The 72,089-nt window shown below is 38.1% G+C and overlaps 2 protein-coding genes across 5 annotated transcripts; both read right to left on the bottom strand.

Annotated features, from left to right (window-relative positions):
* Positions 1–14,445: 14,445 nt before the first annotated feature.
* On the bottom strand, positions 14,446–41,840 carry LOC104244173 (probable serine/threonine-protein kinase PBL7). Of its 3 annotated transcripts, XM_070150889.1 has the most exons (5): positions 41,616–41,840; positions 25,054–25,059; positions 24,815–24,995; positions 24,143–24,547; positions 22,520–23,760 (listed from the first exon to the last, which is right to left on the bottom strand). In XM_070150889.1, exons 1-5 carry the CDS (start codon positions 41,766–41,768, stop codon positions 23,537–23,539), a joined length of 969 nt encoding a protein of 322 aa, XP_070006990.1. In that variant the 5' UTR covers positions 41,769–41,840; the 3' UTR covers positions 22,520–23,536. The 3 variants fall into 3 exon arrangements, 1 of the variants encoding a protein (XP_070006990.1); XR_011401036.1 differs by lacking the exons at positions 22,520–23,760; positions 24,143–24,547; positions 24,815–24,995; positions 25,054–25,059 and adding an exon at positions 14,446–14,717 and having other exon boundaries at positions 41,616–41,702; XR_011401035.1 differs by lacking the exons at positions 24,143–24,547; positions 24,815–24,995; positions 25,054–25,059 and having other exon boundaries at positions 23,665–23,773; positions 41,616–41,701.
* Positions 41,841–43,690: 1,850 nt separating this feature from the next.
* On the bottom strand, positions 43,691–60,389 carry LOC104244174 (tRNA ligase 1-like). Of its 2 annotated transcripts, none has more exons than XM_009799535.2 (9): positions 59,917–60,389; positions 59,531–59,591; positions 58,813–58,889; positions 58,634–58,705; positions 58,429–58,505; positions 56,745–56,820; positions 45,907–46,011; positions 45,036–45,194; positions 43,691–44,631 (listed from the first exon to the last, which is right to left on the bottom strand). In XM_009799535.2, exons 1-9 carry the CDS (start codon positions 59,959–59,961, stop codon positions 44,239–44,241), a joined length of 1,065 nt encoding a protein of 354 aa, XP_009797837.1. In that variant the 5' UTR covers positions 59,962–60,389; the 3' UTR covers positions 43,691–44,238. The 2 variants fall into 2 exon arrangements, with proteins under 2 accessions (XP_009797837.1, XP_070006657.1); XM_070150556.1 differs by lacking the exon at positions 59,917–60,389 and adding an exon at positions 59,686–59,793.
* Between the last annotated feature and the right edge of the window lie 11,700 nt (positions 60,390–72,089).

Here is a 72,089-nt window from a genome sequence, read left to right on the forward strand (position 1 = left end):
CAGTTTAGGGTTTAAAACACTAATGCTGACTAAAGGAAAAATTCAGTTTAGGGTTTAAAACCCTAATGCTGATGGCTGGGGACAAAATTCGAGAACAACAACTGACCTCTTTTTTTTGAATTTCCTTGTTTTAGTAAAAGATAAAAGGGAGTTTCGTGGAACTTACTTTTTCGAGTGAATTCCTTATTGCCAAAATATTTCTTGTACCCATGTACCTTCTTCTTTGGGCGACACCTGCTTTTTGCATGGTTGTCTTAGATTAAACCTGTTTCAACTTTTCAGACAAAGAACAATTGTTAGTTCGGAAATGACGGTCGGTTTGGTGACCTTGATCGTTCCTGTTGCTTTGTTGCGTCCTTATTTCTATCGCGAAGTCCCGCTGTTGATTGGATTCAGATGGCGAAACTCTTTTGACTGCTTAGGCTTGGTATTTCCAGATTCTGTGATGATTTGCCTCGTAAGGCTTTTCTCTCTTTTTTTTCTCTTTCTTTTGTGTCCCATCTTGCTTGGAGATTCTCAACGGGGATTTTATTGGGGATACTCTGTGGGGATTTGTACAAAAGGAAGCTCTGTGGGGGAATATTTACAAAGTGGATTCTTTGTGTGGATTTTTGTACAACGGGGCATGCTGGGGATTTGTTTCAAAGCGGGCTTTCTAGGATTTGTTGGGGTAAGCTTGTTGGGGAATTTTTACAAAGGGACTCGCTGGGGATGTGCTGGGGAAATTCCAACGGGGATTTTTTTTTTTTTTGATTTTGGGGAGACTCTGTGGGGGATTTGTACAGAGGGAGACTCTGTGGGGATTCGTCCGAAGGCGGACTTGCTGGGGGAGATTTCTCTCTTTCCTCTTTACTTTAAACACCATCAAACATCATGATTCATCAGGCTTGGGCAATCGTACCAACGAAATGAGGCGTTTTCCTTCATGAAACGGAATTTCGTGCGATCAAACCTGCCAACTGTCCTTTCCGGTACTTCTAGAACTTGGGCTTAAACATAAAAGAGATTCGAAGAAAAACAAAGAAAAGATAAAACAAATTTCAGGAAGGGAGTGTCCCTTTTGGGACGAGAAAGACTTATCTGAGGAAGATAACGCTGGCTTTAAATGACATGACATGCTCTTTGGACTGGACGCCTGACCTTCCATGAACTTGCGTTTCCCTGAACCAGAACGGATCTGTGATTCCAAACCGGTGGAGCTTTGCCGAGACCTTCTTGGGGTGGAGTCATTCTTTTTCGGCCAACAGCGCCCTTTGCGGGTTTTCGCCAGCTGACCTCTCTCATTTCTCTTCCTGTCATCGCTTGATAGCACTCTTTGCGAGTTTTTACTAAACAAGCTCTCTCTCATTTTGGTTTCTCTACTCCCGTCGCCTCGTGGTGCCCGAAGGTTTTCACCGACGAGACTCTCTCATTTTTCTTTCTCGATTCCGAGTGTGCCAGTCTCCATTTGCGACGATGATTGGTTTCCCACTATCTTTGGCAATTGATCTGAAAGCTTGTGCTTGGTAAAGAGAGGCAGATGATACTAACTTCCAAACTGCTCGACGTGCCCCGGTTTCAATTTCAGGGTGAATGGGATTTTATTGTTGGTGTGACTGAACCTCAGGGAGAGGCTGCCTACGTATCCTTTCGGAATCAAGTCAAACGTAGTTCAGGCCTCAATCAATGTTTTGTTTTGTTTTTTTTTTCTTTTTTTTCCGGAGCATCAGGGATTTTTTTTTGATCCTCAAACCTAACTGCAATGGCTAGTCGTGTGGGACTTAACCTTTCCAACTTTATTTTGCCTTTGTAGGCCTTTCTTTTCTGTCTTCTTTCTTCCAATTTCAATTTTAGAGTATTTGGGGGTACCTTGGTTTCTTCGACTTTGCTGAGGCGATTAGCCATGTGAAACTCAACCCTTTCAACTTCAATTGCCTTTATAGGCGCTTTAATTTGATTTTATCCTTCCAAGAGTTTTGATTCCTGAGCATCGGCCACCATGGCCAGTTGAGGTCGACTTGATGCACCTGCTGAGGCTGGGTGCCTTTTGCACATTAGCGTGTATCAAACGAAAGCCATGTAAATCAGTCTTGCCAATCTTTCTTTGTCTTGGTTTTGGAACAGTGTTAGACCAAAAGGGATTCAAAGAGAAACAAATAATTGAATGGAGAAAGAGTTTAAAAACTAGAAGTGTCCCTTTCGGGCAAAGGAGAGAAGGACTTATCTGGAGTACATGCGGACTTCAATGAACATGACATGCCTTTTGGACTGGATGCATGATCTGTGTAAACCGTCCGACTCTCAAAAATTCATCACAACTTTGCCTTGAATACCGAGGAACCTTGCCAGGACTCTATTGATGCTGATGGCTGTGAGGATCTTGTTTTCGATCACGGGCGCCCTTTGTGGGTTTTCACGAGCTGGCATTTTTCATTTTATTTCTTGCCATCTCCTTATAGTGCTCGTGTCGGTTTGCATTAACAAGACTTCTCATTTTGATTTTCTCTGCTTACCGTCGCCTTACAGTGCCCGTGTGGGTTTTCACCAATAAGACTCTCTCATTTTATTCTTCTCATTTTGTTGTATCAGACCCAAATAAATCCATCCTCCCATTTTGAACCGCTTTGCCGATTGATTAGAAGGACTTGAACAAGGTTTGGGGTGAAAAGAATTTGGATTGAACTACAACTTTGGAACCTTTTGGGCGGGATTATTGCTGAATCGTTATAACTTCTGCCCCAGTTTCACTTTTGGGGGACTTCTTGGGTTTTTGTTTTGGTGTGACTGAACCCCAAGGAGAGGTTGTCTACGTATCCTTTCGGAATCAAGTCAAACGTAGTTCAGGCAACTTTTGTTTTTGGATTTTTTTTTTTTGATTTGCTTTTTTGTATATATATTTTCTTATTTTTCCAATTATTTCTTCTTCTTTTTTCATTTTTCTTTTTCATTTCAATTTTTTTTTCATTTTATTTTCAATAATATTTTTAGGTTCCAAAGAGGGTAATCAAAGAAGAGTAACCAGCTCAAATGGGTTTTGCAAAGGGTTGATAGTGTTTGGGTAGCGAGAATGAAAGCCTTCATCATCTCAACCGGAAAAGATTTTATTATATAAAGGATCCAACATAGTACCTTTTGACTGCATTTGCATTGACAGTTATTTCAAGGACATTTCCTTCGATGTGTCCCAAGTACAACACACTCTTTTTTGGCAGTACTCTTGTTGTAATATATGGACCTTTCCAATTTCGGGAATCAATTTTCCTTCAGTTGTTCCAACTCTTTGTCTTGTTTCCTTAAGCTATTATTCATTGCGACCCAATTCTTGATTCATTATTTCGAGATCTGACAGAGTTTTAAGATCCGGGCATGAAGTCCGCAAGCATGTCATATTATTGAAATCTGCATTTAACATAACTAAAGGAGAATGAGAAAATTGACAAGATTTAAGAAAAAAGACATTCCGGGAAAATGAAATATCAATTACATTTGATTTTCTTTTTTTGATTTTTTTGATTTTTTTTTTTTTTTGATGATTTTTTTTGTTTTTATTTTTTGAAGATAGAAGGGTTTACATTGGAAAGTAAGACAATAAAGTAAAACATCTGGATCACACCCTGAGACAATCCAGATGCAGAAAGGATAGCAAGACTGGCTACCGAGACTCCCGTCTGATGGGGAACTTTCAAGTTTGACAATCGTTTTTTGGCTTTTCTTCTGTCTCGGCAATGGCTGCAATAGCCTTCAGTGCCGGATCAAATTCCTCAACTTCACATATCATTCCATCTATTGGCCCATTTGTGAGAGTAGGCAGGGGAATGTTCATCATATTAGGCACCTTTTCGTCCCGGTGAACGATTCTTTCAGCTTCAATCAAGTCCTCAACTGCTATTTTGAGGGTCTAATGACCAACAGTCCTTTGTATCGTGCCCCACTGCTCTAGAGTGGCATTCACATCTAGTATTAGCTCGATGCGGGGAGGGGTGACTCGGTGTTTGGCCGATTTGGGGCCACTGGCTGCAGCACACTTCGCCTGACTAGCTTTTGGAACAAGCCTGAGTATGATTCACCAATAGAGGTGAACTGATTCCTTTTGAAAGACTCTCTTGGGTGAGGATTGTACTGATGAACATTTGAGTGGGGGACTATATGGAGCTTGGTAAGGATGGGCGTTTCTGGGAGGTGGAGCTCAGTTTTGTGTATAATGTTGTGGCGCGTGCGAGGCTGCTCATCACTGCATACCAACAAAACCAATCACCTGAACAGAACCTGGCTAATTTACTCACACACACAACCTTGTTAGTTTTGAAGCATTTAACATATAGGAAATCGCAAGATGGGATGCAATGCACCTAAACAGTTAAACGCTTTTACCATGTGTTTGAACGGGTTGCATGTTTCATCCTGACCCTAAACTTGCCCTCTTCACTATGTACCTCTTTTCTTTTATTCTTGCCTCTCTTTAGTCACTCTTGATCTTGTTTGTGCCGCTCTTTTATTTTTTTGCACTCTCTTTTTTTCTTTTTTTTTCTTTTTTGTTTTTTTTCTATTTTCTTTTTCACTCGATTTTCTTTTTCCTTTTCTTTCAGTTTTTTTTTCTCAATTTATTTTATAGCTATGATCGAATCCGATGGAGATTGCCTTCGTATCATGACCCTGCATGAATCAGATCTTGCGTAGTTCGGGCCAAATGAAAGGTAAAAGTAATGAAACATTTTTTTCTTCATAATAAAAATTGGGTTTCAACACTCACAAAATGCAACCGAACGGTTATTTTTTGCAAACGTGGCCCCTTCCAAATTTCACATGAATTTTGAGGCCGGGGAGGATCATTTTACAAACTTGTCCGTTCTTTTACGAAAATAACCTTTCGACAACTGAAAGATACTCTAAGGCTACTTCGGCAAGAACGGTTTAAGACGCGACCGAAGCTGGCTCGGCTTATTATGACAAAATTCAAACGGTATTCACCCGACCGCTGACTCTTTGTTTTTTTTTTTGGTTTTTTTTTTCAAATTACAATAAAAACCTGGTGTTGCAAACACGGCCCTTCAGCGCCTCGGGGCGAAGGTTTTTAAGGCTGTGTGGGTCAACTGGATAAAAAATACTAAACAAGACCCAAAGGTGGCTGTTTATGCAAAGTCAGCCTTCCGGCGTCCCTTTCGGGAACATTCGGCTATTTATGACAAAACAGCATCACCTGACTTATTTATGACTCTTTTTATCGTTTTTCAAATTAGAAAACTCAATATTGCCAACACGGCCTTTCAACGCCTCGGTGACGAAGATTTTAAGGCTGTGTGGGTCAACTGGACCAAACCTTAAAAAATGACCCAAAGGTGGCTGTTTATGCAAAGTCAGCCTTCCGGCGTCCCTTTCGGGAACATTCGGCTATTTATGACAAAACAACATCACCTGACTTATTTATGACAGATTTAAAATTTGACATATATTTTTGGCTATTTTTAGCAAAAGGGAAGGTTGGACACCACCCAACTTATTTATGGCAAAATTTAAAATTTGACACGTTTTTATTTATTTATTGATTTTTGGCTATTTTAGCAAAAGGTGGGGTTGAACCCGATGAGGGTTGCCTACGTATCTCACATCCGGTGAGAATCAAACCCGCGTAGTTCGGGCATCGAAAATGGAGTAACTAGACTAACCCTTTTTTTGGAATTTTTGAAAGAAATGCTTTAAAAGAAGAAAGAAAATTTTGTTTATTTTGATTTTTATTTTATTTTTTAAAGAAAGACTTCTAAAAATTTATTTGCTTTTGACTTGAACTTTGGAAATATTTTTTTTTTCTTTATTATTTTTTAAACAAAAAGAAAATGTGTTTGGTTGATTTTTTTTTGTTTGTTTTACCTTTTCTACGGAAGAAAGAATGTATATGATGTTGCCTCTTAAATTTTGAAAGAGGGACTTTTAAGAAAATGATGTGGAATTCTGAGTTTTATTTATTTACAAAAGCACTTCTAAAAAAATCCTAATATTTTGGAATTCAATTTTTCAATTTTTTTTTTTTACATTTTACAAAAAAGAGACTAAAAAGCAGAGAGTATTTTTTTGTATTTTTATTGCTGCTTTTTAATTCTTATTTCATTTTTTCATATGAAAGACTTCAGAAAGAAGGAGACTATTTATCTTTATTTTTTTTTATTTTTTTTATTTGAGTTTAAAGAAAACTTCTATATTATTTTTTATTTCTTTTTTTTTTTTGTATTTTCTAAAGAAACATTTATAAAGAAAGAACTAAAGAAAAATATATTTTTTTGGATTTTTTTAAAAATTGGGGCCGGAACCGATGAGGTTTGCCTACGTATCTCACATCCGGTGAGAATCAGACCCGCGTAGTTCGGTCAAATTAACCGAATTAATTTAGAACAAAATTCTTTCCTTTTATTTTTCAACAAACAACTTCCCAAAAATAAAAGACTATTTTTCTATCTTTTTGTTTTTCTTTTTCTTAGTAAATAAAACATTTTTCCCTTTTATTATCGCAAAATTTCGGCAGAGTTTTGACAGTAATTGGGCATTGCTATTTTTCAAAGTAGAAAATTAGCCTTATACACTGTTATTTTTTATTATTATTATTTTTGTTTATATTTTTCAAATACTCCAAAGTCAGGCAGCATGCATGTCCGAGACAAATAAATGCACGGAAACAAATAGGATGCAACAGGATGGTCTTTTCATTTCAGGTTGCTAGTCCTAGACGGACCCAACCCCTGTGTTGAGTCCCCTAAGTCAAATGCAACATGATGCAAATAAGCGTTCCTACTAGGGATCCGGCATGAAGTCAAGTTATTCTAGGTTCGTAACCTGGGTATTTGTTCTAGACTGTGTACCCGAGCGGACAACTCGAGTCGAGGAGGGGGCTACGTACCGGGGACCCGCGAGATCGTCCGGCTTTGTAACTTGTCCGACCTCTTTCTTATTTCAGGTATTGACACTAACAGAATAGGGAGTCTCGACCAGCGAGCTTCTCCCCGGAGGTAAGAAGAGAAGGGTTTCGGCACAGTTTATATACAGTTCAGATAATATCAAAGCGGTAAAAGACAACATTTAGCACGTTATGCAAAAACATGTAATAAAGATCAGATAATAAATCCAAATATAACAATTATTCTAAGCTCGAATTCTTGAACCCTGAACCAGTGGTTCTGGGTTAATTCCCCAGCAGAGTCGTCAGAGCTGTCACACCTCCTTTTTGCGCGCCCGCCCCGAAGGGTTAAATGCGCGAGGGGAGTTTTTCCAATTTAAGTGACAATATTCGAAATGGGATTATTTATTTAATTCAGAGTCGCCACTTGGGAAAGGTTTGGCTTTTGGTGTCCCAAGTCACCGGTTTATCTTGAATCCCAAATCGAGGAAATTTTCGACTTTTCCAAATGAAGTCTGCGAACCAGAAATTCTAAGTAAGGAATTCTGTTGACCCGAGGGAAGGTGTTAGGCACCCTCGAATCCCGTGGTTCTAGCACGGTCGCTTAAATTGTTATAATGGCTAAATATCTGATTTAAATACATGTTGTGACTTATGTGCTTTTATTAAGTTTAAACCGCTTTTATTATTATCATTTATTTTTATAGAATTGCAACGTCGTGAAAATGCATCTCGAACCACGTCACAATCAATGCACCCGTAGTTGTTAACACATTTCGACTCCGTTGAGATTTGAATTTGGGTCACATCAATGTGCACCTGTGTTTAAGAAGGTTAAATCATTAAAGGAGCGCCTAAAGCAACTAGCGTATTGTTATTTTGGGAAGGCCGTAAAATTCGCTAAACGGCCTGTCCCGAATTCTAAGTATTTTAATATATACATTTAGAGGGCCCCGCAGCTTGTGCATTTTGTTTGTCGAGGCTCGTCTCATTTTATTTAAAAGGATAAACCTGCAGTGACTACATCTTTACTATGTTCAGTCTAAAATAGAAGAAGGAAGATACATGTCAATTCAAGTATATGCTTTGGGCCTAATTCTTATCAATTTCTGATTAATTATTTATAAAGTAAAAAAACGTCATACTTTATGAGAAATGTTCTAATTTGACAAAGAAATTACATGACAAAATGCTATGCTTATATCCAAAACATCTCTTGAATTGAATTCAAACTAGACTCATTTAGGCTAGATTAAGGGAATTAACCCACTAGGCATTATTACCACTGGGGGTTCGAACGTGCTCCTATATACTGCCTAGCGGGTCCTGATGAAAGAAACTAAAATAAAACAGAACATCATTGTGTAAGGTGGAAGTATTCTATCCTATGCATATCATTATAGCTAAACAGGAATCCGGTCAGTCACTATGTCAAATATTTGTACATTCTACGTACTGTACCATTACTTAACTCATATCAACAAACAACTATAAACTAAGATACAAGAGGCTAAAACTCAGTTAAGTATTAACTAACTAGATTTTTTTGCTATTGAATTACACACTAATCAATTTATACAAAGAAATCAATAGACCATGAGCATTACAAACAGACATTTAAACTTCTTCAAACTCCTTTCATTTCATGCTTTCGAACTGTTACAGTTTACACCAACATGGGACTTGAAATGTGTACCTGAATACTGAATACTGAAATGCAAAGAAGAAGTGGAAGCAAAGGGGTCAGCAGCAGCAGAAAGCAGAACAGCAGCAGCAACAACAAACGAGGCAAGTAGAATTAAGAAAACAACTAGACCAAGTTCCAGAGTAAACCAACAGACAACCAGCAGACTCAATTGGATTTAGAAGAAATCAGTGTTGAACAAACAGATCAAGGCTAGTGAAATCAAGACAGCAGAGAAGAATGCAATTTCTAGTTTTGTCTGTCTGAGTTAATCAGACAAAGTTCTTTTCCAGTTTTCTGTTTTCAGAACTTCACTCTTCTAAAAGTGTTCCCTCTCAATTCACTCTGTTCTTATCAATGTCTGTCTTTGTGTGTGTCTCTATTTCTCAGAACTTCAGCCCTCAATGATTCAGTCTGAACCCTATGTCTGTCTCTCTAATCAGATGTCCTCCCTCCTATATCTATCTCTAAAACTGATGGAAGTCCTCCCCTTTTATAAGCCTAAAGTCATCCCTTTAACAGCCTGTTTAGACCATCAGAATACCCTCCCATGTGCTGCCCCTTTTCAGTTTCCACTTAGCTAATTAAGTATAAACAAAACCCCATGATATTCCCTTGGCAGGCTTACCTTTAGTAATGTTTATTATTTCTGAAACTAAAGTAGGGTGTGGGCAGCAGGATGTAGTCTGACAGCATATGCTGTCAAACTATTTAATTCAAAAAGCCCTTAGGCAGGGCACAGGCTGTTCACAAATGCACATGTTGTGCACAAGTGCACATGCCCTCCAATTTCAAAACTGTAACTAAACAAAACATTGATTTTACATTTCTGATTCAAATTAACAATTATAAGCACTAGACTCAGTTCTTAATTGATTCAGGCAATGTTTAACTGCAGCAGGTCAATTTGTTATTGTTCAGATAGTTAAAACTAATTGACGACATATGTCGACTCGACTATATTAATCATAACAGGTACAATCGTAGCCAAAATCAGACATTTAAAAGTATCAAGCACATGATTATTATACTGACTAAGCAGAATTGTACTCGAGGAATCAGTTAATCAGTTCAAATTTGAAGCTCAATTATTCGCACAGCACATACACATATACACATTATCAGTAACAAGTAGAAGAAAGAAACAATCAAACACAAAGGCTCGGGAAAGGTGGATAGGACACAGTTAATAAAACTCAAAACAACAGATTTCACCAAACATGAACAGCTTTTAGAACAATCACATGGACTAAAACAAAATAAAGAAAAGAAAGCAAACTCACCTTAAAACCCGAAAAATCAAAAAATCTTAACTTGGATTCGAACAGACCTTTCTTAAGGTCCATTAGGCCCTAACCTCTTGGCTTAACAGGTACGGACCAGGCTTGGGGTTTTTAGGTTTTGTGGAAGGTAGATTTGGAACTTGGGCTTCCAGGGTTAGATTCGGACCAAACCAAACATGGTTTGGTCACGAGGGGGTCCGAGGGTTGTCTGGTATGAATCTAAGGCAGATCGGTGTAGATCGAGTTTTGCTCGAATCTTCAAATGAAGATTCGAGGACCTAGAGGATGATTCGAACTAAACGGACTACAGATCCATGTTCAGGGTGTCAAGGTGGTTTTAGGGTGTTAAGGTGAAGGTCATCGGCGTTCATGCCGCCGACTTTCATGGTGAAGGGGTACAGAGGCGGCTCTAGGGTTTGGGGTTCTTGTGAAGACGATGAAGGCTGGGGTTCGGATAGGGGGGCAGGGTAAGGTTACGAGCTTATATAGTTAGTGGGTAGGTGGATCCTGGCCGTTGGATGAGATGTGATGAAGGGCCAGGATCCTTCGACTAACAGGGAACGGCGTCGTTTCAAGGGTAAAGGGTTGGGGTCGGTCCGGGTGAGACGGGTCGGGTCTGTTAGTGGGTTCGGGGTGAGAGATCTTGGCCGTTGATCTTTCAGAGATCAACGGCTCAGATCAGCCTGGATTAAAACGACGTCGTTTGTATGTTCTCGGAGTAGGCTGGTCACGGACCGGGCAGGCCTGGGTTTTGGGCTTAGTTTGTTTGGGCCAATTTGTTCAAAATTGGCCCAAGTCTGGAAAAAAGATTTTTTTTTATTATTTTATTTTCTTCTTTATTTTAAAAACAAACCTAAGTAAATCAAATTAAAATTAAATAAACACTTAATACAATTATTTGCACACACATTAAAATATTTCAAAACAGGTAAAATCAAATAAAACAAAAATCACGGACCAAGATGCCTATTTATGATTTTCTATTTAACAACCGGATTATGGTTTAAATTACGCATGACACATACATTTTTTGTATTTTGTTTTAATAAAATAAAATGGGCAAAAATCGTAAATAATTAACAAAGTGCCATGTAAAAATTCAAAAATTGTACAGCAGGACCAATTGTTATTATTTTTTATTTCTTTTGGAGCGATTGTCGCGCGAAACAAAAATCACGTGCTCACACTCCTCGTATGGTATCATTTGGTATCTTCCGAACTGTCTCAAGACTCGGCAGGGCGCGTAAGGTTGAATGCTCTTAAGTCCCATCAGCAGGAAATGAGTTTCAGTTGCTGGCATATATATGACCTCATCAACAGGCAGCCATCCCAGTGTCCACTGTATTTGGCTGGCAGTAAGAGCTTGAAAGAATGAGGTCCATGCCATAACTCCTTTGGGCAGACTGATCTCTTTGGTTCTTGTGTAAAATTCTTCTATGCAAGTTTTCTCTGAAGAACCATAGCTCAAGATCTCGGAGCGATGGCAGAGATGTTCAGTCATCCACATTTGTAGCAGCAAGTTACAACCTTCGAAGAAATTCCCCCCGTCTTTGCAAGCTGTGAGAGCTCGAAAAATATCAGATACTACCAGAGGCGCGAGAGTGCTATCGTTTTGAGTGAGCAAAGTGCTGACTACCCCGGATATTTTCAAATCAATATTCCCATCTTTCCTTGGAAATACTAGGAGGCCTAAGAATGTTATCATGAAAGCCACCCGTCTGTGCTTGTCCCACTTCTGACGACTACCTTTGCTGCATAGCTTGTTAATCGAATTGTTGAATCCTCCTATATGACCATACCTGTCGTATATAAAGCATGGATTACAAAAACCGGCGGCCAAATCTGAATTGCGGACCGTCCTGGGTATTTTCAGTGAGTCCAGGAATCGATGTACCGTGACAGCTCTTGGGGCGACCAGGTATTTTTGCCTTAAAGGAAGTTCAGCATTTCCGATGTACCCAGCCATTTCTTCAAGAGTCGGAGTGAGTTCGAAATCGGAGAAGTGGAAAACATTGTGTGCCGGGTCCCAGTAGGTAACCAAAGCTCTTATGATATCTCCCCGAGGCTGGATTTCCAATAAACCCACGAGACCTTTCAGATATTTCTTGACTTCATCTTGTCCTTCAACATCTAGATCATTCCACCATAGCCGCAACTTGACAGGGATTTTAGTCATTATCGAAAGTGTTCATTTTGCATTGTGCTCATCCTGCACATTTATTTAGGGTGATTATTAAAAAAAAACCTTTATTAGACTCAAAAATTAAAAATTATCTAGATCTTTTTTTTAAGAGATTTCTTTTTTTTTTTTGCAAAATGGGAGGTTGGACCCGATGAGAGTTGCCTACGTATCTCACACCGTGTGAGAATCAAACCGGCGTAGTTCGGTCGATCGGGCGTAGAGGTAATAAACTAACCCTTTTTTTTCTGAATAAACTACTTACAAAGAAAAGGAGAAAATATTTTTTTTTTATTTAGATTTTTTATTATATATGTTTTTTTATTATTTTTGAAAAGAGACGATGACTAAAAAAATATTTTTCTTTGAATTTTAACTTCTTTTCATTTTTTTGAAATTTCGAAAATCTTTTAAGGAAGTACCTGGACTATTAGTCTGAACTTATAAAAGAGATACTACAAAGGAAACAACACATTTTTTGAATTATGAATTTTCCATTTTTTTCTTTTTACTCTTAAATAAATTCTTTTTTTTTTTGATTTTGAAAGTGATTAAAAAAATTTATTATTTTTTTTATATGTTTTTTTTAATAAATCAAACTAGAAGACAAATTTTGTTTTTATTCTTTTTGTTTTTTTTTTAGAAAAAATTCCGGCGAGGTTTTGACACTACTTGGACATTGGTTTTATTTTTCCAAAATAAGTAATTATCTCCCTATGCTGCTATTTTTTCCCTTTTTTAGAAACCGGTCAACATGCAGGTCCGAAGCAAATAAATGCGCAAAACAAACGGGATGCAGCAGGATGGTCTTTTTATTTCAGGTTGCCTGTCCTAGACGGACCCAACCCCTGTGTTGAGTCCCCTATGTCAAATGCAACATGATGCAAATAAACGTTCCTACTAGGGATCCGACATGAGGTTTCGTTATACTAGGTTTATAACCTGGGTATATGTTCTAGACTGTGTACCCGAGCGGACAACTCGAGTCGAGGAGGGGGCTACGTACCGGGGACCCGCGAGATCGTCCGGCTTTGTAACTTGTCCGGCCTCTTTCTTATTTCAGGTATTGACACTAACAGAATAGGGAGTCTCGACCAGCGAGCTTCTCCCCGGAGGTAAGAAGAGAAGGGTTTCGGCACAGTTTATATACAGTTCAGATAATATCAAAGCGGTAAAAGACAACATTTAGCACGTTATGCAAAAACATGTAATAAAGATCAGATAATAAAGCCAAATATAACAATTATTCTAAGCTCGAATTCTTGAACCCTGAACCGGAGGTTCTGGGTTAAATCCCCAGCAGAGTCGCCAGAGCTGTCACACCTCCTTTTTGCGCGCCCGCCCCGAAGGGTAAAAATGCGCGAGGGAGTTTTTCCAATTTAAGTGACAATATTCGAAATGGGATTATTTATTTAATTCAGAGTCGCCACTTGGGAAAGGTTTGGCCTTTTGTGTCCCAAGTCACTGGTTTATCTTGAATCCCAAATCGAGGAAATTTTCGACTTTTCCAAATGAAGTCTGCGAACCAGAAATTCTAAGTAAGGAATTCTGTTGACCCGAGGGAAGGTGTTAGGCACCCTCGAATCACTTGGTTCTAGCACGGTCTCTTAAATTGTTATGATGGCTAAATATCTGATTTAAATACATGTTGTGACTCATGTGCTTTTATCAAGTTTAAGACCGCTTTTATTATTATCATTTATTTTTTATAGAATTGCAACGTCGTGAAAATGCATCTCGAACCACGTTACAGTCAATGCACCCGTAGTTGTTAACATATTTCGGCTCCGTTGAGATTGGGATTTGGGTCACATCAATGTGCACCCGAATTTAAGAATGTAATTTAATTAAACCGCGCCTAAAGAGTCTAACGTGTTATTGTCTTTGGAGAAGGCGGGGAAATTCACTAGACAACCCATCCCAAATTCTAAATATTTATTATGATTAATTATTGAGGGCCCCGCAATGTATATCTTTATTTGAACGAGGCTCATCTCATTATTTTAAAAGGGATATCCTAAAGTGGCTACATTTCTATTATGTTTGTCTCTAAAAATAGAAAGGAAAAGGTACGTGCTAATTCAATTGCATGCTTTTAGCCAAATCCGAATTTCCTGTTAATCATCTGATTAGTTGTTTACAAGATGAAGAATGCCATACCTCGTGGAACCTGCTTTTAATTTGATAAAAAATACATACAAGCTGATGAAGCGCTACACTTACATCCAAACATTTCTTGAATTGAATTTAACTAAACTTATTTAGACTAGATTAAGGGAATTAACTACTAGGCATTGTTACTAATGGAGATTCGAATGTGATCCTATATACTGCCTAACGGGACCCGATAAAAGAACTAAAATAAAACAGAACAGCATTGTGTAAAGTTGAAGTATTCTATCTTATGCATATCATTATAGCTAAAAAGGAATCTGGTCAGTCACTATGTCAATTATCCGTGCATTCTGTGTACTGTACAATTACATACCTCGTACCAATAAACAACTATAAACTAAAACACAAGAGACTAAAACTCAGTTAAGTATCAATTAACTATCCTTTCATGCTATTGAATTACAAACTAATCAATTATACGAGCCCATCAATATACCATGAGTATTACAACAAATACTTAAACTTCTTCAACATCTTTCATTTCATGCTTTCAAACTGTTTCAGTTACACCAATATGGGACTCGAAATGTGTACCTGGAATGTTGAAAATGCAGAGGAGAAGAAGAAAGAGATAGGAAAATCAGCAACAGCAGGAAACAAAGTAACAACAGTAGACAAAGTAGCAGCGGCAAACAAAACAACACAGCAGAATAGGCTTGAGTGCAAGAATGCAACTATAGCCGATAGAAAAGGTAGCCAAATGACAGCAACACACAGTGCAGTAGAAACAATGCTCCAAGACAAGACCAAGTCCAGGAGAAACAATGCAAACCAAACAATAGACTTAGTCGAGACTTGGAAGAAATCAGGATTGATTGAACAAATGAAATCCAAACAACAGTAGGAAGAAACAGTTTCTGATTTTTTGTATGTTTTTCTCTATTGTGTATGTGTCTGTATATGCCTATTCTGTGATATCTCTCTCACTGTATCTATGCCTTCTAAAAATCAATCTCCTGGCACATTCTAAATTTTTCAGTCTAAAATCTGTCTGTGTTTTTCTTTTCCAAAATTCAGTCCCCCTAACTAATGGAAGTTCTTCTCCCTTTTATAGCCTAACATCAGGCTATTCACAGCCTGTTAAAACACATCAGAACCCCTATCTTTCTTGCTGTTTTTCCATTCAACATTTTAAAATATGAAACATTCCCATGAGATTCCTGACAGCCCTTTTAATTGGCTTATTAAACTAAAAGCAGACATGGGCAGCAAGAATATAATCTGACAGCATATGCTGTCAAACTATTTTAATCTTAACAAAGGCCTTTATGCACATGTTGTACACAAGTGCACATGTCCCCCCAATTCAGACTGCAGTTACAGACCAGAACCTTAAATTTCTGATTCAAATACAACAACTATAAGTAGTTATACTCAATTCCTAATTTGATTTAAGTAGGACTTCAGCAGAAAAACCAATCAAATTATTGTCATTCAAAGCTTTGAACTTATTGACGATGTGTATCGACTCGACTATACTAATGGTAACACATACAGTTGAAGCTAATGATCAGAAATCTAACAGTATCAACAAGGGGTTCAGATTGCACTGTTAATACGAAAATGAACCTGGGAACTAATTAATCGACTCATTTCAAATTCGGTTGATTGTACAGCTTACACATACACACATTATCAGTAAATGAAAGAAAGACTTGATCAAACAGAGAGGTCCAGGCAAGGTGGACAGGACACAGTCGACCAACAATTCAGAAATAAAATCAACTAACATTTTGGGGCAATAAACAAACATTCAATTACAACAAAACTCATGAACTGATAGAAAAGAACACAAAAATACCTGAAATCTTGAAAAATCAGCAAACCCTAGCTCGGATTAGAATTGATATTTCTTAGGGTTGAACGGACTTTAATCGAAATGTTCTCAAATGAGAAACACTTCGATTAAGGTCCATTAGACCCTAATCACTTGGCTCAAACAGACACAGATCAGTCACGAGGAACCCTAGGGCTCCTAAAACAGATCTAGGATTTATGTTTCCCTGGTTAGATTCGGAATAAACCAAGCATGGTTTGGTCATGAGGGAGGTCCGGGGACTGTCTGGTGTGAAGCTGGGGTCAATCGGAGTAAGTCAGGTTCCGACTCGTATCCTCAAATGAAGATTCGAGAAGGTGGGAGGGGATTCGAGCTAAGTGGTTAGTGGATTTGGGTTCAGGATGGTGAGGTGCATCTATGGTGTTAAGGTGGGGGTGACCGGCGTCCATGCCGCCGGGATTAATGGTGAAGGGAAAGAGGGCGGCTAGGGTTCCGGGGTTTGAGGTCTGGGAAAGGGTTGAGGACGAAGGAAGGGTATTTGGATAGGGGGTGGGGTATGAGTGGAAAGCTTATATATGGGGTGGATGGTTTGATCTCAACCGTTAGATCAATCGAGATCAACGGCCTAGATCTGGAAGTTTAAACGAAACGATGTCGTTTAACTTACTAAGAGTCATGGTTGGTTCGGGTAGAACGGATCGGATCTATTCGTGGGTACAGGGTATGCAATCTTGGCCGTTGATTATTCTGAAATCAACGGCCCAGATCAGACCAGATCAAAACTACGTCGTTTGGACGCTCCTGAGATCAGCTGGTCTGGACCGGGGCAATCACGCATTTTGGGCTCGATTTGGGCCTCGGATTTTAAATGGGAACAGGCCCAAACTTGATTTCAGGCCAATTTTGCACTCTTTTTCTTTTATTTTTTCCATTTTAAAACAAAACCTAATTAAACAAAATTAAACCCCATTAATTAGACACTTAATACAATTATTTACACACGTATCAAAAATATTAAAAATAGGTAAAATCAACAAGGCGACAAATAGGACCAAACATGCATATTTCGTGATTTTTCTTTTAATAACCGGACTATGGTTCAACTACACATGACACACACATTTTTTTGTATTTTGTTTGATAAAAATAAAAATGGACAAAATCACAAATAACTAACGAAATGCCACTTAAAAATCCAAAAATTGTACAGCAAGACCAATTGCTATTATTTTTGTTTCTTTTGGAGTGATTGTCGCGCAAAACAAAAATCACGTGCTCACAAGAGCTACTATTTTACTATTGCCCAAGGAACTTATATGATTTCTGGATTGAGTACGACCAAGGGTCAGATGTGAGGATACTATGGGATCGGGCTGCGCGCCGCAGCAGTTTTATACTGATATTGGCATGAGGCTGAGGACCTAGATTTGATGCCACGAGATGGCTTGATATTGCGCTTCGGCCGCAAGGGGCCCCTCCCGGAGTCTGCACACCCCTAGTGAGCGCCGTCGACGATAAATAAATGGAGCGGGCTGCACGCCGCAGCGGGTATTATAGGGTACCGTTTTATGTGTTGATTTCTCTTTATATGTCTGTCACTTAACTGCTTATTTGTTGTAGTATTTCTACATTTCGCTTCCATTGTTTTATTACTCTCATATTACTTGCTTTTAAACTGCCGCAGTGTAGATTACTCTGTGTTTTCCGTGATTTCTTATTCTTAGTTATTATTTATGCTTATTACTCACTGGGTCAGAGTACTCACATTACTCCTTGCACCTTGCGTGCAGATCCAGGTGCATTTGAGGCTGAGTGAGGATTATTTCAGTTGAGCAGCGCATATCTGGGAGCATCGAGGTAGTTGCATGGCATCCGCAGCCCTAATCTCTCCCTTCTATCCTTGTTATTAATTAGTATTCCCTAGATGGACATGTATTAGGTCGTTAAACTTGTACTAGAGCCTCGAGACTCGTGACACCAGATCGGTGGGATTTATATTGATATTTTATGGATTTTCCGTATTGTTTATCTATTACTGCAGAGTTATAACCATGTTAATTTGGCATTAAATCCTATTAATTAGTACTGAATTCTGCATAAGGGATTGTGAGTGACGAATTGGTCGGGCTTGCCTAGCATCGTGTTGGGTGCCATCACGACCTGGGATTTGGGGTCGTGACAATATTCTGCCTCATTGTTAGTTATGGAATGACATTTAATAACTTGCCGAATGGGTTTCACCCGTAGGTGGTACCAATACTATCCCCAAACCTGATCCTCTCACATTAGATGAGCCATCAGTGAATAAAGTCCAAGTTCCTGGGTTAGCTCCATTGAACACCTGTAATTCTTTTTCTGCTTCTAACTGTACTCCCTGACTAAAATCAGCCACGAAATCAGCTAATACTTGTGATTTTATAGCAGTTCTAGGTTGGTATTCAATTTCGTATTCACTTAACTCTATTTCCCACTTAGCTAACCTACCTGATAACTCATGGTTATGTAATATGTTACGTAAAGGGTAGGTAGTTACCACAACGATAGGATGACACTGAAAGTAAGGTCTTAACTTTCTAGATGTCATGATTAACGCAAATGCAAGTTTTTCTAACTGAGGATACCTCGTTTCTGCATCTAACAAAGATTTACTTACGTAATAGATATGTGATTGTTTACCTTGCTCCTCTCGGACCAAAACAGCACTTACCGCCACCTCCGAAACAGCAAGGTAGAGGAGTAGCTTTTCCCTATCCTTTGGTTTTGCCAACAAAGGTGGATTTGATAAGTACGTTTTCAAATTCCTAAGTGTTTGTTGACATTCCTCATTCCATTCAAAATGATCCTGCTTCTTAAGAGCTGAGAAGAATTTAAAACACTTCTCTGATGATTTAGAGATGAATCTTCCCAAGGCCGCAATTCTCCCTGTTAATCTTTGAACTTCTTTCTTGTTTGAAAGTATGTTACGAATTTCCTCAATGGCTTTAATCTGTGCAGGATTTACTTCAATTCCACGGTTAGAAACAAGAAAACCCAAAAACTTGCCTAATGCAACACCAAATGCACATTTTTCGGGATTTAACTTCATATTATATTTGCGCAAAATTGAAAATGTGTCAAATAAGTGTGATATGTGATTTTTTGAGTATTGAGTTTTAACAATCATATCATCTATATAAACCTCCATTGTCTTTCCTAAATGTTCCTGAAACATTTTGGTAACTAACATCTGATACGTTGCACCTGCATTCTTTAGACCAAAAGGGCATTACTTTATAACAATAAGTCCCACTGTCTGTTATGAATGAAGTTTTTTCTTCATCTGCCGGATCCATTTTAATCTGATTATAACCTGAATATGCATCTAAAAAACTTAACAATTCGTGACTTGCAGTTGCATCAATCAATTGATCTATGTGTGGTAGTGGAAAAGAATTTTTAGGGCAGGCTTTGTTAAGATATGTATAATCTACACAAACCCGCCACTTACCGTTTTTCTTTGGAACCACAACAGTATTGGCTAACCAGTTAGGATATTTTACCTCTCGAATGGAACCAATTTTTAGCAGATTTTGGACTTCTTCTTGAATCACCTGATTCTTGAAAGTTCCCTGCTTTACCTCTCGAATGGAACCAATTTTTAGCAATTTTTGGACATCTTCTTTTCTTTTGCTTCACAGGAGGATATGACGGATCTTCATTTAGTTTATGAGTCATCACCTCCGGTTGTATTCATGTCATGTCGGAGTGGGACCAAGCAAAGCAGTCCATGTTAGTTTTCAAAAATTCAATTAACTTACCTTTCATTCCTTGGTCAAGATTAGCTCCGACATAGACTTTTTTATCATGCCATTGAGCGAATAACACGACAGGTTCTAATTCTTCTATTGTTGTTTTGATATCTTCATTCTCTTCTGGTTATTGAATGGTATCAGACCTTGAGTCCACATCTGTTTGCCCTTGTTCAGTTGAGGTTTGTGTTGTGATGTCCTCAACTACCTTCTGTGATTGCTATTTGCCTCCACTTCTTGTGCTTGTATCTGCAACAGAGTTAATAGCCTTGGACGTATGTTGATCTCCGCGAATTTTAAAAATTCCCCATGGCGATGGAAATTTGATAACTTGATGCAAGGTTGAAGGAACAACATCTATTTCATGGATCCATGGTCTCCCCAGAATCATGTTGTAAGCCATCTCCATGTCTACTACCTGGAACTTTTTATCTTTGACGACCCCTTCAGCAAAAGTGGTGAGTGTTACTTCTCCTTTTATGACGACACTGGAATTATCAAATCCAAATAGAGTATGCACCTTTTGTATTACTCCATCTTCAGCTTGCATCTCACGTACCACTCTTAGCAAAATAATGTTCACGGAACTACCTGGATCAATCAAAACTCGTTTCACATTAGTATAATGCACGATTAAAGATATTACCAGTGCATTGTTATGAGGGATTAATATGCCATCTGTATCTGCATCATTGAATGTAATATTGTCTTCTTCTAGAACATGTCACACCCGTTTCCCTTGGGCAATAGTTACTTTGGAAGTTTTGTTAGCTGCAGTATATGACACACCATTGATGTCTTCACCCCCACTTATAACGTTAACAGTTCTTTTGGGAGAAGGTGGTTTTGAAGGCTCCTGTCTGTTCTTCATGTAAGCTTGCTTGCCTTTCTCGCTGAACAACTCAGTAAGATATCCTTGTTTTAATAAATGATCAACTTCACTTTGTAACAATCTGCAATCTGCTATTTTATGCCCGTGATCATTATGGAACTCGCACAAATGGTCAGGGTTGCGCCTGTTTGGATTCGATCTCATTTCCTTTGGCCATAGAACCTTATCTCCCATGCTTTTCAAAACAGCTACGAGCTCGGAGGTGCTGACGTTGAAGTTGTAACCTCCGAATCTCGCTTTTAAATTTCTATCATCATCCCGTGACTCATAGTTGTTTCGCTCGTTCCTAAATCTTGATGAAGAACCTGATTCTCTGTTTCTTGATCTGTGATCATGCCTTTGATTATCTTGTTTTGACCGTGACTCTTTCCCCGCAGGTCCCATATAGGGCTCGTACTTGTTTTTACCAGATCTTTTTTCGTTCTCTGCACGTCTTAAACGTATGCTTTCCTCTTTTTGAGATTGGGGAACAGTATCTTCCTTAATCCTCAACTTCGTGCTATACCTGTTATAAACATCATCCCATGTTGTAGCTGGGAATTCTCGAAGGCTTTCCTTGAGTCTTCTCGTAGCTTCCGAGCTTTTTTCATTCAAATTGCTTGTGAAAGCTATAGCTGCCCAGTTATCAGGTACACGCGGCAATATCATTCTTTCGCGTTAAAATCTGTCCACGAATTCTCTAAGCAATTCTGAATCTCCTTGCTTAATTTTGAAAATATCCTCCATTCTTTTTTCCACTTTTTGGGCTCCCGAGTGTGCTTTGATGAAAGAATCTGCAAGCTCAGCAAAAGAGTATATAGAATTTTCAGGTAAAAGGGAATACCATGTTAGTGCTCCTTTGGTGAGTGTTTCACCAAATTTCTTGACTAATACCGATTCGATCTCCTACTTTGTCAAATCATTGCCTTTTACGCCCATTGTGAATGCATTCACGTGGTCTCGTGGGTCTATTGTTCCATCATACTTTGAAATATCAGGCATTTTGAACTTTTTTGGAATTAAGAGTGGGGCAGCACTCGGCTTCCAGGGTTGTTGCGAATATCTGTCCATGTCTACCCCTTTGATTATGGGCGGTACCCCGGGTATCTGCTCTATGCGTTCACTTTGCTCCTTGAGCTAGTTCTGCAAGGTTAGTACTAAATTTTGTAAATCAGAATTAATTACATTACCTGGTTCTCTCTCCTGCGGTTTACTAGGAGTTCCACCGCTGCCTGAGTTAATAAGCCCGGAACGAGGGTTTTCTATAGTGTTATTATTTGGAGAAGGTGTGGGTGTTGCAACAGGTAACTGGTTAACAAGCACCTCAACAGCTTTGTTGACCTAAGCAGTAATTAATTTCTGCAAAGCTTCATTAACAACTTCAGTATTTTCAAATTGAGCATACTCGTTTATTTGAGATCCATCAGGAGTACCCTCACGAGATTGCCGTGGAGAGTCCTGCGGAGTAGGAACTTGAATGTTAATATTTTGTGGGCCTCCCTAACTTTGTTGGTTCTCTTGGTTTCCTGGGGTGTTGTCATTGTTATTCGACATAATTGATGTAACAAGGAAGGTCAAGTGAAAAGAAAATAGATTATTAGATTCCCGGTAACAGAACCAATTTGTTTAACCAAAAAAATAGAATTTCAGTCAAAGTTAGAATTTAGAAGAACGCGGGTTACTGATAATCAAAAGAATATGTAGAAGAAAGTAATTTAGAGTAACCAGAGTGTAATCAGGAGAAAAACAAGTGAATCAAAGTATATTCCGATTGTGTCTTGTGTTTACAATTGACCAGATACCTCCCTTTTATAGGTATCTTGAAGATATGCATTTCCTCCAAATCATAACGAAGCTATTATGAATAATTAAAGACATTGAATGCTACGTTACACAATCATTGTAATCAATACAAATTCTCTAACGTATCCAGTATTTAATGCCTGTCGAATTCCGTATCTGCGCTCTTTATTATGGTCAGATCCATTCCTTCTGATAAGTGATTTAAATAGGTACGAGCGTTGAATCCTTCAAATATCCTCCCGTGCCTCTTACTTTGCCTTTGCTCGTTTCTACTACTGCCCGTGCCTCTTGACTAATTATAATTCTTTGACTATTTGACTAGTCCACATGTCTCAACATGTCACTTGCATATATAAATGCAATTTTTCCCAATACAATACTATGGTAAATTGCCGAAGAAAAGCTAAACACCTACCAGGTGCTTCCGTATTGCGACGTCGAAAACGAATAAACAATTTGTTCACGAAATGGTCCCAGCCTGCAAGTTGTTTGTTTCGAAATAACCAATGATACCATTCCAAAGCGTTTCCATCCAAATAGAATGAAGCCTGGGACAATTTATGCTCCGATGAAATATTGTAAAAGGTGAAATACCTCTCTGCCTGAAGAACCCAATTCAAAGGATTCTCACCGCTGAAATGACCCATTACTGGAGCTTGAGATAGGTCCACCATGGTAGATGGAGACAATGAAAGCACCAATGTTATGGATCCAATATCCACAATCAAATACAGAAATAACATATTGATATGATAACAAAGGAATTACACTGAAAAGGAACAATAACTGAGGATAGTAATAAAAAGAAAGGGATGAGAAGACAGAGCCACATAGAGAAATAGACGAGGCAGAGAGAGACCAGAGAGGGGAAGTTTCTAACAATATTCAGCCTACCTATACTATTGTTACCCAACCTTATTTAACCAATTCGCTTAATTGATTTCGGCACTTGGGCCCATCAACCCGGATCTCACACAAAGTTTGCTAGTTTCTTAAACACGTTCTTCATCATGGCCTATTGACTTTTTTTATTCATAACAAAACACCAACTAAATCTTAGAGTTTTTCATACTTTTCATATGCATTTGTCAGTTTCCCACATTCTCGACGAGCATTAGGAGATGTTTAGATTGAGTTTGGAACATCCTGACATTTCAGAATCATACTTTCCTGAAGCAATGTGAGTCAAAAATGTGACCACCTCTGATATGCCGGGGCATTTTGTAGGTTGCTCTTGAACACACATTTCTGCGACTATAAGAGCTTGTTGTAAACCTTTTGCTGGATAGTTGCCTTGAAGCGTTGGATCTGCCATTTCGGAGAATTTCTGATCTTTGATCAACAAACTTGCCTAATATGCAGAATATCAATGTTTACATCAATAACAACATACCCAATAAAATCCTACTGTACATCAGAAAATTAAAAGTTGTACAAATTTGTATAGCAGAAAGCAAGTTGGTTAATTAAAACAATTCGCTCTTAAAGATATGTTGCTCAGATTCTCCAGAAATACAGCTGCACCCGTGTCAAATCATCCAAAAATGCACTACTTTTGGAGGACTCGACACGTGCATTTTTGGAGGATTCGACAGACACTCAACGACATTTTTAAGAGTCCACCATTTAACTAAATGTAGTGGAACTAACTTGAACGATAATTTTAGGGAAAAAGGAAAAATAAGCATCCCATTGAAGTTTTGAGAATTATTATAAGAGCAAAAATATCTTAGCCATTCAACCAGATTATGCTCATCTCCATCTGTTGAGTTTTCCATTGCTTTTCTCCCTGTAAAGATCTCCAGAAGGACAACTCCAAAGTTGTAAATATCTGATTTTACACTTAACTCACCAGTCATGACATACTCAGGTGCACTATACCCAATCACGCCCTGGAATTTTATGTATACATGGTGTTTGCCTCCTATAGGCCCGAGTTTGGCCAAACTAAACCCAGATAGCTTGGCGTGATATCCCTCATCAAGCAAGATATTATAGCAGTTGATATTACAGTGTATTACAGGTGGCTGTGCTTTATCATGTAAGAATTCCAATCCCTTTGCTACTTCAATAGCAATTTTCATTCTAGTGTCCCAATCAAGTTGTTTCTTACTAGGTGAAGGATCTGCAGAAAAATCAATAATTTTAAAACCATATCTTTATCGAAGTGAAGGGGAGCCTTGGCGTAACTAGTCAAGTTGTTGCCATATGATCAAAGAGGTTACGGGTTTGAAACATAAAAACAGCCTCTTGTAGAAATGCAGGGTAAGGTTGCGTACAGCAAACCCTTGTGGTCTCACCCTTCCCAGACTCCGTGCATAGCGGGAACTTAGTACACCGGGCTACCTTTTATCTTTATTTGAAGTAGTAATCAAATAAAGTGGTAATTTACCTTGAATATAGTCTTTTAATGATCCTAGTGGCATGTATTTGTAAACCAGAAGTCTATGATCTCTATCAGCACAGTAGCCAATTATATTTACAATATTAGGATGGTGTAACAGATTTAGCCTCAGCACTTCAACAAGAAATTTCCTGTTGCCATTTTGATCAACCTGCATGATTGCAACAACCTGCACTAAATGAAGGGTCAACATTCAAATCAATGAAGCTTAGGTGCATGGGTATAACCTTGTTCTTAAAAATATTCTTCGCTGGAAAATTACACTATGCAAATAGGGTAAGAACGATTTTTTTGTTATATGTGAGCTATTGAATCCCCTTGACATAAAGAAAAAAGTTCAAGTATTATATTGAAGGGGGTTCAAAAGTTGCATCAGATCATAGGTTTATGTTGGGAATAAACCCCGTAAAAATAATATTCACGAAATTAGTGATAAATGCAGAACACTAAGTTATGGTTAAATCAGCAAGAATAGAAATGCAACAATAATGACACCAAAATTTTACGTGGAAACCCTTCTGAATAAGGGAAAAATCACGGCCAAGAAGAGCAACTGATATAATTATAGCGATGAATTTTACACTGTGTAGTAACGAGTAAAAATAACCCTAAGAACACTACACCCTCAAAAGAAATAAACACTCTGTTGCTTTTTTCACCTCACTACAATATCTCTCACACTTTGTTTTTCTTCACAAACTATTTTCTTATAGTTTATGGAATACCTTGCTCTCTCTCTCTCTCTCTCTCTTTTCTCTCTTTGTTTGTGTGTAGAAATGAGAGCCGAAGCTCTCCTTTTATAGACGGAGCCTTTCTCTCTCACGCCTACTACATTTAACATTTTCCTTCTGCAGCCTACCCTTTTTGAAAATGCAGAAGAAAAATGTTTGCTGCCAATTTTGAATAATCAACAAAAGGAAGAAAGTCTTCCTTAATTGATGTGATGGACCCCACAAATTTCCCCCTCTAGTCCCATTCACCTGAAGGATGTAACACCGGAGATTCTAGTTTGAGCGCATGCCGACGAGTTCTTTGCAAAGCTCGAACTTGTGTATTGGTACCACCTTGGTTAACATATCAGCAGGATTTACACTCGTGTGAATCTTTTTGACCTGAAGTGATCCGTTCTCCACTTGCTCATGAATCCAATGATATCTAACGTCGATGTGTTTTGTTCTCGCATGGTACATGGAGTTTTTGCTTAGGTCTATTGCACTCTGATTGTCGCAATAGACAACATACTCTATCTGTCGCAATCCAAGTTCTTGAAGAAATCTCTTGAGCCATATCATCTCTTTGCCAGCTTCAGTAGCCGCAATATACTCCGCTTCAGTTGTAGAAAGTGCGACGCACTTCTGCAACTTAGTTTTCCATGATATAACTCCCCCTAAAAAAGTAAACAAATATCCAATAGTGGATTTTCTATTATCAACGTCACCTGCCATATTAGAATCTGTATAGCCCTTCAAAATTAGATTTGATCCTCCAAAACATAAGCATTCATGTGAGCTTCCTCTTAGATACATGAGTATCCACTTTACAGCTTCCCAATGCTCTTTTTCTGGATTTTCGAGAAATCTGCTAACAACACCGACTGCATGAGCAATATTTGGTCGAGTGCATACCATTGCATACATCGAACTTCCGACGGCAGAGGCATAAGGAATCTTGGACATTCTCTCTTTTTCCTCTGTTGTTGTAGGACATATCTTCTAGCTCAACTTCAGATGAATAGGAAGGGGTATGTGAACCAACTTAGCATTTTTCATATTGAAGCACTCCAGTACACATTCTATGTACTTCTTCTGTGACAAGTAAAGCTTCCTTTCATTTCTCGAACGAGTAATTCTCATGCCTAATATCTTCTTAGCATGACCCAAGTCTTTCATTGCAAAAGACTTATTCAACTATTTCTTCAACTCGTCAATCTAGGAAGCGTTTCTGCCCACAATCAACATATCATCCACATATAGCAAAAGGATGATAAAGTCATCATCATAAAATCTTTTTATAAATACACAGTGATCTGAAAAAGTCTTCTTATAGCCTTGCTCCCCCATACCAGATTCAAACTTCTTATACCACTGTCTGGGAGCTTGCTTCAATCCGTATAGACTCTTCTTAAGTTTGCATACAAGATTTTCTTTACTTTTTACCTTGAAGCCCTCAGGTTGTTCCATATAGATATCCTCTTCTAAGTCACCGAGAAGAAAAACAGTCTTCACATCCATCTGCTTAATCTCCAAATCAAGACTAGCAGTCAAACCAAGAACTATCCGAATGAAGGATATTTTCATGACAGGAGAAAATATTTCGTCAAAGTCAATACCTTTCCTTTAACTAAATCCTTTGACAACTAATCTAGCTTTGTATCTGGGCTTCAAACTATGTTCTTCAACTTTAACTTTGAACACCCACTTGTTTTTCAAAGCTCTTATGTCCTCAGGCAATTTCACCAACTCATAAGTATGGTTCTCATACAGAGATTTCATCTCATCTTGCATGGCTTCAATCCATTGATCCTTGTGCTCATCTTTTATGGCCTCCGCATAACATTTAGGTTCTCCCCCATCAGTGAGTAATACATACTTATTGGGTGAATAGAGGGAGGAAGGAGTACGAGGTCTAGAAGATCTCCTGAGTGGAATATCTAACTCGTCTACAACTTCGTGAGTAGGAACATTTACCTCATCAACATTAGCATTGTTATCAACATCACCATCAATATGTTGATCTGGAATATGGTTCTGGGCATCACCATCCTCATTGAGCCCACTAACGTCATCCGCATTTGTATGAGGAACTTGATCAAGATTAACTAAACATTAAAAACTTGGAGATTTTAGCTTCTCCGCTTTGTTAATATCTTCAATGGTTTGATCTTCCATGAAGATAACATCACAGCTTCTCATGACCTTCTTCTCAATTGGATCATATAGCCTGTAACCAAACTCATCAAGGCCATAACCAATAAAGATGCACTGCCTTGTCTTGGTAGTTAATTTTGACCTCTCATCTTTAGGCACATGTACAAAAGCTTTGCAACCAAACACTTTCATGTGGTCATAGGAAACATCCTTGACATACCAAACTTTGTTTGGAATATCACTTTGCAAAGCAACCGCAGGGGATAGAATAATAACATGTGCGGTGGTTAACAAAGCCTCACTCCAAAAGGAATTCGGCAACTTTGCTTCAGAAAGCAAACATCTGACTCTTTCCATCAAGGTCCTGTTCATCCTTTCTGCTAAACCATTAAGCTGAGGAGTCTTAGGAGGAGTCTTTTGGTGTCTGATACCCTGTTGCTTGCAGTATTCGTCAAACGGTCCACAATATTCACCACCGTTATCAATACGAATACACTTCAGCTTCTTTCCAGTTTCTCTTTCAACTGAAGCCTGAAACTGCTTAAAGACACCCAACACTTAGTCTGTAGTCTTCAAGATGTAGACCCAAATTTCCTTGAACAATCATCAATAAAGGTAGCAAAATAAAGTGCACCACTGATCATAGGCTAAAAACTCATGTATTAGTCGTTGTAACAACACTTTAATTATTGCATTTTACAAAGGTTTGTGCTTAAATGATAATGAATTGTACTAAATTCATGCTTTATGCCTTGCAGGAAGCTAATCCGACTTAAGAATTAACTTTGGGATGAATTTGATTAATTTGGGGCTTTGAAGTCTGAGTAAAAGCTAAATAAATCAAGTCGGGATCATGTTCGGGGGTCGCAAAGCAAGCCCGAATAGAAAAACAAGAGAAAAAATGAAGTAACGCAGAAAAATACACTGTCGCGGTGCCAATCCATGTACGCGGCGCACGGGGTGTCACACGAGGCGTCGCGGACGTGTAAAAATCGCAGAACTACTCTATTTCGGTCTAAAAAGGGCATAATTGTCAAAACCTCTTCCTACACGATTAAAAAGGGTAAAGCATCCATTATTGACGGACCAGACCTATTTTGAGAGAGAAAAGGAGGAGAAGATACATCTGGGAGGATCAAAAATCAAGAGGAGACAACACTTTGGAGCAAGGACTAAAAGAGTTCTTCTAAACTTTCTTCTAGTATCTATTTATTTTATGTTTAAGACTTATATTATTGATGTTTGTATGATTATGAGTAGCTAAAAACCTAAATATTCTGGGGTTATGGGTGTTAGATGATTATGTTGTTTGAAGCTTAAATTGATGATCGTGAATTTATCGTTAAAGGTTGTTTATTTGATTCTGCTGTTAATTATTTTACTGCGTAGCTAATAGTGAAATACTATTTACTAATCTTGAGTTAAACTTGAAAAAGAAAATTCTTGATTGCATATAGAATCAAATAGAACAAGATCTGAATCCTGGGCATCGGGTGAAAGATTCGCGATTAAGATAGAACTATACTTAATTGCCTTGTTTGGTTGAAAAATAGGAATTGTAAATGCATTTGAGTTAATATTGATGCCATAGAAATATAGGTGTTAATTTAACTTGAATAGGTGCATAAGAATTCGACAGATTCTTATGGATATTATCAACCCTATAATCAATAACCCAGATAATTCAATAAATCATTTTAAACTAAAAGCGTAACATGATCTCTAGCAAGGCCATAACCCTGGACTATCTCTCTTATTAATTGTTAAAAGAAAATTGCATAAGTGGCGTAATAACTTTGTGTGGTATTATTGTTTGATTACTAATTAAATTGTAAATCGCTTATTTAAAGTATTTTGTGATGAATTAGCTTGAATCGATAATTGTTTGAGTTTGCATCAGTTGGTAAGTTAATCACAAGTCCTTGTGGGAACGATACTCTACTTATTACTATATTACTTGAAGATCGCGTACACTTGCGTAAGTGTTTTGGTGGCAACAAGTTTTTGGCGCCGTTGCTGGGGACTTGAAAATTAGCTATTTGACTGAGTTAAGCTTTTATCAGCTATTGGTTTAAGTATTAATTTTCAGTTCACTTTGTTTGTGTCACGTGGGCTCTTCTCTTGAATGCGAAGGGGTAGAAGCACAAGCAATCTCTTCCCTCTTGATCCTGAAATTGAAAGAACACTTCATAGAGCGAGGAAGGAGTTGGAAGATAGATACAAAACAGAAAGAGAGTTGGACATTTTAGTTCAACCACAACCAACAGTGATGGCATGTAATGGAGGGCGTCAGGTGATAGAAGCTGCAAGGACAAATCTTGCTAATATCACTCAGGCTGTTGTGAAGCCTGATATCACTGGTCACTTTGAGCTTAAACAGTACATGGTACAGCTGATTCAGTCCACTGGGAAATAAGTAGGTCTATCTCATGAAGACTAGTAGAGGCACATTCAGAATTTTTGGAAATCACGGATACTTACAACTATCCAAATGTTTCCAAGGACTATGTCAGAATGACCTTGTTTCCTTTTTCATTGTTGGGGGAAGCTAAAGAATGGTTGCAAAAGGAGCCTGCTAATTCAATCCATACTTGGGATGACTTAGCAAAGAAATTCTTAATCAAGTTTTTCCCCACTAAAAAGACAAAGTCTTTGCGGAGCCAGATTCTTGGGTTTCAACAACGGGATGGTAAGACTCTTCGCCAAGCTTGGGAAAGATACAAGAAATTACTTTGAGACTGTCCACATCATTGTCAAACTGATGAGGTATTGGTCCATACCTTTGTTGATGGATTAGATGAGACAATGGAAATCAATATGGGAACACTTACAATGCAAAGCAGAGGTCCGATGAACCAACAAGCACAATATGGGAACACTTACAATACAAATTGGAGAAATCATCCTAATTTCTCTTGGGGTGGAAATCAATCAAATCAGAATCAATATAGACCCCAAGGAAATTTTAAGCAACCTCAAAGGCCACCCCAGCAGGTAGAAGAAAGTACAAATGATTTGTTGAAGAAATTGTTGCATGACAATCATCAACTCAGAACTGATTTCAGAAATCTTGAAAGACAAATGGGATAGCTAGTTGCAAATCAAAATATTAGGCCTGCAGGTGCTCCTCCAAGTGATACATAGAAAAATCCACAAGTTAGTGCAATTACACTTAGAACTGGAAGGGAATTAGAAGAAGTTCCAAAGAAGAGAAAAGACAAGCCTATACGTGAGGGTGAATTGATTCCCAAAGCAACACAAGAAGCAAAGAAAGATGATACAGTTTCAGCACCTGTGAATGTTCCAAGGCCACCACCACCTTTTCCACAAAGATTGCAGAAAAAGAATGATGATCGCATGTCAACAAATTTCTCTCTATGTTGAGTCAGATTCAATTGAATATTCCATTGGTAGACGCGATTCGTGATATTCCAAAGTATGCCAAGTATATAAAAGATATTGTGGCTAACAAGAGGAGATTGACTGAATTCGAAATAGTTGCACTTATTGAGGAGTGCACTTCAAGGGTCCAAAATAAGCTTCCTCAAAAGCTTAAGGATCCTGGCAGCTTTACAATCCCTGTGAGAATAGGTAATGTTGATATAGGCCACACTTTGTGCTGGGAGCGAGCGTAAATTTGATGCCATTGTCTTTGTACAAAAAATTGGGTTTGGGAGCTCCAAAACCCACCACTGTGATGTTGCAACTAGCAGACAGGTCCATAGCTTACCCGGAAGGGGTGATTGAAGATGTGCTGCTGAAAATTGGGAAATTTATTTTTCCCGACTGATTTCATTATCTTGGATTTTGAAGCAGATGAAAAAGTTCCTATTATATTGGGAAGACCTCTCTTGGCTACAGGTGATGCTATAATTAAAGTAAGAGAAGGGAAAATGATCATGAGAGTTGAAAATGAGGAAGTTGTTTTTAATGTATACAAAGCAATTCAACTTCCTCGTCATTATGAAGAATTGTCTATGATATCTGTCATAGAGATGAATGAGCAACTTATTGCCCCAAGTGTATATTTGAAGGATTCTTTAGAGAAAGCAATCGTGTTGTTCGAGAGTTTGGAGATTAATGATGAGGTTGAAGAGATGAAGCATAGTTTGAACGCATCATGTGAATATATGAAAGGTTTAAATCCCTTTGAACCTTTGAACAGGCCAAATGGTCCTCCTCCGAAGCCATCAATTGAAGAAGCTCCAAAATTGGTACTAAAACCTTTACCTTCTCACCTTCATTATGCTTATTTGGGTAGTTCTGATACGTTACCTATTATTATTTCTTCTGACTTGTCTGAATTGTAGGAAGAAAAATTGATGAGCGTACTATGTGAGCATAAAAGAGCAATTGGGTGGACAATGTCTGACATAAGAGGTATTAGTCCAGCTTTTTGCATGCATAAAATTCTTATGGAGGAAGGACACAAGTCGAGCATAGAACAACAACGCCGCCTAAATCCCAACATAAAAGAGGTGGTGAAAAAAGAAGTGATTAAATGGCTTGATGCAGGTATTGTATTTCCAATCTCTGATAGCAAATGGGTAAGTCTAGTCCAATGTGTTCAAAAGAAAGGAGGAAGATTTTTACATGACGTGAGATTCTACATGTGGGACGAGCCTTTTCTATACAAGCAATGCGCAGATCAATTGGTAAGAAGGTGTGTCCCTAAGGAGGAGATGAATGCAATATTGCATGATTGTCATTCTTCTCTTTATGGAGGTCATCATGGTGGAGACAGAATTGCACAAAATGTTTTGCAATAAGGTTTTTACTGGCCAAAATTATTTAAAGATGCACGTGCTCTTGGTAAAAATTGTGACAGGTGTCAAAGAATAGGTACAATCACGAAGAGGGACGAGATGCCTTTGCAAAATATTTTGGCAGTAGAGCTCTTTGATGTCTGGGGAATTGATTTTATGGGACCATTTCCATATTCTAATGGGCACAGATACATTTTGGTTGCAGTCGATTATGTGTCTAAGTGGGTTGAGGCCATTGCTCTTCCTACTAATGATGCAAAGGTAGTGGTAAGTTTCGTAAAGAAGCATATTTTCACACGCTTTGGAACTCCAAGGGTGTTGATAAGTGATGGAGGAACACACTTTTGCAACAAATTGTTTAAAAATGTTCTAGCAAAATATGGGGTAAGACACAAGGTTGCTACTGCATACCACCCTCAAACGAGTGGTCAAGTTGAAGTGTCAAACAGGGAGGTAAAATAGATTTTGGAGAAAACAGTGAGTGCATATAGAAAAGATTGGTCCGGTAAGTTAGAAGATGCATTGTGGGCTTACCGAACTGCATACAAGACTCCAATAGGTACTTCTCCGTACAGGTTGCTTTATGGAAAGGCATGTCATTTGCATGTTGAGCTAGAACACAAAGCTTATTGGGCAATCAAAAAGCTAAATATGGATATGGACTTAGCCGGTAAAAAAAGACTGCTACAACTCAATGAACTTGATGAGTTTCGGTTGCATGCTTATGAAAATGCCAAGTTATATAAAGAAACGACCAAGAGGTGGCATGACAATCACATCCAACATCGTGAGTTTGAGCCGGGTCAAGAAGTTCTCTTGTTTAATTCAAGGCTAAAGCTTTTTCCTGGAAAGCTTAAGTCCCGATGGGCAGGCCCTTTCGTTGTGGTAAGTGTGACTCCTCATGGAACAGTTGAATTGCGGGACATAAATTCAAGTAGCACATTCTTGGTGAATGGGCAACGAGTAAAACACTATTGGGGTGGTGATATTAAACGTCACAAGACCTCGGTAGATTTGGTTGATGCATGATGAAGTGTTGAGTCATGCCGCGACGTTAAATTAGGCGCTTATTGGGAGACAACCCAATGACTAACATCACTAACTTTTAATTGTAGTTTAGAAATATTAGATTTTAGATGTTATAATGTTTTTAGTCAGGTGCAAGCATGAATTTGGCCTAAAATCAGTGTACAATGATGTAGGGGTAAATTGTGAGCTAAAAACGAAAAATAGGCTAACTCTGTGAAAAATTGGCCTACCGCGTCGCATGGGGCGTCGTGCCACACACCGTGCTAGGCAAAATTGCACAGATGAGGTAGAATACAAAATTTTCGGAGCAGCTAGGATTTTTGGCCTACCGCGCCGCGTGGGGCGCCGCGGCAGGCCATTTTTAATTTTTTTTTTTTTTTAAAATTTAACCCCTTAATAACCGAACCCCTTTCCCTTATTTCATTATTTCATCTCACAACTTCTGCCTCTCCCATTCTCAACTCAAAAACCCCAACCCAATAATTCCACTCAACAATGCATCCTCAAATCTTTATTTTTCTTGCAAGGTAAGTAGTCTTCTCTTTCTCTTCTTTCAAACTAGTAGTATTTCAGTTTGTCTTTCTCTTATTTTCAAATATGTTTGTATAAACCCTAGCAAGAATTGTGTTCATAATTTTCTTTTAGTTTCTTTTGTTAATATTGTTAAAAATAGTATTATAAACTTAGAATGTCTATTCTTTTTGTGGTTATGGAGGATTTGAAGGTGTGTTGAGGTGAAATGGGTTGAGTTTCTTGTGCAAGATTATTGGGGGTGTACTAATCTGAAAATACATATAATAAAGTGAAAAATTGTGTATGGAATACTATTGTGAATATGTAATGATGTTATAGTTGTGATGAGAGGCATATTTGTGTTGTTGACATGGTGATTATGCCTCTTTTGAAGTTGAAATTTTAAGAATACGAGACATGCTTACAATATGTTTGTTAAAATTTCTAAGTGACATGAAATTGAGTAATGTCGCAAAATAAGAAACAAATTGCATTGTGAGATGTTATTATTTATAACAACTATAACATTAGGCTAAACCATATTTTTTCGCTTTCTTTATGTAAAATTGAGGTGTATGATTCATGCTAATGTGCCTATGTAGTATATTTTGTATAATAATTTTGAATTTTATAAAATAGACTAATTTCTTTTTATGTTTATGTTTAATAATAATCTAGCTTAATTTTGTTTAATATTTATTCTTATGTTTAATATTAATCTAGCTTGTAAAATCTAGCTTAGTTTTTAATTTTTATTTTATTTTTTATTGTTGCAATTGTCTCTAATGTTGGGTAGGCCGATAAGCATTATATCATTCTAATTGAAGAACAAGGTAGTCTGAATCCCTGTTATACATGCTAAGTATCAACATGATATAACATAAGTGTGGGGTATTTACTCCACTTGCTCTTAAAATTATTTTGTGTCTCTTTAACTAATATATCAAGTTGTGTAGGTATAATGTCTCGGCGCCCAAGCAAAAGATCAAACGCTGGCTTATCTAAGGCTGCATCTACTAGCCGACGTGGAGGTAGAAGGGTACCACCTCCGGCACCAGTTGAGGAGGAAGAGGAACACTTTGACCCTGATGCAGATGAGGTGCCAGAGTGCAAATATGGCATCAGGGTTATTCCAGCCCATACAATACAATGGTTCCAATCCTTTGTCCCTGTTGTGCCACCAATTCCAGAAGTTGTCATAGATGAAGGAAAGCTTGCCCGTAAGTATAATGCCATATATACTAACATTCGAGCTTTGGGGTTTGAAGGGTTGTTTCGCCAAGGTGATAATGTGAACATCACTTGGTAAAAGAATTTTATGTCAATTGGCAACCAGGATGTGATTTAGATGCCAGCTATCAAGTCAGGGTCAGAAACAGAGTGATCCCATTTTCATCAAAGGTCATAAATCAAATAATGGGTTTCACTGAACATTCACATAAGCTGTTCCAGAGGTTCCTGCTTGGCCCTGATTACCCAGACATTCGCAGGCAGCTATATGGTGCAGATTCCTTTGCCTTGTGAACTAGAGATTCAAATGAGTTTCACAATGAGATGTAAAAAGGAACATTCCAGCGTCCTGCACGAGTCATTTTGAAGATAATAAATGCCAAAATCATGCCAACACAAAGTGATACAGACGTATCAAAACTAAAGGTTTGCTTGATTTATGCATTTTTAACAGGAATGCAGGTTGATCTTGGGAAAATTATGCTGGAACACATGTCAAACATGAGACCTTTTGGGGGACGCCGCCTACAGTATCCGAGTATGATCACTCGGCTATTGCGGACGCACTACATTGAAGAAGAGTATCACTATGATCGGAAGATAAAAGTAACATATCCTATCAGGGCGTTTGATGTCACGACTGTGATAGATCCGCCTGCCGCTGCACTTAATCCCGATCAAAGGCTGGAAGAGACTTTGCAAATATTATTTGCTTACCTGCGCCTTCGCGCTTCTAGAGGGGAAGTGAACTTGGAAGAGTTACAACAAAATCACCCTCTATCTCCTTTCACACAACAGTGGTTAGGAATGGCTCAGCAAGGTCAAATCCCATAGGATGAAGATGTGAACTCTATTCCCTCAGATGACGAGGAATATTTGCGCACCTTTGAGGATGACGATGCTTAGGCCAATGGCCTCAGGGAGTCTTTTTTCCTGATCTATTTTTGATCTTTTTGCATTAGTGACAATGCAATGTTTTTAGTGTGGGGTGATTTTCTCCTATTGTAATGTAATTACTTTAGTATTTTTTGTATTATGGTTGTTTTATTTTGTTTAGACTGTTAAACTTTTTGGTTTGGTAGACTATAACGTTTGTAGGTAGTAGTGGTACTAATTTCAATTTTGTTTCCCAACGATGGATTTTCTTGAGGGAAATAAAGTTGAAACTCGAAAAAAAATGTTTTTTTTTTTAATTTCAGTTTAGTGTATGCTAGTTTTTGTTTAAATTAAAACATTTCCCTTGGTTTTTATTTACACCACGGTTCTTTTCCAAGGGTGTATTTGAACCGGGTATAGTGTAAAACAAATTTTGTTCAATTGAATAAAAAGTTCCTAACTCACAAAGTTAATCTCCTCAAATGCACATGCTTCAGAAGTTGTATGTACCTTATTTGTGATGCCCAATCTCAGTTCTTGATTCTAAAGTAAGTGCCTTAAATTGTGTATTTATAACAATGCTTAACTACTTTGACTAGAGAGTCAAGAAAGATCCAAGCTTGAATGAGCTGTGTGCCAATTGTAAGTGAGGTTGTCGAAAAATTCTGTGCGTAACAGTTGATATCTAGAACTTGTCCTCAGGTGTTTTGCAAAGCGAAATAATAGCATTATTCAGTTTAGGAGATGATATAGGCATTTCTTTGTTAAACCAGTTTCATAATTGTTCCCATCTAGTTATATATATATATATATATATATATATATATATATATATATATATATATCTTAGTCAAACCTTTTGAGTCGTTAATCCTATTTCTTTGGCATCACATTATGAACTTTACCAATTTACGTAAATATATCAGTTGTTTGAACCTCTATCTCTCATGAGCACTTAGTGTTGTTTTAATGTTGTTAAAGTTGAGAAGAGATTTGTTTATTTGAAAAAACAAATTTGAGTTATATATGCATATGTATGTGTATATATATATATATATAAGGGATGAATTTTCATTAGTAACATTCCCTAGCTTATGGCGCTTAAAGAGAATAGGATTTGTTGTTATTATGTAAAACCTCAAAAAGGTTGGAGATGATTTAACATAAGAGTAATGCTGAAATTGTGAAATGAAATGGTGTATGTATGAAGTGCTCAAAGAGATGTAGCTACTACATTCTATATTTATCACACCCTTCCTCAGCCTGCATTACAACCAATTAAAGTCCTATTTGATCTTTGATTGAATAAGCTCAATTAGTAGAGTATTACACTAGGGGAAAGCATATGGTATGTCATTTGTTGCACATGAATTTCAATTCTGAGAGTGAGTTACTTCTTCCTATTTTGAGTTCCTAATTATTTGTGAATACTATGTTGAGATGAACTAGTGTATATTAGTTGTGGGAGGACACATGATTTGTGAAAGCAAGGAAACATTTTGACCTTTGTGTTAGAGTAAGTGAGAAAGTTATGAAAATACGTGGCACTTGTGAGTTATGTCTTGAGGTTGAACTATTATGAATTGGTACTTAAGTGTCGGCATGTGTTGTTAGAAAAATTGCTTGATAAAAAGGTCGTCCTTATGTGAAATGTATGTTAATTGCTCGAGGACGAGCAATGGTCTAAGTGTAGGGTGTTGATCATAGGCTAAAAACTTGTGTTTTAGTCGTTGTAACAACACTTTAATTATTGCATTTTACAAAAGTTTGAGCTTAAATGATAATGAATTGTACTAAATTCATGTTTTATGCCTTGCAGGAAGCTAATCCAACTTAAGAATTAACTTTGGAATGAATTTGATTAATTTGGGGCTTTGAAGTCTGAGTAAAAGCTAAATAAATCAAGTCGGGATCATGTTCGGGGGTCGCAAAGCAAGCCCGGATAGAAAAACAAGAGAAAAAATGAAGCAGCGCAGAAAAATACACTGTCGCGGCGCGCCGTGGGGCACCGCGGCAGTGCAAAAATCTTTGTTGCATTGTTTTTATCCGTTAAAATGCATTCTGCCTCTGTCCAATCCATGTGGGCATCGCACGGGGCGCCGCAGACGTGTAAAAATCGCAGAACTACTCTATTTCGGTCTAAAAAGGGCATAATTGTCAAAACCCCTTCCTACACGATTAAAAAGGGTAAAGCATCCATATTGACGGACCAGACCTGTTTTGAGAGAGAAAAGGATGAGAAGATCCATCTGGGAGGATCAAAAATCAAGAGGAGACAACACTTTGGAGCAAGGATTAAAAGAGTTCTTCTAAACTTTCTTCTAGTATCTATTTATTTTATGTTTAAAACTTATATTGTTGTTGTTTGTATGATTATGAGTAGCTAAAAAACCAAATATTCTGGGGTTATGGGTGTTAGATGATTATGTTGTTTGAAGCTTAAATTGATGATCTTGAATTTATCGTCAAGGGTTGTATATTTGATTCTACTGTTAATTATTTTACTGTGTAGCTAACAGTGAAATACTATTTATGAATCTTGAGTTAAACTTGAAAAAGGAAATTCTTGATTGCCTATAGAATCAAATAGAACAAGATCTGAATCCTGGGCATCGGGTGAAAGATTCGCGATTAAGATAGAACTATACTTAATTGCCGTTTTTGGTTGAAAAATAGAAATTGTAAATGCATTTGAGTTAATATTGATGTCATAGAAATATAGGTGTTAATTTAACTTGAATAGGTGCATAAGAATTTGACAGATTCTTATGGATACTATCAACCCTATAATCAATAACCCAGATAATTCAACAAATCATTTTTAAGCTAAAAGCGTAGCATGATCTCTACCAAGCCCATAACCCTGGAATATCTCTCTTATTAATTATTAAAAGAAAATTGCATAAGTGACGTAGTAACTTTGTGTGGTATTATTGTTTGATTACTAATTAAATTGTAAATCCGTTATTTAAAGTATTTTGTGATGAATTAACTTGAATCGATAATTGTTTGAGTTTGCATCAGTTGATAAGTTAATCACAAAACCTCGTGGGAACGATACTCTACTTATTACTATATTACTTGAAGATTGCGTACACTTGCGTTAGTATTTTGGTCGCAACAACCACCCAAAGTTTTTGTCTTTATTGGGCTACATAAATCTGAATGCACCAACTCAAGTAACTTTGTCTTTCTTGAAGGAGGATGAGATTGGAAAAAAACTCTTTTTGTTTTCCAGCCAAGCAATGCTCACATTTTTCTAATTTTGCACTTTCAAAATTTGACAACAATTTCTTCTTGGCCACAACATTTAGTCTTTTCTTGCTAATGTGGCTAAGCCTCTTATGCCATAACTTTGAAGAGTTATAGCTCTCAACAACATTCACCATATCAACACAGGTAGAGGCCGTAGTCCAGTATAGACCACGACGTTTTTCCCCACGAGCCACAATCATGGAGCCCTTAGTGAGCTTCCACTTTCCAGTACCATTGGTACTGACATATCCCTCATCATCCAAAACACCAACAGAGATCAAGTGCAAACACACATCAGGTGCATGCTTTACATTATTTAAAACTAGTTTAGTTCCAATACTAGTTTCCAAACAAATCGTTCCAACACCAGCCACCCTAGATATAGTCTCATTACCCATACTCAAAGTTCCAAAGTCACCCTGAGTATTGGATGAGAAAAATTCCTTCCTTGATGTCACATGAGATGCAGCACCACCGTCCACAACCCAGCTTAACTCATCACAAGCAATATTTATCAAATCCGCATCAAGGACAGTGACAAGATCTTCTGTAGTGACGGTGGCCACACGACTGCCATCTTCTTTATGTTCTTCCTTGTCTCTATTCTCCTTTTTCAAAATTCGGCAGAACTTCTTTGTGTGCCCTTTCTTCCCGCAATGATAGCACTCAATATCTTTAAGTCTGCTTCTGGATTTGCTTCTATTATGTTCTCTATTTTGACAACCCCGGTTCTTGCTTCTCCCCCTAGAGTCAGTCACCAAGACATCTGATGAGGAGGAACCTTGAGATTTTCTTCTCATCTCTTCATTTAAAAGGCTGTTCGTGGCAAGATCCATAGAGATCACACCATCCGGAGCAGAATTTGATAATGAAGTTCTAAGAATTTCCCAAGAATCTGGTAGGGAACCAAGTAGAAACAGACCTTGAATTTCTTCATCAAATTTAATGCCCATAGCAGATAACTGGTTCATAATCCCCTGAAAATTATTCAGATGATCTGTCATTGCGGAACCATCATGGTATTTTAAACCCAACATCTGCTTAATCAGAAACATCTTATTGTTTTCGGTTTTCCGAGCATACAAACTTTCAAGGTGCTCCCATAGGGTCTGAGCATGTGTTTTCCCAGAAATATGGTTCAAAACATTATCGTCAACCCACTATCTAATAAAGCCGCAAACCTGCCTGTGTAACAAATTTCACTCTTCATCTGATTTATTATCAGGCTTTATAGTGTTGAAGGCAGGTTGATGAAAATTCTTAACATAGAGCAAGTCTTACAGTTTGCCCTTCCAAATGGCATAATTTGTGCCATTCAAAGTAAACATTCTACTAGTGTTTGCTTCAATCGTTTATCACAAATACAAATACTATTTATTAGGAGACCAAAGTAATTCTTTTCTGATGTGGAAGTTCAGAATGTGCTGCAACCACAGAGCATACTCAGACAGAACCATGGCTGTGATACCACTTGTTGGGAATAAACCCCGTAAAAATAATAGTCACGGTATTAGTGATAAACGCAGAACACTAAGTTATGGTTAAATCAGCAAGAATAGAAATGCAGCAATAATGACCCCAAGATTTTACGTGGAAACCTTTCTGAATAAGGAAAAAACCACGGCCAAGAAGAGCAACTGATATCACTATAGCGAGAAATTTTACACTATGTAGTAATGAGTACGAATATTCCTAAGACCACTACACCCTCAAAAGAAATAAACACTCTTTTGCTTTTTCCACCTCACTACAATATCTCTCACACTCTATTTTTCTTCACAAACTATTTTCTTATAGTTTATGGAATACATTGCTCTCTCTCTTTTCTCTCTTTGTTGGTGTGTAGAAATGAGAGCCGAAGCCCTCCTTTTATAGGCAGAGCTTTTCTCTCTCACGCCTACTACATTTAACATTTTCCTTCTGCAAACTACCCTTTTTGACAATGCAAAAGAAAAATGTTTGCTGCCAATTTTGAACAATCAACAAAAGGAAGAAAGTCTTTCTTAATTGATGGGATGGACTCCACAGTTTAAACCCCAACCGTAACATCCTAAAAGTTTTTTGAATCCTCTTTTATAAATTTCTGGTTCCACCTCTGCTTTGAGCTCAGCGAGGTAAAGATTGTAAAGAAACGAAAAACACAAAAACTTGAGAAGCAAGTCTCATAAAGGAGTTTACAAATTCATCAAGGCTGAGAATTTTATTAATTCTAAGGATTAAGATATTTAAGAAAAACCACTACTTTGCGCTAACCTGTTCGTGAAGTTGCCCCTTGTATACTCTTCCACAACCGCCTTCTCCAAGAAGACAATCATCTCGAAAGTTTCTGGTTGTATTGGTTAATTCCTCGAATGTAAAAGTTTTTGCAACAATGCTACTAGATCCTGCAATATTAGCAGACTCCATAAGGTATATTATCGAGTTCTTAGCCTTATGTCACAAAGGGGAAGATATGACTATAACAGAAACCAATGTAATGGTTTTAACATGGCAATAGTAGAAATACTAACAAAATGACATAACAATTTTCAGCATTCAACTTCTCATTGGTCCAATTGTTGGAAGAAAAGTAATTTCCTATGCACTTTTCTATGAAACTTCCTCTGAATGTGACATTTATCTTTCCTTTACTTTTTGAACAGGTCAAACCGGACCACTATTCCAAATTAGTCAAATCACAAACAGTGGTAGAGCCAAGAATCCTAACAAGTAAATGCAAAAGTGCTATACAAAGAAGCTTCCCTTATTTTAATGGGATTAAACAATATATATTTAGCGTACTTATACATTATAATTTTAAGACGAGGGGATTCAATTGAACCATCTTCTTACCTTCAGCTAAGACACTGGCCACAAATTCTCATAAGATATACATAGGGACTTTAACATACAATTATCATTAAAAAGATTTTTTTTATCTATGATGCTTCCAGGTACACAAAAGGGATTTTACACAAATAGCCGTTCATATTCAGTATTTACTTTTTCTAACCATATACATACATTATATATTGATTATACAAAATTAATATTTAGTTTTTGCTGGTCCTTGCCAGTGAATTTTATTCAATCAACCATCCTGAGTTAATTAAAATAATATTCTTTTTTTTTTTGGTTAAACATTTCACGTCCAAGTAAGCATCTTCCTCCTAAAAAAATTAACAGCCCTAAATATGAAACTATCTTCATGCGCAAATGCTTTAACCTCAAACAAATAAGGCAACATGTGAATATATGATTCAACATAAACAAGATTTCTTAGCATATGAAAAAAAACAAGTCAAATTAAGGGCAGGCTCAAGATCATCAGAATAAGTGAAATGACATAACTTTGCCTTAAACACACATGCAAAATTGAAATATGAAAAGCTACCTAGGAATTGAACCGCTATCCAATCAATAGCTACATACTCAGAGGCGGATCTAGAATTTCAAGAGGATGAATGCACTATTGTGAAGAGGTGAATATAGAAATATATTTGACCGGTTTAACTTTAGTCACTTACCATGATCCACTATACTTATAAAATTATAGGTTCAAAATTATATTTCTTTGAAAATGTAGTAATTTTCACATATATATCTTGGATACGCCTATGTACATACTTTCCTTTTATTTCCTCGAATACGTACTCCTTCGGTCATCCCGGAACACATGAATCTATTCTTTCTGTGTCCCATATCCACTTATGTTAAAATATCTGCCCATTACTCACCAAAAGAAAATGCTAATCAGGGATCAAAAAAAGAAAGCTAGGGCCTCGTCAGAAAGACTTGGTTCGTAGAGCAAAGCCTTTTCCCCACAATATTCGTTTTACCCAAGAAAGAAAAAAAGGAGAATCAATTTAAATATGTAGGATTATTATATACCAGAAATGGTTTTCTCTTCTTTGGCATTTTCTTAAACAGTCCGGTGCACGAGAAACAATTCATCTCTGAAGAAAAAAAAAATGAGAAAAAGAGCGGCAAAAAAGAAAAGAAAAAGAAAAAAGTACAGATTAATGCTTTTGCGTGGCATATTAAATCATAGTAGTTCTGTATTTTTTTATTTTCAATTTAGGTGTCAACCGTCAACTATGTAGTAATACCTCGGCTTCATGATTAAAATATCACAAGTGTGTTTCCCATTGCATAATTGATTATATTCAGCAGAATATTTCTTATTTCCATGTCATCAATCCTTAAATGATGTTTCGCATGCCAAATTTCAATGTCCAAATGGTTTGCATCTTCACTCACAGTTGCAACCAAACGCAATTGAGTAAAGTCTCAACAGGGATATAATTTAATACTCCATATTAAGCAAACTTAGGATCAACACAGACACATCAAGAAAGAAGAGAACTAATATATTAAGACACTGGTAGAAAATAGTTTATTTTATTCAATAATCTGCTACCTGCAGCGTCAAAGTACCTGCAGCTCTAGAATGCATAGACATTATACATTTCTCTAAATCTAACTCTATCCTGCAAAACTGTTTTTTAAATAACCATGGTGCCAGAAGTGGAATCAGACTCAGTTTCAGTTCATCACAGGGATTCGGAAGTAGCCGTATTTGATGATGTTGATGTTTCAAAGTAACTTCCGGAATTTAGCATTGAAGATAAGGACAGAAGCTTGCGCACACCTCGGCTAATTCCATGGGATACCTGCTACCTCCCACCAACAACAGGTACCAGATAACTCTATCCACCAAGGCTTGGACAGATAGGAAGAAATCATCTAGTGTTTTTTGTTTCCGTTGAGAATTGAGCATGAGACCTCATGGTTCTAACCCACTTCATTGACTTAGGCCACACCCTTGCAATAAAAATAAAAATAAAAATGTTTCCACCAAAAGCACACGATGCTACAAAATTGTTACAGGTAGAATTCAAAAGAATTCGAGATTGCCAGTTATAGTGACCGGTGGATTTATATCAATTCGAGTAGCCTTCCCTTGTGAAAGTAATTGTGGCAGTGTATTGGCTTCTCTGACTGCAACTCCTTCGCCAGTCCATACTGTGACATGAGGCCATTGGTTTTCGGAATTGACCTTTTCACCTTCAACAGAGCCAGGCTCAGCTTCTAGTGCAGCCAGTTTTTCGGAGAACAACAAAGCAGCCAACTCTACCGGCACCCTTTGGTCAAGAAAGGAAGCGTATTTGGCAACTGCAGTGACATCGTGACTTCTCTTGTGAGCCAAGGTCAAATGGGCCTTCTGAATGCAGCTCTTTAAGCTTTTGTCCTTCAAGAAATCACCAACTTTCGGATCTTTCTGGGCTAGCTGTCCACAAAATAATGAGAAGCATGAGATAACATAGTCGGGTCCTTTATGCGAATACTTTATTGACATGAAGGACTTTTAACGAAATGCAGAAATTTCAGATGAGATAGGAAATCACTACGATTGAGAGGACAATAGAGCGGAAGCAGAATATTTGCTTTTCTCGGATAAAGAGATTATTAATTGAACGACACAGAAGGCAACAAACAGATAAACAAGAAAGACCATCATTCTCTTCAACCTGCCAAGAAAACAATTTAGCCACAAGGAGTAATATATTGTTTTGTGCACAAACCCTTAAGTATGATAAGAGCATAGACCACTAAATACAACTAGCAAGATACAAAATTTCCAGCCATCAAAGACTCCACAAGTGCAACATATAAATTTGCAAATTCACTTACATCATTCAGAAGACCAAGAATTTCTGGAACTGGTAGGCTGACAGCACCAAACACAATAGATCCTAGCTTCCTCTTCTCAGAAGTAGGCGCTGCATACTCGGCCCTCGCAATAGCTCTCAGTTGTTCCAAGACTTCTTTAACAGCAAATTCAAATGGAACCTGAAATAGAAGTTTGCAGAATCACTAGCCAAATATTCTCCTACCAAAATGTGGCCGATTTCTTTCGAACTGTCACTACTCTGCTGCACCTCGGGGTTCCTGGGACGGGGGGAGGGGGGGTGGGGGTTGCTGATCATGGAATATTGAATCATCCAACTAACCCAAATAACAGAAAGGCGTTGCTCATGCAGCATGTATGATCTTCTTTGGCATACCAGCTCACTTTAAGGCAAGTAATTCATTCTTTTTCTACAGACATGGCATCCTACCTAAGCCACTCTTTCCTCCAAATCCCTACAGCCTCCCCATGTCAAAGAAGAGTTACATACAGAAAAAACACATCTATGCAAACAGCGCAGGTAAAGAAGCTTCTGTGCTTTGTCATTGGCTATGCTATATGAACTCGTTTACGGGTATATATATATATATATATCCTATACGGGTGAGTCTATGTATCTGGTATGGCGCCAAATTTGTTGCTGATTTTTGGCGTATTTGAAGAACCCACACGAAGTACCCCAATCTTTACCACACAATTACTACACAGGTACGTCAATTCAAATAATGTATGCATGTAGTACATCTACGTGTCATGGGTAACATCTGAAGCGAAGGGCTTGAATAACAATTATAGCAATCATAATTTTATTTCCAGTGGAAGGTAAGATCAGAGAATTACGTGCCTTGAGAGATCTAAGCTGCACAAACTTACCTGTATTGAATTGAGATATAGTCGGCATTTCCAAGTAGAATATCCCTCAATTGCTTCTCCCATTTCACTCTCTCTTTTGCATATGTCCCTTTTGTAGACTCCAATCTACAGGATTGAATGTAAAAAATCACACACAACGAGAAAAACTCATTAGTAACAATCAATCAACTGGAAACAAACACCATTACCTTAGAACATTTTTAATCAAGAGAAAACTTGTATATATAGAATGGTGGGTGAACTTAGCTTTTTCACTCAAATACACAAAAATGAACTTTATCAATGTGTAACCAAACATCAGACTTTCTTGTCCTCCAACTACTAATATCATAAACCTAACAAGTTTATCTAACACAACTATCTTTTATTTTGCCTTTTGTTGGGGGTGGGGGGTGGGGGGGATAGTTCGAGGATTCTGCATGGTTGGGAAAACAGATCTTATAGCCCCAAAAGAAAAAGCATATAAGTGGTCTTAAACCTACTGAAACATGCAGACAAAATGCAGGTTCATATTCATGTTGCAATAAATTTAGTGCACTATACACAAATACATGCGCACGTGGTGTGTGTATACATACATAAATGTGGAATACAAAGTTATCATTAGGCAAAAGCAATACAACAAAAGCAGAATCGTAAAAAGGAGTTTCATAGCTCCGGATCATGCGAGTCAGGACACTGGAAATCAATGAGCATATCAGATTTTCACTAATGCTTTTCCAGCCTATAAGCCCCTGATATCCATCTTTTTCCTGGCCATATGACGCTGGAAACTTCCCAATGCCATTAAGAATCATAGAACCCTTAAGCCCTAAATTTCTGTTACCCCTGATCTGATGATGTCCATCTCATTGAAGAAGTATTAGGCATGTGCCTAATAAGAGTTTTCTTTGGTTTGGTAGCCAACCTTGTTGACTTGGTTTGGTTGGTAGCCAACCTTGTTGAATTTCTTTGGTTTGGTAGCCAACTTTGTTGAATTGTGAAAAATGTGTGTAAATTGTCAAATATTGTAGGCTTTAGAGGGTGAAACTTTGGCTATAAAAGGAGAGCTTCAACTCTCATTTCTTCACACCAACAAAGAGAGAAAGAAAGAGTGAGGTTTCACAGACAAGGTATAAGAAAATAGTCTGTGAGGAAAATAGAGAGTGAGCGATATTGTAGTGAGGTGGGAATATCAAAAGAGGGTTATTTCTTTTGAGTGTTGTAGTGGTCTTTGGAGTATTTACCTCCGACCTACAAAGTGTAAAATTCCTTACTATAGTGATATCAGTTGCTCCTCTCGGGGTCGTGGTTTTTTTCCCTTATTCAGAAGGGTTTTCCACGTAAAAATCTTGGTGTCATTGTTACTCTTTTATTCTTGTTAATTACCGTATCTCGGTGCTACATTATTATTCCGCTTTATTACCGTGAATATTATTTTGGTAAGGGGTTTATTCCCAACAACTGGTATCAGAGCACAGGTTCTGCTCGTTCACTGAAATACTATTCACTGTCGGTAGTACTATACTTGGTGAAAAATAAAAATGTCCGGAGTAAAGTACGAGGTAGCAAAATTCAATGGAGATAACGGTTTCTCAACATGGCAAAGAAGGATGAGAGATCTGCTCATCCAACAAGGATTACACAAGGTTCTAGATGTTGATTCCAAAAAGCCTGATACCATGAAAGCTGAGGATTGGGCTGACTTGGATGAAAGAGCTGCTAGTGCAATCAGGTTGCACTTATCAGATGATGTGGTAAATAACATCATTGATGAAGACACTGCACGTGGAATTTGGACAAGGTTGGAAAGCCTATACATGTCCAAAACGCTGACAAATAAATTGTACCTGAAGAAGCAGTTATACGCCCTACACATGAGTGAAGGTACGAATTTTTTGTCACATTTAAATGTGTTTAACGGACTAATCACACAGCTTGCCAACCTCGGAGTGAAAATCGAGGAAGAAGATAAAGCCATCTTGCTATTGAACTCGTTGCCATCTTCGTACGATAATTTGGCAACAACCATCCTGCACGGTAAGACTACTATTGAGTTGAAAGATGTCACATCGGCTCTTCTACTCAATGAGAAGATGAGAAAGAAGCCTGAAAATCAAGGACAGGCTCTCATCACAGAAGGTAGAGGCAGGAGTTATCAAAGGAGTTCGAACAACTATGGTAGATCCGGAGCTCGTGGGAAGTCAAAGAACCGATCCAAATCAAGAGTCAGAAATTGCTACAACTGTAATCAACCAGGTCACTTCAAAAGAGATTGCCCAAATCCAAGGAAGGGCAAAGGTGAAACCAGTGGCCAGAAGAATGACGACAACACAGCCGCCATGGTGCAAAATAATGATAATGTTGTCCTCTTTATAAATGAGGAAGAGGAATGCATGCACCTGTCAGGTCCAGAGTCGGAATGGGTGGTTGACACAGCGGCATCTCACCATGCCACACCGGTAAGAGATCTTTTTTGCAGATATGTAGCAGGTGATTTCGGCACAGTGAAAATGGGTAACACAAGTTACTCAAAGATTGCGGGGATTGGTGACATTTGTATCAAGACAAATGTCGGATGCACATTGGTTCTAAAGGATGTGCGGCATGTACCTGATTTGCGGATGAACTTGATCTCGGGAATTGCTTTAGACCGAGATGGATACGAGAGTTATTTTGCAAATCAAAAGTGGAGACTCACTAAGGGATCATTGGTGATTGCAAAGGGAGTTGCTCGTGGCACGTTGTACAGGACAAATGCAGAAATATGCCAAGGTGAATTGAACGCGGCACAAGATGAGATTTCTGTAGATTTATGGCACAAAAGAATGGGTCATATGAGCGAGAAGGGATTGCAGATTCTTGCCAAGAAATCACTCATTTCTTATGCCAAAGGTACAACTGTAAAACCTTGTGACTACTGTTTATTTGGTAAGCAGCATAGAGTCTCATTTCAGACATCGTCTGAAAGAAAATTGAATATACTTGATTTAGTATATTCTGATGTTTGCGGCCCAATGGAAATTGAATCAATGGGCGGTAACAAATATTTTGTTACTTTTATTGATGATGCTTCACGAAAATTATGGGTTTATATTTTGAAAACCAAAGATCAGGTGTTTCAAGTTTTCCAGAAGTTTCATGCTCTAGTAGAAAGGGAGACGGGTCGAAAGCTAAAGCGTCTCCGAAGTGACAATGGAGGTGAGTACACTTCAAGGGAATTTGAAGAGTATTGTTCAAGTCATGGGATCAGACATGAAAAGACAGTTCCTGGAACCCCACAGCACAATGGCGTAGCCGAGAGGATGAACCGCACCATTGTGGAGAAGGTGAGAAGCATGCTCAGAATGGCTAAACTGCCTAAGTCATTCTGGGGTGAAGCAGTTCAGACAGCCTGTTACCTGATCAATAGGAGTCCATCAGTTCCGTTGGCGTTTGAAATCCCAGAGAGAGTCTGGACCAACAAGGAGGTGTCCTACTCGCATCTGAAGGTGTTCGGTTGCAGAGCTTTTGCACATGTACCAAAAGAGCAGAGAACAAAGCTGGATGATAAATCTATTCCCTGCATATTTATCGGATATGGAGATGAAGAGTTCGGGTACAGACTGTGGGATCCTGTAAAGAAGAAGGTCATCAGAAGTAGAGATGTAGTCTTCCGAGAAAGTGAAGTTAGAACTGCTGCTGATATGTCAGAAAAGGCGAAGAATGGTATAATTCCTAACTTTGTTACTATTCCTTCTACTTCTAACAATCCCACAAGTGCAGAAAGTACGACCGACGAGGTTGCCGAGCAGGGGGAGCAACCTGGTGAGGTTATTGAGCAGGGGGAGCAACTTGATGAAGGTGTCGAGGAAGTGGAGCACCCCACTCAGGGAGAAGAACAACATCAACCTCTGAGGAGATCAGAGAGGCCAAGGGTAGAGTCACGCAGGTACCCTTCCACAGAGTATGTCCTCATCAGTGATGAGGGGGAGCCAGAAAGTCTTAAGGAGGTGTTGTCCCATCCAGAAAAGAACCAGTGGATGAAAGCTATGCAAGAAGAGATGGAATCTCTCCAGAAAAATGGCACATACAAGCTGGTTGAACTTCCAAAGGGTAAAAGACCACTCAAATGCAAATGGGTCTTTAAACTCAAGAAAGATGGAGATGGCAAGCTGGTCAGATACAAAGCTCGATTGGTGGTTAAAGGCTTCGAACAGAAGAAAGGTATTGATTTTGACGAAATTTTCTCCCCCGTTGTTAAAATGACTTCTATTCGAACAATTTTGAGCTTAGCAGCTAGCCTAGATCTTGAAGTGGAGCAGTTGGATGTGAAAACTGCATTTCTTCATGGAGATTTGGAAGAGGAGATTTATATGGAGCAACCAGAAGGATTTGAAGTAGCTGGAAAGAAACACATGGTGTGCAAATTGAATAAGAGTCTTTATGGATTGAAGCAGGCACCAAGGCAGTGGTACATGAAGTTTGATTCATTCATGAAAAGTCAAACATACCTAAAGACCTATTCTGATCCATGTGTATACTTCAAAAGATTTTCTGAGAATAACTTTATTATATTGTTGTTGTATGTGGATGACATGCTAATTGTAGGAAAAGACAAGGGGTTGATAGCAAAGTTGAAAGGAGATCTGTCCAAGTCATTTGATATGAAGGACTTGGGCCCAGCACAACAAATTCTAGGGATGAAGATAGTTCGAGAGAGAACAAGTAGAAAGTTGTGGCTATCTCAGGAGAAGTACATTGAACGTGTACTAGAACGCTTCAACATGAAGAATGCTAAGCCAGTCAGTACACCTCTTGCTGGTCATCTAAAGTTGAGTAAAAAGATGTGTCCTACAACAGTGGAAGAGAAAGGGAACATGGCTAAAGTTCCTTATTCTTCAGCAGTCGGAAGCTTGATGTATGCAATGGTATGTACTAGACCTGATATTGCTCACGCAGTTGGTGTTGTCAGCAGGTTTCTTGAAAATCCTGGAAAGGAACATTGGGAAGCAGTCAAGTGGATACTCAGGTACCTGAGAGGTACCACGGGAGATTGTTTGTGCTTTGGAGGATCTGATCCAATCTTGAAGGGCTATACAGATGCTGATATGGCAGGTGACATTGACAACAGAAAATCCAGTACTGGATATTTGTTTACATTTTCAGGGGGAGCTATATCATGGCAGTCTAAGTTGCAAAAGTGCGTTGCACTTTCAACAACTGAAGCAGAGTACATTGCTGCTACAGAAACTGGCAAGGAGATGATATGGCTCAAGCGATTCCTTCAAGAGCTTGGATTGCATCAGAAGGAGTATGTCGTCTATTGTGACAGTCAAAGTGCAATAGACCTTAGCAAGAACTCTATGTACCATGCAAGGACCAAACACATTGATGTGAGATATCATTGGATTCGAGAAATGGTAGATGATGAATCTCTAAAAGTCTTGAAGATTTCTACAAATGAGAATCCCGCAGATATGCTGACCAAGGTGGTACCAAGGAACAAGTTCGAGCTATGCAAAGAACTTGTCGGCATGCATTCAAACTAGAAGACAGTGCTACCTCCTCTGGATGAATGAGACTGGAGGGGGAGATTGATGATGTCCATCTCATTGAAGAAGTATTAGGCATGTGCCTAATAAGAGTTTTCTTTGGTTTGGTAGCCAACCTTGTTGACTTGGTTTGGTTGGTAGCCAACCTTGTTGAATTTCTTTGGTTTGGTAGCCAACTTTGTTGAATTGTGAAAAATGTGTGTAAATTGTCAAATATTGTAGGCTTTAGAGGGTGAAACTTTGGCTATAAAAGGAGAGCTTCAACTCTCATTTCTTCACACCAACAAAGAGAGAAAGAAAGAGTGAGGTTTCACAGACAAGGTATAAGAAAATAGTCTGTGAGGAAAATAGAGAGTGAGCGATATTGTAGTGAGGTGGGAATATCAAAAGAGGGTTATTTCTTTTGAGTGTTGTAGTGGTCTTTGGAGTATTTACCTCCGACCTACAAAGTGTAAAATTCCTTACTATAGTGATATCAGTTGCTCCTCTCGGGGTCGTGGTTTTTTTCCCTTATTCAGAAGGGTTTTCCACGTAAAAATCTTGGTGTCATTGTTACTCTTTTATTCTTGTTAATTACCGTATCTCGGTGCTGTTGAAGTTTGGCAAAATGCCAAAGTCCCACATTGGTTGGGAGTTAAGTTTGGGGGGATTTTTCCCCTATAAAAGAAGGCCTAATGTTTAGGATTGAAACACACCTCTCATTTGCCTTCTCATCTGTTTAAGGCATTTGTATCTTCTCTCTTTAGTATTATTTCACTTGTATTTTGGAGTGGAATAAAATATTTGGTTGTGTCCGAGGAGTAGGCAGAATTAGCCGAACCTCGTAAATTCTGGTGTTCCCTTTATTATTGCTTTATTGTCTTATTTATTATTTGGTGGCTGTCATAATTTTTGGTATAGTAGTTGTGACTTATTCACACTCTATACATTTGGCTTCCGCAACAATTGGTATCAGAGCACTGGAAGAAAGAAAAAGGGCACTGGAAGAAAGACTGTCCGAAGTTGAAGAATAAGGCCAAACATAACAATGGAAAGGCCATTATGGATTCAAATGTAGCTGATTGTGATGATTCAGACTTCTCATTAGTTACAACAGAGTCATCAACATCTTCAGACATATGGTTGATGGACTCGGCTTGTAGCTATCATATGTGTCCCAACAGGGACTGGTTCGTGGAATTTCAAGAAGGAGAATATGGAGTCGTCCACACAGCGGATAACAGCCCTCTTACCTCATATGGCATTGGTTCAATACGATTAAGGAACCATGATGGAATGATCAGAACATTGATAGATGTTCGATATGTACCGGATTTGAAGAAGAATCTCATCTCTGTGGGAGCCCTAGAATCAAAAGGGTTCAAAATCATTGCAGAAAATGGAGTGATGAGAGTATGCTCCGGTGCACTAGTGGTAATGAAGGCTAATCGGAAGAATAATAATATGTACCGCTATCGTGGCAGTACAGTTATTGGGACAGCGACAGTGACATCCAGTGACGACAAAGAGGCAGAAGCAACCAAGCTATGGCACATGCGCTTGGGACATGCTGGAGGAAAATCCTTGAAAACTCTATCAGATCAAGGATTGTTAAAAGGAGTAAAGGCTTGCAACTTGGAGTTTTGTGAGCATTGTGTCAAAGGGAAACAGACAAGGGTTAAATTTGGTACAGCGATCCATAATACTAAAGGCATTTTGGATTATGTACACTCTGATGTTTGGGGTCCTTCCAAAACACCTTCATTGGGTGGGAAGCACTATTTTGTAACCTTTGTTGATGATTTTTCTCGAAGAGTGTGGGTGTATACAATGAAAAACAAAGATGAAGTGCTGGGAATTTTTCTCAAATGGAAGACGATGGTGGAGAATCAAACAGGCAGGAGGATCAAGTGTATTCGCACAGACAATGGAGGTGAATACAAAAATGATCATTTCAATAAGGTCTGTGAAAATGATGGCATCGTCCGACACTTCACTGTTAGACATACACCACAACAGAATGGAGTGGCAGAACGTATGAACCGGACCTTGCTGGAGAAGGTACGGTGTATGTTGTCCAATGCTGGCTTGGGCAAAGAATTTTGGGCTGAGGCAATTACATATGCATGCCACCTCATTAATCGTCTACCATCTGCTGCTATTGATGGCAAAACACCATTTGAAAAATGGTACGGAAAACCTGCTGTAGATTATAACTCTTTGCACGTGTTTGGCTCAACTGCATATTATCATGTGACGGAGTCAAAATTGGATCCAAGGGCAAAGAAGGCTATTTTTATGGGAATTACTTCTGGAGTCAAAGGATATCGCTTATGGTGCCCTATGACAAAGAAAGTAATATTCAGCAGAGATGTTACCTTTGATGAATTTGCTATGGTAAATAAGGTAACAGAAGATACCAAACAAAATGAAGGTGCTTCTAAGCAGGTGGAGTTTGAGGGAAAATTTATTTTTCCTACACAAGAAGCAGAGGAGGAAACAAATGAAGATTACCCTCTGGAAGGAGAGCCAGTAGAGGAGATTCCAACTCAGGAATCTCAACAACAACTTGAATCAATAGCAACCAGCAGGCCAAAAAGAACAATAACGAAACCTGTTCGTCTCATAGAGACGGTTGCTTGTGCAACCTCAATTGTAGCTGATGATGTTCCTACTACTTATAAAGACGCTGTTCAAAGTTCAGAAGAAGATAAGTGGAGGATTGCCATGAATGATGAGATACAGTCCCTTCATCAGAATCATACATGGAGATTGGCCAATCTCCCGAAGGGAAAGAAAGCAATTGGGTGCAAATGGGTATTTGCAAAGAAGGAAGGATTTCCTAACCAAGTAGATGTTCGCTACAAAGCAAGATTGGTGGCCAAAGGATATGCTCAAAAGGAGGGAATTGATTACAATGAAGTGTTTTCTCCAGTTGTAAAACATTCCTCCATTAGAATTATGTTGGCTTTGGTAGCACAATTGGATTTGGAACTAGTTCAGATGGATGTAAAAACTGCGTTTTTACATGGAAACTTGGAGGAGGAAATCTACATGACTCAGCCAGAAGGATTCAAAGTTGCTGGAAAAGAAAATATGGTGTGCAAACTTGAAAAATCGTTGTACGGATTGAAACAATCTTCTAGACAATGGTACAAGCGATTTGACGAGTTTATGTTGCGGCAAGGGTACAAGAGAAGCAAATACGATCATTGTGTGTATTTGCACAAGCTTAAAGATGGTTCCTTTGTATATCTTCTCCTATATGTTGATGATATGTTGATAGCTTCCAAGAATTCGGAAGAAATTGATAAGTTGAAGATTCAACTGAAGAAGGAGTTCGAGATGAAGGATTTGGGTGAGGCAAAGAAAATTCTTGGCATGGAGATAATTAGAGATAGACGTTCAAAAAAACTCTGTTTATCTCAAAAGGAATATTTGAAGAGAGTACTTCAACGTTTTGGCATAGATGACAAGACTAAGCCAGTTAGTACTCCACTTGCTTCCCATTTTAAGCTAAGTACTACTATGTCGCCAATGGATGAAGCTGAACGAGAGTATATGTCAAAGGTACCATACGCAAATGTTGTTGGTAGCTTGATGTATGCAATGGTTTGCACAAGGCCTGACATTTCACAAGCTGTTGGAGTTATTAGCAGATATATGCACAATCCAGGGCAGGAGCATTGGCAAGCTGTGAAGTGGATTCTACGGTATATTCATAATACTGTAGATGTCGGGTTAGTTTTTGAGCAGGAAGACAATCAGTTTGTAGTTGGATATTGTGACTCAGATTTTGCGGGTGATATGGACAAACGAAGATCAACTACTGGTTATGTGTTTACTTTTGCAAAGGCACCAGTTAGTTGGAAGTCTACTTTGCAGTCAACAGTTGCTTTGTCTACAACAGAGGCAGAGTACATGGCTATTACAGATGCTGTGAAAGAGGCAATTTGGCTTCAAGGATTGCTAAAGGAGCTTGGTGTTGAACAAAAAGGTATCACAATTTTTTGTGATAGTCAAAGTGCTATTCAATTAGCGAAGAACCAAGTTTATCATGCAAGGACGAAGCACATTGATGTTCGGTATCATTTCGTACGAGAAATCATAGAAGAAGGTGGAGTCACGGTGAAGAAAATTCATACTACAGAGAATCCTGCTGATATGCTGACAAAGGTGGTGACTGCGGTCAAGTTTCAACATTGTTTGGATTTGATCAACATTGTTGAACACTGAAGATTGAAGATGAAGACACAACCAAAATTTGTTATTGAGAGAGAATTGAAAATGTGGAATTTTGCCAAGGTGGAGATTTGTTGAAGTTTGGCAAAATGCCAAAGTCCCACATTGGTTGGGAGTTAAGTTTGGGGGGATTTTTCCCCTATAAAAGAAGGCCTAATGTTTAGGATTGAAACACACCTCTCATTTGCCTTCTCATCTGTTTAAGGCATTTGTATCTTCTCTCTTTAGTATTATTTCACTTGTATTTTGGAGTGGAATAAAATATTTGGTTGTGTCCGAGGAGTAGGCAGAATTAGCCGAACCTCGTAAATTCTGGTGTTCCCTTTATTATTGCTTTATTGTCTTATTTATTATTTGGTGGCTGTCATAATTTTTGGTATAGTAGTTGTGACTTATTCACACTCTATACATTTGGCTTCCGCAACAGGTGCTACATTATTATTCCGCTTTATTACCGTGAATATTATTTTGGTAAGGGGTTTATTCCCAACATGATCAACCCCAAATCTGTGCCGCTTTGGATCATACAAACCATCGTAAAGTTGACAGCAAAGCAATAATCAACAGACAAACAACAAATGGAACGGCTCATCATATTCAATCGACTAAAGGAATAAGAAAAGTATTGCGCCCAAAGAAAGAGGGAATTAAGGTCCAATATTTGGACTGGCAGAATAACTGTTGTAAGCTGTAATATTTTTTTAATTTTCTCCACCGACCAGAATTATTCAGCTAACCATTAACTATCAAGACCTCTATGCATCATAACAGAACGCAGTCATCACAAAGTCAAAAGAGTTGAAGCCTCTCGTATGAAGAAGTTGGAAGAAAGTTGTCACACATAATATCCTTACTTTTAATAACGCATTCTGGAGAAAGAAGTGGAATTTTCAAAAGCAACTCATAATTGCTTCAACATACACTTTTACTTTGAAAATATCTAAGCTGAGGATGTAATAGAGAGAGCTCCATATGGTGCAACATATAGGAAGGCATAATACTATTTCTCATCATGAATACTATAACTCAAATGCAAAAACTGGGAGAGGGTGTGGAGGAACTCATTAACTACACATTTTGACAGTATCTGAATGTAACACTTACCTTCGATTTCTTGTGAAGCTTGTACAGATTAATTCCATCCTCAATAATAGACCTCACAGAATCTGGTAAAGGAGACCTTCATATGATCATAACAATATCAACAGCAAGTAAAGAAAATGAACAAGGAAAGACCAACATGTCCTAGAATGGAAACAGTTTCAAACTACATAGGTCAAATACCAAATACCGCCGACAGCAATGCCAACAGAGCACAGACTTTAACGATATTAAGGAAGTCATCTGACATGATAGTAGAATATTATCAGATTCCAACGTTACCTGCGGCATTTTGTTGGTTGAATTGTTATAGACAAGTGGTGAAGACGTATTTAAGAAAATAAAAGTGTGCTCTCTCTAATAGCTTAAGCTTTTCGATGAGATGGTTAAACAACTCCAACATGGTTTAAGAGCCAGAGGTCCTGGGTTCAACGCCACCCATTATCAACAAGAATTTCCACGTGCTTGGCCTGTGAAAAAGGAATCAAGCCCGCACGTGTAGGAGCATGTTGAAGACATAATTAATAAAATAAAATTGTGCTTGCTCACTCTAACAACTTAAGCTATTCAATGAGATGGTGACACAACTTCATCAATAAGCTATATCACTGAAACTTCTAGTTGTGTCTAATATCCTCTAGGGTTGAACATTGTGGAACACACAGCTCGCTGTAATTAGCATACATGTATTCAAAACCCCAGCTTTATACAAAACAATTGGATTTATAGATAACACCCACTTTCATCTTTTTCTTTTCCTTAATCTTTGCTCTTTTTTCTTTTTGGCCGTGAAGAAAGTACGGCGACGATATTGGAGTTTGTGTTCAAAGTTAGCAATCTCCTTCAAATTTTGGAAGGCCGTTGATATATTGTATGAGTTAGAATTTAAGCTTAACTAAATTAGAGCTATATTCACTCTAGTTAATGAAAATTAATGATTAGGTGAAAGCAAAAACAACCAGTTTGGCTACATTGTGAAACCGTACTTGATCATTGAATGCCAGTCAGAACTCAGATGCATGTCAAACATCAATATACTCGATTATATGATGATACTATGCAGAACCTTTGAGTCATCATGTCTTATACAATAACAATGGTTTTCCTTTTTATCTGGCTGGAAAAATAAGAACAAATTCTATTTTCTTCTAAAATGAGTCTTATGACCAAACAAATACTTCAATCGAACAACCTAGCCCTAAATTGGAAAAGACCTCACCAATAAATGTAGACATTCAATGTTTGGGATTATATTAATATATCCATTAGAATCACTTTAGATACTTTACAATCGTTCATCATTGTTCTAAATGACTTTAGGTTGTTGTTTGTCAAGGAATATGAGAATTAACCTTTCAAGTCTTTTATTTGATAGGTATCATAGTACTAAGACAAACTATGGAGAGATAAATTCGGAGAAAATTTCAAGTACTTCCACTCAAGTTCAGCAACATTATGCACGCTTCCCCTAGCATAAGAAATTACACCAAAACCCTCTTGTTCAAAATTGCATTACAAATATCACACTCGATAGCACGGAATAAAAAACGATTATGAAGAGGATTCACTTATAATATCAAATCAAATGTTATAGTCTTAATCAATTATTTACCTTCTCTTTTTTCTCAAATCAAGCTGAAGAGGCCAACATCATTAAGGGGGTTCAGAAGAAAGAAATCTTACTAACCTTTCAGGTTTCAGTAGAGGCATCCTGACAAGTGAGCCAAAACGTTCAATAAGCTCACTCTCGAACTCCTGACGATTCTGAGTGAAAAGTGAACCAACAGAATCAGATACAGATCCCATGTTTGTTTATTTATTTACTTCGTCAACTAACAGTTCGTACAGAGAAAGATCTCAGATAATCTTGTCAGCTGAATAAAAATCTGCACCTTTCCCTCATAAAGGTGATAAAACATTAGCAGCACACATCCAGCATTTGGAGATGACTTGTCAAGATTTCCCTTCAGGATCAAGCATAAAAGAGAGGTCTGAGGCATCAATATCCAAGTTGAAGGGAGTAAATGGGCGAGAGCAGTTTACAAGGACGGAGTAATGAAGAGTTAAGTACCGGATGATTAGCTCGGTGAAGTACTCGGAATATAAAAATCGCAAGTGCATCAACAGAGAATGGATTGATTTCAGTTCCTGCATGATTAGCCAGGCAGTAACTAAGACCCCATTTAGGATACGCATGGATTAGTATGACCCAAGAAAAAAGAAATGAACTTTCAAACACGCAATTCTCTTACTACCACTACCAATATCACTAACTGTAAAGAAAGGTAATCTAAAACATCATTTTGTGCAAGCAACATGAAGCATTTATCCAATAATTGTTCCCCAAGAAACAAAAACATACAGCAAGATGATACCGAGTTTCACCAGTCTAAGTTAAAGATAACACAACTGCAAAGCCAGGAGTGTAGGTGGGAAGTATCTGCCTCATCTCCAAGAAACAAAAGCATATAACAAGATGACAGAGTTTTCATCACTCTAAGTTAAACAGACAAGAGAACTGCAAAGTCAGAGCTCAGAGGTCGGGAAGCATTTGTCATGCTTCCACCTGAATCAGACATAAATTTTTCACACCAACAAACTAGAATTGTCAATAACACAAATCTGAATAAACATAGTAAGAAATGCAAAAAGAAGCCATCAGACTGGGTGAATTACCAAATCATTTGACCCAACTTTTTGTAAATTAAAGCAAACTTGCATGAGAAGCAGCATAACAGGTTATCGAAAATGTAAGCAACAGAAACTACAAAAGAACCATCTCTCAAGACCTTCTGAATCAGGTACAACTGGAATAGCAGATGCGTTGGTGCTTAGGCACATCTTCTCAATCTGCAAAGATGAGATTTAAAACCCTGTGAGCAAATCTGGATATCATGATTTGAAGCTACCACTACATCTAATGTTATTTCCGAACTGAAATAACCTTAAAAACTCAAGTTCTTGCATTCTGTGGCATTATAGAAAGTTGTACGCAAAGTACAGAGATCTGATACAACTATACTTTGTAATCTTGTGCGATATCATGATTTGAAGCACAACCACTACATTTTATGTTAATTTGGAACTGAAAATAACCTTAACAAGTGCGTTAAATTCAAAATTGTGTTAGAGGATTTGTACTACCCGGGAACAGTTTAGCAAATACAAAAATTACCTGTCTCCATGCTTTCTCATTTGGTGCATTCTTGTCAGCAAGCATGATTGAGTTAGGTTTTCTTCGGCATTCATCAGCAACTTTTTGCCAATATCTACCTATTAATATGATGGACGTACAGATATCAAACTTTATTATCTAAGGAAAAGCTATGTCCATCAAGCAAGGAAAAGAGGGAGATTATTAATGGAAGATCCAAGAATCAGATGTTTCTGGCTGTTGAAGTTTGGCAAAATGCCAAAGTCCCACATTGGTTGGGAGTTAAGTTTGGGGGGGATTTTTCCCCTATAAAAGAAGGCCTAATGTTTAGGATTGATACACACCTCTCATTTGCCTTCTCATCTGTTTAAGGCATTTGTATCTTCTCTCTTTAGTATTATTTCACTTGTATTTTTGGAGTGGAATAAAATATTGGTTGTGTCCGAGGAGTAGGCAAAATTAGCCGAACCTCGTAAATTCTGGTGTTCCCTTTATTATTGCTTTATTGTCTTATTTATTATTTGGTGGCTGTCATAATTTTTGGTATAGTAGTTGTGACTTATTCACACTCTATACATTTGGCTTCCGCAACAATTGGTATCAGAGCCAAGGTACTGTCTAAGTATGCTCTGTGGTTGCAGCATAGTCTGATCTTCCACATCAGAAAAGATTTATCTTGGTAACTGAGTCAAGGTTCTGTCTGAGTATGCTCTGTAGTTGCAGCTTAGTCTGATCTTCTACATCAGAAAGGAAATAATCTTGATTTGTGTCGTCAGCTATTAAATAATATTTGTGTCAAATATGGGAGACAATAAACAAGAAGAATCTACATCAAGTGTCAACAATACGTCATCATTGGCATCTTCGCTTATGACAAGAATTGTGTCAAATGCGAAATTTGCGGTAGAAATTTTTGACGGGTCCGGACATTTTGGGATGTGGCAAGGCGAGGTTCTAGATGTCCTTTTTCAACAAGGGCTAGATCTGGCCATTGAAGAAAAGAAACCAGATGTTATTGGAGAAGAAGATTGGAGAATTATCAACCGTGTTGCTTGCGGTACCATTCGATCCTACCTTGCTAGAGAGCAGAAATATCCATACACAAAGGAAACTTCTGCAAGTAAATTATGGAAAGCACTGGAGGATAAATTTTTGAAGAAAAACAGTCAAAATAAATTGTACATGAAGAAGAGACTGTTTCACTTCACCTATGTTCCTGGTACCACGATGAATGAACATATCACCAGTTTCAATAAGTTGGTCACAGATTTGCAAAATATGGATACAACTTATGATGATGGTGACTTGGCCTTAATGTTGTTGGCGTCACTTCCTGATGAGTACGAGCACCTTGAAACTACTCTACTCCATGGAAATGACGAAATTTCTCTCAGAGAAGTTTGTTCAGCTTTGTACAGCTATGAACAAAGAAAGCGAGAAAAACAGAAGGGCGGAGAAGGAGAAGCACTGTTTGTGAGGGGTCGTCCTCAAAATCAAACGAGGACAAAGAAGGGAAGATCCAAGTCAAGATCCAGACCCAGCAAAGATGAATGTGCCTTTTGTCGAGAAAAAGGGCACTGGAAGAAAGACTGTCCGAAGTTGAAGAATAAGGCCAAACATAACAATGGAAAGGCCATTATGGATTCAAATGTAGCTGATTGTGATGATTCAGACTTCTCATTAGTTACAACAGAGTCATCAACATCATCAGACATATGGTTGATGGACTCGGCTTGTAGCTATCATATGTGTCCCAACAGGGACTGGTTCGTGGAATTTCAAGAAGGAGAATATGGAGTCGTCCACACAGCGGATAACAGCCCTCTTACCTCATATGGCATTGGTTCAATACGATTAAGGAACCATGATGGAATGATCAGAACATTGATAGATGTTCGATATGTACCGGATTTGAAGAAGAATCTCATCTCTGTGGGAGCCCTAGAATCAAAAGGGTTCAAAATCATTGCAGAAAATGGAGTGATGAGAGTATGCTCCGGTGCACTAGTGGTAATGAAGGCTAATCGGAAGAATAATAATATGTATCGCTATCGTGGCAGTACAGTTATTGGGACAGCGACAGTGACATCCAGTGACGACAAAGAGGCAGAAGCAACCAAGCTATGGCACATGCGCTTGGGACATGCTGGAGGAAAATCCTTGAAAACTCTATCAGATCAAGGATTGTTAAAAGGAGTAAAGGCTTGCAACTTGGAGTTTTGTGAGCATTGTGTCAAAGGGAAACAGACAAGGGTTAAATTTGGTACAGCGATCCATAATACTAAAGGCATTTTGGATTATGTACACTCTGATGTTTGGGGTCCTTCCAAAACACCTTCATTGGGTGGGAAGCACTATTTTGTAACCTTTGTTGATGATTTTTCTCGAAGAGTGTGGGTGTATACAATGAAAAACAAAGATGAAGTGCTGGGAATTTTTCTCAAATGGAAGACGATGGTGGAGAATCAAACAGGCAGGAGGATCAAGTGTATTCGCACAGACAATGGAGGTGAATACAAAAATGATCATTTCAATAAGGTCTGTGAAAATGATGGCATCGTCCGACACTTCACTGTTAGACATACACCACAACAGAATGGAGTGGCAGAACGTATGAACCGGACCTTGCTGGAGAAGGTACGGTGTATGTTGTCCAATGCTGGCTTGGGCAAAGAATTTTGGGCTGAGGCAATTACATATGCATGCCACCTCATTAATCGTCTACCATCTGCTGCTATTGATGGCAAAACACCATTTGAAAAATGGTACGGAAAACCTGCTGTAGATTATAACTCTTTGCACGTGTTTGGCTCAACTGCATATTATCATGTGACGGAGTCAAAATTGGATCCAAGGGCAAAGAAGGCTATTTTTATGGGAATTACTTCTGGAGTCAAAGGATATCGCTTATGGTGTCCTATGACAAAGAAAGTAATATTCAGCAGAGATGTTACCTTTGATGAATTTGCTATGGTAAATAAGGTAACAGAAGATACCAAACAAAATGAAGGTGCTTCTAAGCAGGTGGAGTTTGAGGGAAAATTTATTTTTCCTACACAAGAAGCAGAGGAGGAAACAAATGAAGATTACCCTCTGGAAGGAGAGCCAGTAGAGGAGATTCCAACTCAGGAATCTCAACAACAACTTGAATCAATAGCAACCAGCAGGCCAAAAAGAACAATAACGAAACCTGTTCGTCTCATAGAGACGGTTGCTTGTGCAACCTCAATTGTAGCTGATGATGTTCCTACTACTTATAAAGACGCTGTTCAAAGTTCAGAAGAAGATAAGTGGAGGATTGCCATGAATGATGAGATACAGTCCCTTCATCAGAATCATACATGGAGATTGGCCAATCTCCCGAAGGGAAAGAAAGCAATTGGGTGCAAATGGGTATTTGCAAAGAAGGAAGGATTTCCTAACCAAGTAGATGTTCGCTACAAAGCAAGATTGGTGGCCAAAGGATATGCTCAAAAGGAGGGAATTGATTACAATGAAGTGTTTTCTCCAGTTGTAAAACATTCCTCCATTAGAATTATGTTGGCTTTGGTAGCACAATTGGATTTGGAACTAGTTCAGATGGATGTAAAAACTGCGTTTTTACATGGAAACTTGGAGGAGGAAATCTACATGACTCAGCCAGAAGGATTCAAAGTTGCTGGAAAAGAAAATATGGTGTGCAAACTTGAAAAATCGTTGTACGGATTGAAACAATCTTCTAGACAATGGTACAAGCGATTTGACGAGTTTATGTTGCGGCAAGGGTACAAGAGAAGCAAATACGATCATTGTGTGTATTTGCACAAGCTTAAAGATGGTTCCTTTGTATATCTTCTCCTATATGTTGATGATATGTTGATAGCTTCCAAGAATTCGGAAGAAATTGATAAGTTGAAGATTCAACTGAAGAAGGAGTTCGAGATGAAGGATTTGGGTGAGGCAAAGAAAATTCTTGGCATGGAGATAATTAGAGATAGACGTTCAAAGAAACTCTGTTTATCTCAAAAGGAATATTTGAAGAGAGTACTTCAACGTTTTGGCATAGATGACAAGACTAAGCCAGTTAGTACTCCACTTGCTTCCCATTTTAAGCTAAGTACTACTATGTCGCCAATGGATGAAGCTGAACGAGAGTATATGTCAAAGGTACCATACGCAAATGTTGTTGGTAGCTTGATGTATGCAATGGTTTGCACAAGGCCTGACATTTCACAAGCTGTTGGAGTTATTAGCAGATATATGCACAATCCAGGGAAGGAGCATTGGCAAGCTGTGAAGTGGATTCTACGGTATATTCATAATACTGTAGATGTCGGGTTAGTTTTTGAGCAGGAAGACAATCAGTTTGTAGTTGGATATTGTGACTCAGATTTTGCGGGTGATATGGACAAACGAAGATCAACTACTGGTTATGTGTTTACTTTTGCAAAGGCACCAGTTAGTTGGAAGTCTACTTTGCAGTCAACAGTTGCTTTGTCTACAACAGAGGCAGAGTACATGGCTATTACAGATGCTGTGAAAGAGGCAATTTGGCTTCAAGGATTGCTAAAGGAGCTTGGTGTTGAACAAAAAGGTATCACAATTTTTTGTGATAGTCAAAGTGCTATTCAATTAGCGAAGAACCAAGTTTATCATGCAAGGACGAAGCACATTGATGTTCGGTATCATTTCGTACGAGAAATCATAGAAGAAGGTGGAGTCACGGTGAAGAAAATTCATACTACAGAGAATCCTGTTGATATGCTGACAAAGGTGGTGACTGCGGTCAAGTTTCAACATTGTTTGGATTTGATCAACATTGTTGAACACTGAAGATTGAAGATGAAGACACAACCAAAATTTGTTATTGAGAGAGAATTGAAAATGTGGAATTTTGCCAAGGTGGAGATTTGTTGAAGTTTGGCAAAATGCCAAAGTCCCACATTGGTTGGGAGTTAAGTTTGGGGGGATTTTTCCCCTATAAAAGAAGGCCTAATGTTTAGGATTGAAACACACCTCTCATTTGCCTTCTCATCTGTTTAAGGCATTTGTATCTTCTCTCTTTAGTATTATTTCACTTGTATTTTTGGAGTGGAATAAAATATTGGTTGTGTCCGAGGAGTAGGCAAAATTAGCCGAACCTCGTAAATTCTGGTGTTCCCTTTATTATTGCTTTATTGTCTTATTTATTATTTGGTGGCTGTCATAATTTTTGGTATAGTAGTTGTGACTTATTCACACTCTATACATTTGGCTTCCGCAACACTGGCAAGAAGGAACCAGATCACAATCCATTTAGTTCTAAGTACAACTTTTTTCAATTAGTTCCCACCTGTATTCAAAGTAAATGCTTGTCAGAACAACTAATAGATATTCCATCTGTCTCAGTTTATTCAAAATTCATTCCATTATGGGATTTCCCAAAATATTTAACGCCCTTCTACCTCTATAAAAATTTTAAGTATTCAAATACCTTAAACTATTCAAACTTATTAAAATTTGATGTGGTTTTTCCATCAACTAACTTTCAACCATTACTTTAATGATATTCTTCCATCATTACTGCTTCAATATATAAAGATAATTCACATATTAAACCCTGTGCTTGTCAAATACTTACAAGACGTGACGGAGGGAATATATGATATACTGACGACACAACCTAACAGCACAAGATACATGGACATGCAAAATCAAATTCATTTATAAATAAGGAACATCCCAAAAGATGATGAAAATCACCTTCTTTAATAAGATCACCCATTAAACTATGAACCGGTCGATCATCTCCAAACCCTGCTGAAGCATTCAGTATTTCCTCACAAAGAGCAGATTTAGCACAACCTGGTATTCCTGCAATTTAGCATTGCGTGTCAAAAAGAATGCATTATTTAATACTTGCAGGGTGTTCTATAAACAAAAGAGGTGCATTACGTACAAAAAACATAAAAGACTCCAGGGTTTATATCAGCAACTACAAGCAAACTACTAGAGAACATGAACCACCATAAAGATTCAGATATTGTATACAGTCTGGAAATTTAAAACCAGTTCTATCTTACCTGGAAAGAAAACAATGAGACCCTCATTCTTCGCAACCATGTCTTTGGTGGAAATATTAGAGTTTGAAGGTGCAATATCTTTCTCAGGCTCGAGACCACCCTCTTCATCTTGTCCTTCAACAATGGCAATGAAATCTTCAACTTTGACAAAATTTCCAGCAGATCCGATCAAAGCCTGATTTTGTGGACTACGTTTTGCATATTATTCAAGGAAGGGCTCAGCTTCACTTAGGTAAAGGTTTACTAGGCAAGTGTTAGCTTCACTTGGGGCTGTGGATGATGATAATGGTTTGTTCCCAATTTTTTCTGTGCATATATACTGCCCTGGAGAATGTAGTCCTCGTAAGATGCTACACTGGGAAAATAAAAGTGACTCATCATAGAAAATCATAACTTCATTTAGTATTACCATTCATCAAGCATCTTGCTGAGTTCCTGTCGCTTGGCTGCTGATGTATTCCAATTGTTCATTTGCCTAGATAGATAATATTATTATAAAGATTAATATGCGTTATCATTTATCATTGAGGATTGATGAGAAAGTACATCCAGAAAACATCATTCTCCTTTTCTTTTCTTTTTCTGATAAGTAGAACAACACTCTCTCTTTTTGAGAAGAAATGCACTCGAAACATATCATTTCTTTTTCTTTTCTTTTTCTGATAAGTAGAACAGCACTCTCTCATTTTGAGAAGAAATGCACTCGAAACATATCATTGTATCACTGAATCAAGTCGGCCATAGAAACACAAGCTTGAGAATGTAAATACAGGCCTGATAGTCCCAACACACGAACAAAGGGAAGATTTTGTTAGAGACACCCTCTACAACTTGGGTTATACACAACTATTACAAAATAATGAAGTCTAGATTCACAGTAGTTACACTAGCCAGATTAGACATATAAGATCTTCTGAGAATGATTTTTTTATTTTTGAGAATGTGTTGGACATATAAGATCTCAAAACTAGAAATTCAACAAAAGTTTACTAACCTGCTAAATTCAATAAAAATATGGTTGTAGAATACCATAAAGTGAAGGCTGATCATGACAAATCATTATGAGCATTTCAGAAAATTTAGATAATTCATTTAAGACTGTAGCACTTAATTATGTGATGATAAACACTCCTTAAAAGACCAATTAAGATGTGAATGGAACAACTTATAATTATTGAATTATGTCGACCTACAATGTAGCAGCAGCTCTTTATCCAACAAATTGAAATGCAGACAGAACACATATGAAGCCACCAAGGAATCCAAACCAGATGTTGACAGTTGAAGAACAAAGGACCAACAAGATGTGTTGATTGTCAAAAGTCCCACATCGGTGGGTGACAAATTAGGGTTGGGAATTTTTCCCTATAAAAGGAGGCCTAACGTTTAGGATTTAAACACACCTCTCATTTGCCTTCTTATCTTCTTAAGGCATTTGTATCTTCTCTCTTTAGTATTATTTCACTGGTATTTTGGAGTGAAATAAAATATTGGTTGTGTCCGAGGAGTAGGCAAAATTAACCGAACCTCGTAAATTCTAGTGTTCCTTTTATTGTTGCTTTATTGTCTTATTTATTATTTGGTGGTTGTCATAATTTTTGGTATAGTAGTTGTGACTTATTCACACTATATACATTTGGCTTCCGCAACAATTGGTATCAGAGCCAAGGTACTGTCTAAGTATGCTCTGTGGTTGCAGCATAGTCTGATCTTCCACATCAGAAAAGATTTATCTTGGTAACTGAGTCAAGGTTCTGTCTGAGTATGCTCTGTGGTTGCAGCTTAGTCTGATCTTCCACACCAGAAAGGAAATAATCTTGATTTGTGTCGTCAGCTATTAAATAATATTTGTGTCAAAGATGGGAGACAATAAACAAGAAGAATCTACATCAAGTGTCAACAATACGTCATCATTGGCATCTTCGCTTATGACAAGAATTGTGTCAAATGCGAAATTTGCGGTAGAAATTTTTGACGGATTAGGACATTTTGGGATGTGGCAAGGCGAGGTTCTAGATGTCCTTTTTCAACAAGGGCTAGATCTTGCCATTGAAGAAAAAAGACCAGATGTTATTGGAGAAGAAGATTGGAGAATTATCAACCGTGTTGCTTGCGGTACCATTCGATCCTACCTTGCTAGAGAGCAGAAATATCCATACACAAAGGAAACTTCTGCAAGTAAATTATGGAAAGCACTGGAGGATAAATTTTTGAAGAAAAACAGTCAAAATAAATTGTACATGAAGAAGAGACTGTTTCACTTCACCTATGTTCCTGGTACCACGATGAATGAACATATCACCAGTTTCAATAAGTTGGTCACAGATTTGCAAAATATGGATACAACTTATGATGATGGTGACTTGGCCTTAATGTTGTTGGCGTCACTTCCTGATGAGTACGAGCACCTTGAAACTACTCTACTCCATGGAAATGACGAAATTTCTCTCAGAGAAGTTTGTTCAGCTTTGTACAGCTATGAACAAAGAAAGCGAGAAAAACAGAAGGGCGGAGAAGGAGAAGCACTGTTTGTGAGGGGTCGTCCTCAAAATCAAACGAGGACAAAGAAGGGAAGATCCAAGTCAAGATCCAGACCCAGCAAAGATGAATGTGCCTTTTGTCGAGAAAAAGGGCACTGGAAGAAAGACTGTCCGAAGTTGAAGAATAAGGCCAAACATAACAATGGAAAGGCCATTATGGATTCAAATGTAGCTGATTGTGATGATTCAGACTTCTCATTAGTTACAACAGAGTCATCAACATCATCAGACATATGGTTGATGGACTCGGCTTGTAGCTATCATATGTGTCCCAACAGGGACTGGTTCGTGGAATTTCAAGAAGGAGAATATGGAGTCATCCACACAGCGGATAACAGCCCTCTTACCTCATATGGCATTGGTTCAATACGATTAAGGAACCATGATGGAATGATCAGAACATTAACAGATGTTCGATATGTACCGGATTTGAAGAAGAATCTCATCTCTGTGGGAGCCCTAGAATCAAAAGGGTTCAAAATCATTGCAGAAAATGGAGTGATGAGAGTATGCTCTGGTGCACTAGTGGTAATGAAGGCTAATCGGAAGAATAATAATATGTACCGCTATCGTGGCAGTACAGTTATTGGGACAGCGACAGTAACATCCAGTGACGACAAAGAGGCAGAAGCAACCAAGCTATGGCACATGCGCTTGGGACATGCTGGAGGAAAATCCTTGAAAACTCTATCAGATCAAGGATTGTTAAAAGGAGTAAAGGCTTGCAACTTGGAGTTTTGTGAGCATTGTGTCAAAGGGAAACAGACAAGGGTTAAATTTGGTACAGCGATCCATAATACTAAAGGCATTTTGGATTATGTACACTCTGATGTTTGGGGTCCTTCCAAAACACCTTCATTGGGTGGGAAGCACTATTTTGTAACCTTTGTTGATGATTTTTCCCGAAGAGTATGGGTGTATACAATGAAGAGCAAAGATGAAGTGTTGGGAATTTTTCTCAAATGGAAGACGATGGTGGAGAATCAAACAGGCAAGAGGATCAAGTGTATTCGCACAGACAATGGAGGTGAATACAAAAATGATCATTTCAATAAGGTCTGTGAAAATGATGGCATCGTCCGACACTTCACTGTTAGACATACACCACAACAGAATGGAGTGGCAGAACGTATGAACCGGACCTTGCTGGAGAAGGTACGGTGTATGTTGTCCAATGCTGGCTTGGGCAAAGAATTTTGGGCTGAGGCAATTACATATGCATGCCACCTCATTAATCGTCTACCATCTGCTGCTATTGATGGCAAGACACCATTTGAAAAATGGTATGGAAAGCCTGCTGTAGATTATGACTCTTTGCACGTGTTTGGCTCAACTGCATATTATCATGTGACAGAGTCAAAATTGGATCCAAGGGCAAAGAAGGCTATTTTTATGGGAATTACTTCTGGAGTCAAAGGATATCGCTTATGGTGTCCTATGACAAAGAAAGTAATATTCAGCAGGGATGTTACCTTTGATGAATCTGCTATGGTAAATAAGGTAACAGAAGATACCAAACAAAATGAGGGTGCTTCTAAGCAGGTGGAGTTTGAGGGAAAATTTATTTTTCCTACACAAGAAGCAGAGGGGGAAACAAATGAAGATTATCCTCTGGAAGAAGAGCCAGTAGAGAGGGAGATTCCAACTCAGGAACCTTAACAACAACTTGAATCAATAGCAACCAGCAGGCCAAAAAGGACAATAACAAAACTTGTTTGTCTCATAGAGACAGTTGCTTGTGTCACCTCAATTGTAGCTGATGATGTTCCTACCACTTATAAAGATGCAGTCTAAAGTTCAGAAGAAGATAAGTGGAGGATTGACATGAATGATGAAATACAGTCCCTTCATCAGAATCATAGATGGAGATTGGCCAATCTCCCGAAGGGAAAGAAAGCAATTGGGTGCAAATGAGTATTTGCAAAGAAAGAAGGATTTCCTAACCAAGAAGATGTTCGCTACAAAGCAAGATTGGTGGCCAAATGATATACTCAAAAGGAGGGAATTGATTACAATGAAGTATTTTCTCCAGTTGTAAAACATTCCTCCATTAGAATTATGTTGGCTTTGGTAGCACAGTTGGATTTGGAACTAGTTCAGATGGATTTTTACATGGAAAATTGGAGGAGAAAATCTACATGACTCAGCCAGAAGGATTCAAAGTTGTTGGAAAAGAAAATATGGTGTGCAAACTTGAAAAATCGTTGTACGGATTGAAACAATCTTCTAGACAATGGTACAAGCGATTTGACGAGTTTATGTTGCGGCAAGGGTACAAGAGAAGCAAATACGATCATTGTGTGTATTTGCGCAAGCTTAAAGATGGTTCCTTTGTATATCTTCTCCTATATGTTGATGATATGTTGATAGCTTCCAAGAATTCGGAAGAAATTGATAAGTTGAAGATTCAACTGAAGAAGGAGTTCGAGATGAAGGATTTGGGTGAGGCAAAGAAAATTCTTGGCATGGAGATAATAAGAGATAGACGTTCAAAGAAACTCTGTTTATCTCAGAAAGAATATTTGAAAAGAGTACTACAACGTTTTGGCATAGATGAAAAGACTAAGCCAGTTAGTACTCCACTTGCTCCCCATTTTAAGCTAAGTAATACTATGTCGCCAAAGGATGAAGCTGAACGAGAGTATATGTCAAAAGTACCATACGCAAATGTTGTTGGTAGCTTGATGTATGCAATGATCTGCACGAGACCTGACATTTCACAAGTTGTTGGAGTTATTAGCAGATATATGCATAATCCAGGAAAAGAAGCATTGACAAGCTGTGAAGTGGATTATACGGTATGTTCATAATACTGTAGATATTGGGTTAGTTTTTGAGCAGGAAGGCAATCAGTATGTAGTTGGATATTGTGACTCGGATTTTGCGGGTGATCTGGACAAACGAAGATCAACTACTGGTTATGTGTTTACTTTTGCAAAGGCACCAGTTAGTTGGAAGTCTACTTTGCAGTCAACAGTTGTTTTGTCTACAACAGAGGCAGAGTACATGGCTATTACAGAGGCTGTGAAGGAGGCAATTTGGCTTCAAGGGTTGCTAAAGGAGCTTGGTGTTGAACAAAAAAGTATCACAATTTTTTGTGATAGTCAAAGTGCTATTCAATTAGCGAAGAACCAAGTTTATCATGCAAGGACGAAACACATTGATGTTCGGTATCATTTTGTACGAGAAATCATAGAAGAAGGTGGAGTCACGGTGAAGAAAATTCATACTACAGAGAATCCTGCTGATATGCTGACAAAGGTGGTGACTGCGGTCAAGTTTCAACATTATTTGGATATGATCAACATTGTTGAACACTGAAGATTGAAGATGAAGACACAACCAAAATTTGTTATTGAGAGAAAATTGAAGATGTGGAATTTTGCCAAGGTGGAGATTTGTTGATTGTCAAAAGTCCCACATCGGTTGGTGACAATTTGGGGTTGAGAATTTTTCCCTATAAAAGGAGGCCTAATGTTTAGGATTTAAACACACCTCTTATTTGCCTTCTTATCTTCTTAAGGCATTTGTATCTTCTCTCTTTAGTATTATTTCACTTGTATTTTGGAGTGTAATAAAATATTGGTTGTGTCCGAGGAGTAGGCAAAATTAG

The sequence above is a fragment of the Nicotiana sylvestris genome, chromosome 7 (genome assembly GCF_000393655.2).
Source record: "Nicotiana sylvestris chromosome 7, ASM39365v2, whole genome shotgun sequence".
NCBI lineage: Eukaryota > Viridiplantae > Streptophyta > Magnoliopsida > Solanales > Solanaceae > Nicotiana > Nicotiana sylvestris.

Excerpts from the sequence above, each read along its gene's own strand:
- LOC104244173 (XM_070150889.1), bottom strand. The coding sequence starts at position 41,768 with ATGGAGTCTGCTAATATTGCAGGATCTAGTAGCATTGTTGCAAAAACT. Across the intron at positions 24,548-24,814 it reads ATTAAAAGACTATATTCAAG|ATCCTTCACCTAGTAAGAAA; the intron begins GTAAATTACCAC and ends ATTTTTCTGCAG. Across the intron at positions 23,761-24,142 it reads TGAATGGCTAAGATATTTTT|TCAAAGATCAGAAATTCTCC; the intron begins GCTCTTATAATA and ends CAAGTTTGTTGA.
- LOC104244174 (XM_009799535.2), bottom strand. The coding sequence starts at position 59,961 with ATGCTTGCTGACAAGAATGCACCAAATGAGAAAGCATGGAGACAG. Across the intron at positions 58,890-59,530 it reads AGTTGTACCTGATTCAGAAG|GAACTGAAATCAATCCATTC; the intron begins GTCTTGAGAGAT and ends CTAATCATGCAG. Across the intron at positions 58,706-58,812 it reads TTCACCGAGCTAATCATCCG|GGAAATCTTGACAAGTCATC; the intron begins GTACTTAACTCT and ends TTGATCCTGAAG.